Source organism: Entelurus aequoreus, linkage group LG04, assembly GCF_033978785.1.
Source record: "Entelurus aequoreus isolate RoL-2023_Sb linkage group LG04, RoL_Eaeq_v1.1, whole genome shotgun sequence".
Classification (NCBI taxonomy): Eukaryota; Metazoa; Chordata; class Actinopteri; order Syngnathiformes; family Syngnathidae; genus Entelurus; species Entelurus aequoreus.
The window spans coordinates 77,601,635-77,664,265 of NC_084734.1; the positions used below are offsets into that span (position 1 = coordinate 77,601,635).

Below are 62,631 nucleotides of genomic sequence, written 5' to 3' on the forward strand. Positions count from 1 at the left end.
CCTGCTTAAATTCTAGAGAAAACATAAATTAGAACAGTGTGGCTCCATCTCGTGGTATGTCAAATAATTAAAGAGATTTGTGTTTTATTTTGCTAAATTTAACAGTGTTACTGTGAATTAACAGCCCGATATGCTGTGACTAAATATTAAACTAAAAAACAAAGTTGTTTTTTGACTGAGGCAAAACAAAATGGGACTCCTCCAACTGTTTCCGAAGCCTGCTTAAATTCTAGAGAAAACATAAATTAGAACAGTGTGGCTCCATCTCGAGGTATGCCAAATAATTAAAGAGATTTGTGTTTTATTTGGCTATATTTAACCGTGTTACTGTTCAAACTGTGTGTAATGTTAGAGTAAATATACTTGTTAAATAAAACCTCTGCCTTGTTTTTAATTAATACTTAGGCGTACTACGCTACTGTATTTTAGTCACTATCGTGGCACTTAAAGAGAGCCAAGTTTCTTCTGAGGTGGAACTTGGTGAACAAAGTTTAAGTCGTGGTTGTCTCCTGCAATGAGTTGTGTTCGTCACAAGAGGGCAGCAAACACATTTCCCACCATCCAAACGCAGTATAAAAACCAGGATTGTCACACAATTATGAACATTTTCTGCTTCACAAACTTTGCATCTTGGCTGATTCTGTGCATCAGTTTGTGTTGTTTCTTGGAAGTGACGTGTCGGTGCTGAGGCAATCAGGCCTCTCCTTTTTTCTTTTGTTGGCATATTTTTTTTAAAAAGTGTAACCGAGGGTTTACAAAATAACAAACACGGAGGCTCCAGTTTTACATGAGGACCACTTTATGTAGTTTGCCTCCAAAACTCCGCTCCACCACACGTTTTCCGCCCTTAGCGTCTTCAAAATAAGAGCTCAAGGCATATACTGTATGACAGCCTATGGGTGAGGGCGGACCTACGTCACTTCCGCCTACCAATCCCCTAGCAACCGGGAATTCGTTGAAAACAAACCAGCTCACAGCGAACACAGCATTGACAGAAAAAGCATTTAACGAGCGTTGTGGCTTGGAAGTCGGCGTTAAATCCTTCATTTACGCATTTTTACTTATTCGCATATCGTGTGAAAAAACGAAAATGTATTATTTGCGTCAGACTCGTCTCAGTGAACTTTAAAGCTTCTCATGCTTAGCTTAGCTTGCTAGTTAGCTTAGCCTGCGCGCTACTAAGAAAGAGACGCGGAAGTTATCAACAACTTTGTGTGAACACGCCGTACTTGTTGGAGCACACGTCGAAGAAGAAGCGCTTGTTGTCCACAGTCATGGACGAGCCCTCCGGCCGCTCCGCGGGCTCCTCGTCCACGCCGTAATCGTCAATAAGTTTGGCCAAAGCGTCGCGGAACTCGATAAGTCCCTGCGCCGGGAGCGCCAGTCTGGTTGCTATGGCTCGAAGAACCCGTATGTAGCTCAGTTGCCCGGATGTCGGCCCTCACCCATAACAGGAACTTAACATCACAATTGGCGAGTCCATAAAAAAATTGGTTGTAAAAGCAATAGTGAGCTTTGCTTCTGGCTGTTTATCATTAATTACACATTAGCAGGTTGGACGCGTATTGTTTGTTTAATGAGACGCAGGCCTGAGATCCTCCCAACACTGTAAGCCAAAGGAGTTAAATAAACACTTCAGTGGTGCTTGATGATTTTATTCCAGCGTGTTATATTTATATGCAAGTGTCGTGGACGAACAGATGAGGGAGACACATTGGAATTCATCAACAACGTACTCTTAGTAGGTTGTAGTTATTTTACTGTCCAGCAGGGGGCAGAGCAGCCATTTCTCTGAGCTTTTGGAGGCCTTACCTGCAGCTGCTTAACACTCTCATAAAGCATCAAACCACACCAAAGTGACACAATAACTCATCCGGATACCTGATTTTATGTGCTCAATTAGTAATAAACAATAGGATGTTATTTCCCATGAAATTCTTCCCAGGTGTTTATTTAGAACAGAACCAATGGGTGTCTCCTCCGGGACACATTGTTGTTTTTTCACGGTTAGGAGTAACAATACAGTGGAAAAGGTACAACGCATGAAAGGAATATTTTAATTGTTTTTTTAGTTGACAAAAGTCAATACTTATTTATTGCATGTGTCATACCTTAAACATTTTAGTTTTTTAATAGTCATAAATAAGGTAACACATATACAGAGAAGAATTTTTTTTTTTTATGCTACTCAAATATTCTCTTTAAGAAAGGCGCTGTCAAAGAATGTTTAATAAGACTGCTTTGTTGTTTTTTTAAGGACCTTCTGAAAAAAATTGCAGGTCAAAGATCTTAAATATGACTGGAGGCTTTACTGTTTTAAAGAATGTACTGCTAAAATGTTGGAGATTTTTAGTATGACAACACACAGAGTTGTTTTTAATAATTCAAATATTCTTTGTCATTTAAGGAACTATTTTGCAAAATTGCTGGGCAAAGATCCTAAATATGACAGGAGGCTTTGCTGTTTTTAAGGATGTACTCCTAAAAGTGATTGTCAAAGATCATCATATGACAAGATAGCACTGTTGTTTTAAAAGATCCATCCATCCATTTTATTCCGCTTATCCGAGGTCCGGTCGCGGGGGCAGCAGCCTAAGCAGGGTAGCCCAGACTTCCCTCTCCCCAGCCACTTTGTCCAGCTCCTCCCGGGGGATCCCGAGGAGTTCCCAGGCCAGCCGGGAGACATAGTCTCCCCAACGTGTCCTGGGTCTTCCCCGTGGCCTCCTGCCGGTCGGACTTACCCTAAACACCTCCCTAGGGAGGCATTTGGGTGGCACCCTGACCAGATGCCCGAACCACCTCATCTGGCTTCTCTCGATGTGGAGGAGCAGCGGCTTTACTTTGAGCTCCTCCCGGATGGCAGAGCTTCTCACCCTATCTCTAAGGGAGAGCCCCGCCACCCGGCGGAGGAAACTCATTTCGGCCGCTTGTACCCGTGATCTTGTCCTTTCGGTTATAACCCAAAGCTCATGACCATAGGTGAGGATGGGAACGTAGATCGACCGGTAAATTGAGAGCTTAGCCTTCCGGCTCAGCTCCTTCTTCACCACAACGGATCGATACAGCGTCCGCATTACTGAAGACGCCGCACCGATCCGCCTGTCGATCTCACGATCCACTCTTCCCTCACTCGTGAACAAGACTCCGAGGTACTTGAACTCCTCCACTTGGGGCAAGATGGGCAAGATGTTTTAAAAGATGTACTGCAAAAATGCATGTTCAAAGACCAACATATGACGAGCGCATTGATTATTAAGGGCGTACTGTAAAAATTACAGCTGAAACGATTCCTCGAGTAATTCGATTACAAAATACATTCGAGGAATTTTCGCTGCCTTGAGGAATCGTTAAGTATTTTTGTTGTATTTTTTTTTTTTTATAGCATTTTGCCTTGTTTAGTAGTCAAAGCTCACGTTTCGCACGGACTGTTTAGGTATTGCACAGCGTGTTTACGTCACAGATCATACTGCTTTGCACACTCTTGGCATTCTCTCGATGAGCTTCAAGCACACCTGTGAAGTGAAAACCATTTTAGGTGACTACCTCTTGAAGCTCATCTAGAGAATGCCAAGAGTGGGCGAAAAAGTAATCAGAGCAAGGGGTGGCTATTTTGAAGAAACTAGAATATAAAACATGTTTTCAGTTATTTCACCAATTTTTTTGTTAAGTACATAACTCCACATGTGTTCATTCGTAGTTGTGATGCCTTCAGTGACAATGTAAATAGTCATGAAAATAAAGAAAACACATTGAATGAGAAGGTGTGTCCAAACTTTTGGCCTGTACTGTACTTCTAAAGATTATTGACAAATATCTTCATATGACATCATCGCATTGTTGTTTTAAGACTTCAAAGATTATTTATTGTCAATTAAGGACCCACTGTTTAAAGTTAAAGGCCTACTGAAATGAAATTGTTTTATTTAAACGGGGATAGCAGGTCCATTCTATGTGTCATACTTGATCATTTCGCGATATTGCCATATTTTTGCTGAAAGGATTTAGTAGAGAACATCGACGATAAAGTTCGCAACTTTTGGTTGCTGATAAAAAAAGCCTTGCCCCTACCGGAAGTAGCGTGACGTCACAAGCTAGAGTGCTGCTCACATTTCCCTATTGTTTACACCAGCAGCGAGAGAGATTCGGACCGAGAAAGCGACGATTACCCCATTAATTTGAGCGAGGATGAAAGATTTGTGGATGAGGAAAGTGAGAGTGAAGGACTAGAGTGCAGTGCAGGACGTATCTTTTTTCGCTCTGACCGTAACTTAGGTACAAGGGTTCATTGGATTCCACACTTTCTCCTTTTTCTATTGTGGATCACAGATTTGTATTTTAAACCACCTCGGATACTATATCCTCTTGAAAATGAGAGTCGAGAACGCGAAATGGACATTCACAGTGACTTTTATCTCCAAGACAATACATTGGCGAAACACTTTAGCTACGGAGCTAGCGTGATAGCATCGGGCTCAAATGCAGATATAAGCAAAATAAATAAACCCCTGACTGGAAATATAGACAAAAAATCAACAATACTATTAAACCCTGGACATGTAAATACACGGTTAATGCTTTCCAGCTTGGCGAAGATTAACAATGCTGTTGCTAACGACGCCATTGAAGCTAACTTAGCAACCGGACCTCACAGAGCTATGATAAAAACATTAACTATCCACCTACGCCAGCCAGCCCTCATCTGCTCATCAACACCCGTGCTCACCTGCGTTCCAGCGATCGACGGAAGGACGAAGTACTTCACCCGATCATCCGTGCGGTCGGCGGCTAGCGTCGGCTAACGCGTCTGCTATCCAAGTCAAAGTCCTCCTGCTTGTGTTGCTGTAGTCCGCCGCTAATACACCGATCCCACCTACAACTTTCTTCTTTGCAGTCTCCATTGTTCGTTAAACAAATTGGAAAAGATTCACCAACACAGATGTCCAGAATACTGTGGAATTTTGAGATGAAAACAGAGCTTTTTTGTATTGGATTCAAAGGTGTACCAATACTTCCGTTTAACTAGTGACGTCACGCGCATACGTCATCATACATAGACGTTTTCAACCGGAATTTTAGCGGGAAATTTAAAATTGCACTTTATAAGTTAACCCGGCCGTATCGGCATGTGTTGCAATGTTAAGATTTCATCATTGATATATAAACTATCAGACTGCGTGGTCGGTAGTAGTGGCTTTCAGTAGGCCTTTAAGGTCAAAGATCCAAAATGTGACAGGAGGCTTGGCTGTTTTTAAGGATATTCTGCTAAAAATGTTTGTCAAACAACATCATATGACAAGAGCTCATTGTTGCTTTTTAAAGATGTACTTCAAAACTGTAGGTCAACGATCCTAAATATGATAGGAGGCTCCAATGTTTTGAAGCATGTACGTGTCAGAGATTTTAACATGACAGGACACCTATGCTGTTTTAGTGATCCACTGCAAAAACGCTAGACTCAGATCTTCTATGTCACAGACGTGCTTTGCAGTTATAAAAAATGCTTGGGATGTTTTATTTGTATTTGGACAAATGTGAGGCTTAATGATCTGGATTTGTTTTCAGATCTTTTTATATCGGACCAAACATGCATTTCCTCTTAGGTGGACGTGAAGTCTTGACTAGGAAAAAAGATCATCCCAGCAGGCGGCAACACATCGCGTGAAAGCTTCGACGTCATCAACATGCTATGCTCTTTACAAGCGTTCTTACTTTTATGCTCCACAAGTGATTTCCTGGACAAGCTCGATGGGTGAGTGTGCGCACACACGTGTTGTTTGCCACACTGTGGGATGAATCACTCACATTCAATTGCGTCCTTTAACAAAGGTCTTAACTCATTCTCCTTCTATGCCACATCAATGTGGAATGCACTCCCAACAGGTGTAAAAGAAAGGGCATCTCTATCCTCCTTCAAAACCGCACTAAAAGAACACCTCCAGGCAACTTCAACCCTAAACTAACACCCTTCCACATCCCACCTCCCCGGATTGTAAATAATCAAATGTAAATAATCAAATGTAGATACTTGTTATTATGCTTTCTGATCTCTCTCTCTCTCTATGTCCACTACTTGCTGTACATATCCTACCAAGTCAGTCCTACACTGTTCCAATTGTCCATTTCTCTGATGATGCAATTGTTGATGACTGAAGTGTTGATATCAACCAAACCTTATTTCTTCCCCTTCGATTGTGGCAGTTGACAATGGCACACGTCGTCGGCATTATTATTGGATACATTATCGGAGACAATTAGCGTTTCACTAACTTCCGCCCTTCAATATGGCGGTGTCACGCCAAATTTCTTCCCCCTACAAACCCCCCCCCCCCCCCCCCCCCATTTACTTCCGAGTTCATTTCCTCTTACGTCATTTCCTTCTTCCCCTACAAAAACCTTCCCCCCCATTTACTTCCGAGTTCATTTCCTCTTACGTCATTTCCTCTTACTTACGTCATTTCCTCTTACGTCATTGACAGCGATCGATAGCACTTCGGCTTTGACTGCCCGTCGCTGGAAGGATACTTTTTTTTTTTTTTTATTAGTTTTTTTTATATTAGCGTTAACAAAACGTCTGTATTAATCGGACAAGTATTAATCGGATAAATTAAATTGAGGATATTTCTGACTGCGCATTTGACTCGTGGACATATGCGGAAATGAATAACAGTGTACAATAAGTTAATTCATTATCAATCAACGTTATCAAACTTTATTAAAACTCAATGTATTCGTTAAATTCAGTTTTTTTTAGTTCTCTGTGTAAGTGAACTAAATTAAAATGACATTTATGTGAACTTAATTTTTTTTAGTTTCATTCGTTGTTTTTACGTCAGCGCTCAAGTAAGAGGAAATGACGTAAAAAAAAATGACCCCGGAAGTAAATGGGGGGGGGGGGGGGGGGGGGTTTGTAGGGGGAAGAAATTTGGCGCGACAGCGGCAATGCACAAGTAAAGGGAAGGAAACGTATATCACAACTGAGTACTCCTGCAACCCTTACAGGGAAACAAATCATTTTGGCGGCCCTATGGTTAACAAACACTGCTTCAAGTTATTTTTCTTTTACATAAGCCCGGTTTGTTTGTTACAAGTCTCCTTCAATTTATATTGCCTGCATAATTTTGACTTTTATTTTCTTAAACAAGTTTTATTTTGTATATAGATTGTATATTTGTTTCCATATCGACATGAAAATTGCTCAACCTGTTGTCAATTATTGAATTGTATAGGAAGTGCCTTATTTAAATGTTTAATATTCATTGTTGTTTGTTCAATCAAAAAAATAAAATAAAATAAAATAAATGGCGGCAATGCATCGTGGGAAATGTAAAAAAAATGGAACCCCCTCTATAGTATGACATCAAATACTAAATATCAAATTTAACCTCTTAAGGCCCAAGCTGTTTGTTTACATGCTTTTATTTATTTCTCTTTGCTATTTGGGCTTATTGGACCCTAATTAGAATAAAAACTAAAAATCATCTTTTGATATGATGTACTTAGTCCATAAGTACACAAACGTGTACTTCATGTTTAGTGACATGCTAATTTAAATTTTTTACACTTTTTTTTTCCAAATTCCATTGTATGTAGAGATGTCCGATAATGGCTTTTTTACCGATATCCGATATTCCGATATTGTCCAACTCTTAATTACCGATATCAACCGATACCGATATATACAGTCGTGGAATTAACACATTACTGTGCCTAATTTTATTTTGATGCCCCGTTGGATGCATTAAACAATGTACCAAGGTTTTCCAAAATAAATAAACTCAAGTTATGGAAAAAAAAATGCCAACATGGTACTGCCAAAATTTATTATTGAAGTCACAAAGTGCATTATTTTTTTTTAACATGCCTCTAAACAGCAGCTTGGAATTTGGGACATGCTCTCCCTGAGAGAGCATGAGGAGGTTGAGGTGTGTGTGTGTGTGGGGGGGGGGGGGGGAGTGTATATTGTAGCATCCCGGAAGAGTTAGTGCTGCAAGGGGTTCTGGGTATTTGTTCTGTTGTGTTTATGTTGTGTTACTGTGCGGATGTTCTCCCGAAATGTGTTTGTCATTCTTGTTTGGTGTGGGTTCACATTGTGGCGCATATTTGTAACAGTGTTAAAGTTGTTTACACGGTCACCCTCAGTGTGACCTGTATGGCTGTTGGGCAAGTATGCGTTTGCATTCACTTGTGTGTGTGTCTCCCTACGTCCGTGTACCACTCCGTACAGCGGCGTTTTAGTCATAAATTTTACTTTTTGAAACCGATAATTTCCGATATTACATTTTAAAGCATTTATCGGTGGATAATATCGGCAGTCCGATACTATCGGACATCTCTAGCTGCAACCCTTACAGGGAAACAAATCATTTTGGCGGCCCTATGGTTAATAAACACTGCTTCAAGTTATTTTTCTTTTACATAAGCCCGGTTTGTTTGTTATTTCTCTCCTTCAATTTATTATTGCCTGTATTATTTTGACTTTTATTTTCTTAAACAAGTTTTATTTTGTATATAGATTGTATATTTGTTTCCATATCGACATGAAAATTGCTCAACCTGTTGTCAATTATTGAATTGTATAGGAAGTGCCATATTTAATTTTTTAATATTCATTGTTGTTTGTTCAATTGTAGAATAAAAAAAAAACTTAAAAAAAAAAAATGGCGGCAATGCATCATGGGAAATATAAAAAAAATGGAACCCCCTCTAGAGCATGAGGAGGTTGAGGTGTGTGTGCGGGGGGGTATATTGTAGCGTCCCGGAAGAGTTAGTGCTGCAAGGGATTCTGGGTATTTGTTCTGTTGTGTTTATGTTGTGTTACGGTGCGGATGTTCTCCCGAAATGTGTTTGTCATTCTTGTTTGGTGTGGGTTCACATTGTGGCGCATATTTGTAACAGTGTTAAAGTTGTTTACACGGTCACCCTCAGTGTGACGGCCACCCTCAGTGTGACCTGTATGGCTGTTGACCAAGTATGCGTTTGCATTCACTTGTGTGTGTTTCTCCCTACGTCCGTGTACCAGCGGCGTTTTAGTCATAAATTTTACTCTTAGAAACCGATCATTTCCGATATTACATTTTAAAGCATTTATCGGTGGATAATATCGGCAGTCCGATACTATCGGACATCTCTAGCTGCAACCCTTACAGGGAAACAAATCATTTTGGCGGCCCTATGGTTAATAAACACTGCTTCAAGTTATTTTTCTTTTACATAAGCCCGGTTTGTTTGTTATTTCTCTCCTTCAATTTATTATTGCCTGTATTATTTTGACTTTTATTTTCTTAAACACGTTTTATTTTGTATACAGATTGTATTTTTGTTTCTATATCGACATGAAAATTGCTCAACCTGTTGTCAATTATTGAATTGTATAGGAATTGCCATATTTAATTTTTTAATATTCATTGTTGTTTGTTCAATTGTAGAATAAAAAAAAACTTTTAAAAAAAAATGGTGGCAATGCATCGTGGGAAATATAAAAAAAATGGAACCCCCTCTATAGTATGACATCAAATACTAAATATGAAATTTAAGGCCCAAGCTGTTTGTTAACATGCTTTTTTTTATTTCTCTGTGCTATTTGGGCTTATTGGACCCTAATTAAAATAAAAGCTAAAAATCATCTTTTGACATGATGTACTTAGTCCATAAGTACACAAACGTGTACCTCATGTGTAGTGACATGCTAATTTTTATTTTTACACTTTTTTTTTCTAAATTCCTTTGTATGTTATACTCTTCTGACACCACCAGATGGCAGTATAAGTGTCCATATGTCGGCATAAGACCTCAATTCAGTAGTGTACACAATTTTGGAAATAAGAGATAAAAGTTGCTGTCCAGGCATGTGGCCACTAAGGCCTTTATTAAGACAAGTTTATTTTAGGATTTAGTTTCCTTCCAAAGAACATTGTCAAGTACTTTAAAGCAATCACATGACCAAATCAGCTGTTGGTAGAATGTTACAGAAAGTCCTGAGACAAACACGTTCTGGAATATTACACAGCAGTTTGATGACTTATTGCACAACATTTCACAAAGCTCATAATGTTACTAAATGACGACCAAGTACACAATCAACTTTATATTATTTCATCAAAATTGTTCCGGTCCAAACTGAACTTGTGGTATTTGGTTTGTTTAACGTGTAGACAACTTATCTCACGGAGTAAAACATTTGGCCATAAAATAAGTTTCATTTCAAAACCTGAGCGGATTTCATTGTTCAGTCACAAATTTTATCGTGCGTTTATTCATTTCATTTCCAGGGTACACGAAGGGCATCGAATCGGTGGATGCCTCAGTGCTAATCACCACCTCTTAATAGGTTACAGGTAGGGTTGTACCGTATACCGGTATTAGTATGGTACCGCGATACTAATGAATCATATTCGGTACTATACCGCCTCTAAAAAGTACCGGTCCTCCACCTGCCCGCCCCCCCGTCGCCGTCTCGTAGTATCATTGCTGGTTTACGAGCAGACAAGCATGTTCGGCAGCACACAATCACGGAGTACTTACAAACAGACACAGTGTGTAGACAGAAAGGGAGAGTGGACGCATTTTGGCATAAAAACTAACGATAAAGGTGAAGTTATAACACTGAAACGCCCTCAGGAAGAGGTGCTTTAAGACATGGCTAGCTAGCTAGCGGCTAACGTCCAGCCGCTGTCTGCAGTGTTTCAGCTACTTCTAAATCACTAATCCTCGCCTCCATGGCGACAAATAAAGTAAGTTTCTTACAAGTATCATCCCTGCATGACGAGGAATAGCTAAACATGCTTCACTACACACCGTAGCTCACCGGCATCACAATGTAAACAAACGCTATTCGTGGATCTACACCTAACATCCACTGTCATGATACCAAGTACAGGAGCGTATTTATTCGATACTACTATGATTACATTGATATTTTTTAGCATCACAAAATCTTCTTTCGTTTTTTTTAACATTTGTATTATGTTTATAAACTCGGGAAATATGTCCCTGGACACATGAGGACTTTGAATATGACCAATGTATGATCCTGTAACGACTTGGTATCGGATTGATACCCAAATTTGTGATATCATCCAAAACCAAGGTAAAGCATTCAAGCCACAGAAGAATAATTGATGATTACATTTTAACAGAAGTGTAGATAGAACATGTTAAAAGAGAAAATAAGCAGTTATTAACAGTAAATGAACAAGTAGATTAATAATTAATTTTCTACCACTTATTTTTAATAATTTTGACAAAATAATCAGATGGAAAATGACACAATATGTTACTGCATATGTCAGCAGACTAATTAGGAGCCTTTGTTTGTTTACTTACTACTAAAAGTCAAGTTGTCTAGTATGTTCACTATTTTATTTAAGGACTAACTTGCAATAAGAAACATGATTAATGTACCCTAAGATTTTTTGTTAAAATAAAGCCAACAATGCAATTTTTTTGTGGTCCCCTTTATTTAGAAAAGTATCGAAATACATTTTGGTACCGGAACCTGTACCAGCACTATTTACAGGGTAGAAAAGCTACTTCTGACTGCATGGATAAAGCCTAAAATTGACTTTTTAAAATAGATTCTTATGCAAAAAAAAAAAGTGTTTTTACTGTTATTATTTTTTAATCGATTTCAAATCGGAATGAATAAGAATCGCGATTTGGATGTGACTCGATTTTTTTGTGCACCCCTAATTATTACATTACTCCATAAAAGTAGTGACTAGATCCGACCAATGTAAGTATATAGCATGAACTGATGAAGCCTACTTGACTAAAATGGCTTTTAAGACAAACTTAACTGTCGAGATGCGATCGATTGAATGCCCTGAGAAAGCAACTGTAGTTGTTAGTCGTACTCGTACATTCTACTGTATTGCTTGTATACAATATTTCTTATACAAAACTTTGTTTTTATTTTTAAAAAGCATGTTACATGTTAAATTTGTGTGGTTTTAGGGGACCAAGCACCAATTATATTGATTTGAATTGGGCTCGGAAGGCCATGTGATTTTGCAATGCATTGTGGGGTTGGGTAGCTATACTTGTTGGACAAAGGCTTTGTTTACAATGTGAAAGAAAGCGAGCAACAAACTGGATTAAAATGGATCGTACAAAATAAAAAAAACAAGGAATTGTATCGAGACAAACTGTACCCTATTCCAAAGACTCGCTACCTGAAAAATTTTGATTTGAATCAAGTAAAAGTGCTGCCAATCTTGTCTATATTTCGTCAACAGAGTCAGTTTTAATACCTGTGAAGAATTTCAAAATAAAAGTCTGTTAAAGCACATAGTTTTTTGTTCAAATTGCTCGTAATCTACGACTTTCATTTCTTTGTTGTTACTTTTAAATACCTTGATCATTGCGCTACCTCTCCGAAAATAATACTCATTCATTTTTGTGCTTGCCCAAGACTAAAACTAAACGGCCAAGCTTTTTTTCCAAAACACAGTACATTGTTTGTAAACTCGCTCGCAGCTAGCTGCTTGGCTAACGCTAACATCTCACTCAATGCTACATGTTCAACTGAATAAAACGGGCCTCGGTTCAAACTTACTAGTCTGAAAATGCTGTGAACATACCAACATGTGCCCGGGGATGGTGTTAAAAGTGATGTTGTTTTGTCTCACGGACGTTATCCAGGCTATTGGCCTATCTTTATTAGCTTCATAACTCAACTTCTTTCGGCTTAGCTTTTACGCCAGACTTGGGCAATTATTTTGACTCGGGGGGCTAAATTTAGAGAAAAAAATGTGTCTTTGGCCGGTATATCTTAATTTTAGGAAACTCTCAATAATGTCTGATTGAATGTTAAAATCTTTATGACAGACCGCCTTAAAAAACAGAATGCTGCTGTGACTTAGATTACCATAGTAACTACCGTATTTTTCGGACTTTAAGTCGCAGTTTTTTCATAGTTCGGCCAGGGGTGCGACTTATTCTCAGGAGCGACTTATGTGTGAAATTATTAACACATTACCGTAAAATATCAAATAATATTATTTTGTTCATTCACGTAAGAGACTAGACGTATAAGATTTCATGGGATTTAGCGATTATGAGTGACAGATTGTTTGGTAAACGTATAGCATGTTCTACATGTTATAGTTATTTGAATGACTCTTACCATAATATGTTACGTTAACATACCAGGCACGTTCTCAGTTGGTTATTTATGCCTCATATAACGTACACTTATTCAGTCTGTTGTTCACTATTCTTTATTTATTTTAAATTGCCTTTCAAATGTCTATTCTTGGTGTTGGGTTTTATCAAATAAATTTCCCCCAAAAATGCGACTTATATATGTTGTTTTCCTTCTTTATTATGCATTTTCGGCCCGTGCGACTTATACTCCGGAGCGACTTATACTCCGAAAAATACGGTAGTAAATAATGCAAAAGCGCAGATTCCAACCATTGAAATATTTTGTATAGTTCAAGACTTACGGTAATTTGAAACCATCACTGCACATCATAATGGCAGCTACAGTTTCCATTTTAAAGATCTAAAAAAATTATTTGGGAATGTCCGGCGGGCCAGATTGAAAAGCTTAACGGCATGCGGTCCCCGTGTCGTAATTTGCCCAGGTCTGTTTTACTCTGTAAATGAGAAATATTTCACCAAATCCTTTTTTTTCCTACAGTAATAATGACCACGATTGGGGCAGTTAATAATGTCGCACGTTCGCGCCACGTTTTAAACTTGTTCAGTGGCCTTGTGGTTAGAGTGTTCGCCCTGAGATCGGTAGGTCGTGAGTTCAATCCCCGGCCGAGTCATACCAAAGACTATAAAAATGGGACCCATTACCTCCCTGCTTGGCTCTCAGCATCCAGGGTTGGAATTGGGGGTTACATCACCAACAATGATTCCTGGGCGTGGTGCTGCTCACTGCTCCCCTCACCTCCCAGGGGGTGAACAATGGGATGGGTCAAATGCAGAGGACAAATTTCACCACACCTAGTGTGTGTGTGACAATCATTGGTACTTTAACTTTAACTTGTAAAAGAAAAACAAACTTAAGCAGTTTTCTATTCGGCCAGCAAGACCCACAATGCAATGCGTTTCTACGTCACACTTTCAAGCCCTATTCATTTTATTGAGAGACATTGACAATTGTTTTGAGTTAAGAGAACCAGTCAGGCGGGAAAGTGGAGGTACGACTGTATTCTTATTTTAATGCATTGGACGTACTACAAATTATTTGTACACGTCAAAACAAATCAGCTGTACTTCAAGAATTTCAGCCCCCCGAAAAAGGACCTCGTGACGTCCGTGAGTCACACTGCAACAAAGTGTTCCAAAGTTCCATCTTGGACTTTGCATGGAAAAAAATATTTCCCGAGCACTTAGTCAAATGTGGAATGAGTCACACCTGCGCTACGAACGAATGACCGAGTTCCTTCACAGCCGTGTAAGACCCCCCACAGGCCGAGAAACCTCATATCTTAAGATCGTCTATTCTAGTCTTGTTGTTGCCGTGTTTGACGCCGCTGCCCGGCTTGCCCTGAGTGGGCGTCCCAGGAGTCGAGCCCGCTCGCTTCTTCCCTTTCAGGTCACATTCCTCCAGCTTGCTGCTGCTCCTTTCCACCGCCAAGTTGTCCTTGTTTTGTTTGTAGGCCGCCTTGCTGTGGCACGGGTGGAAGGACGGGTCGGCGCTCGGGGACAGAGACGCCAGGTTGTAGCTGGGCGGGCAATGGAAGTAGTCGTCATAAGTTGGCCCGAACTGCACCCCCGCCTCGCTGGGCTCCTTGGAGACGCTCGTCGGCGTTCGGTTGCGCCTCTTGAAGGTGATGCCCTGGCGGCACTTGGTGTAGCCCAGGTGATAGATCTCAATGATGTTGAGGAGGAGCGACACGCTGGCCACGCCCAGCATGAAGATGATGAAGATGGTTTTCTCAGTGGGTCGGGAGATGTAGCAGTTCACTGCGTTGGGACATGGCGGCCTGTCACACGTGTACATGGGCTTCAGCTCGAAGCCGTACAAAAGGTACTGGGCCACGATGAAGCCCACCTCAAAGAGCGTCTTAAAAATGACATTGAAGACGTACGTGCGCAGGAGCTCGCCATGCATGCGCACCCGGCCTTGATCGTCTCTCATCAGAGGCTTTTTGTGATTGTGCGCGTCCACGACGAGGGCCGGCTTGTCCGAGTGCTGCGCTTTGTCTCTGTGCTTGTCCTCCATGCGCACCAGATGCAGGATGTGGCCCAGGTAGATCAGCGTCGGCGTGGACACGAAGATGATCTGCAGCACCCAGAAGCGGACGTGAGAGATGGGGAACGTGAGGTCGTAGCATACGTTCTCGCACCCGGGCTGCTTGGTGTCGCAGGTGAAGCCCGACTGCTCGTCGCCCCACACTTTCTCCGTGGCCGCGCTCAGGATCAGGATGCGGAAGATGAAGAGGACCGTGAGCCAGACTTTGCCCACCACCGTGGAGTGTTCCTGCGCCTTTTCTAGGAGCTTCCCCAGCAGGTTCCAGTCCCCCATGGTCTATGTCGGCTCACGGACGGAACTGGAGGGATTAAAAGGCTGTTTAGTCCAAAACCTTGAAGGAGAAAGAAACATTCCTAGGAACCAATGTACAAACCCCGTTTCCATATAAGTTGGGAAATTGTGTTAGATGTAAATATAAACGGAATACAATGATTTGCAAATCATTTTCAACCCATATTCAGTTGAATATGCTACAAAGACAACATATTTGATGTTCAAACTGATAAAACATTTTTTTTTTTTGCAAATAATCATTAACTTTAGAATTTGATGCCAGCAACACGTGACAAAGAAGTTGGGAAAGGTGGCAATAAATACTGATAAAGTTGAGGAATGCTCATCAAACACTTATTTGGAACATCCCACAGGTGAGCAGGCAAATTGGGAACAGGTGGGTGCCATGATTGGGTATAAAAGCAGCTTCCATGAAATGCTCAGTCATTCACAAACAAGGATGGGGCGAGAGTCACCACTTTGTCAACAAATGCGTGAGCAAATTGTTGAACAGTTTAAGAAAAGCCTTTCTCAACCAGCTATTGCAAGGAATTTAGGGATTTCACCATCTACGCTCCGTAATATCATCAAAGGGTTCAGAGAATCTGGAGAAATCACTGCACGTAAGCAGCTAAGCCCGTGACCTTGGATCCCTCAGGCTGTACTGCATCAACAAGCGACATCAGTGTGTAAAGGATATCACCACATGGGCTCAGGAACACTTCAGAAACCCACTGTCAGTAACTACAGTTGGTCGCTACATCTGTAAGTGCAAGTTAAAACTCTCCTATGCAAGGCGAAAACCGTTTATCAACAACACCCAGAAACGCCGTCGGCTTTGCTGGGCCTGAGCTCATCTAAGATGGACTGATACAAAGTGGAAAAGTGTTCTGTGGTCTGACGAGTCCACATTTTCCAATTGTTTTTGGAAACTGTGGACGTCATGTCCTCCGGACCAAAGAGGAAAAGAACCGTCCGGATTGTTATAGGCGCAAAGTTGAAAAGCCAGCATCTGTGATGGTATGGGGGTGTATTAGTGCCCAAGACATGGGTAACTTACACATCTGTAAAGGCGCCATTAATGCTGAAAGGTACATACAGGTTTTGGGGCAACATATGTTGCCATCCAAGCAACGTTACCATGGACGCCCCTGCTTATTTCAGCAAGACAATGCCAAGCCACGTGTTACATCAACGTGGCTTCATAGTAAAAGAGTGCGGGTACTAGACTGGCCTGCCTGTAGTCCAGACCTGTCTCCCATTGAAAATGTGTGGCACATTATGAAGCCTAAAATTCCACAACGGAGACCCCCGGACTGTTGAACAACTTAAGCTGTACATCAAGCAAGAATGGGAAATAATTCCACCCGAGAAGCTTAAAAAATGTGTCTCCTCAGTTCCCAAACGTTTACTGAGTGTTGTTAAAAGGAAAGGCCATGTAACACAGTGGTGAACATGCCCTTTCCCAACTACTTTGGCAAGTGTTACAGCCATGAAATTCTAAGTTAATTATTATTTGCAAAAAATAAATAAAGTTTATGAGTTTGAACATCAAATATCTTGTCTTTGTAGTGCATTCAATTGAATATGGGTTGAAAAGGATTTGCAAATCATTGTATTCCGTTTATATTTACATCTAACACAATTTCCCAACTCATATGGAAACGGGGTTTGTAGTTCTTAGCGCATTCAATCGATCATAACTGGATGTTTCAGTTTGTTTTAGAAGACGTTTCCTTTCTCATCTGAGCAGACTTCATTAGTTCATGCTCTTACACTCAGATTGGTCAGATCAAGTCTGAAAAAACTACTTTTTAGTCTTCTAAGTATTTTTTCCTAATCAGAGCAAGTTTTGAAAAGGCAATTTTTACTGACTTAGATTTGTCAGATCTAGCCGGAAAAAATAAATAAATACAGACTGATCAAGTCTAAAAAAATAATTTTTTCTAAGATAATAAAATGTAAAATATATACCGTATTTTTCGGAGTATAAGTCGCTCCGGAGTATAGTCGCACCAGCCGAAAATGCGTAATAAAGACGGAAAAAAACATATATAAGTCGCATTTTTGGGGGAAATTTATTTGATAAAATCCAACATCAAGAATAGACATTTGAAAGGCAATTTAAAATAAATAAAGAATAGTGAACAACAGGCTGAATAAGTGTACGTTATATGACGCATAAATAACCAACTGAGAACGTGCCTGGTATGTTAACGTAACATATTATGGTAAGAGTCATTCAAATAACTATAACATATAGAACATGCTATACGTTTACCAAACAATCTGTCACTCCTAATCGCTAAATCCCATGAAATCTTATACGTCTAGTCTCTTACGTGAATGAGCTAAATAATATTATTTGATATTTTACGGTAATGTGTTAATAATTTCACACATAAGTCGCTCCTGAGTATAAGTCGCACCCCCCGGCCAAACTATGAAAAAAACTGCGACTTATAGTCCAAAAAATACGGTATATATATTTTTTAAATATTTCTTTTAACTCTTCTTTGTCAGATCTAAAAAAAAGTCAGTTTTACATAAGATTGGTTGGATCTAGTCTAAAAGAGTATTTTACTGAGTGTGGTCAGATATAATCTTAAGTATTTTCTTAATCTTCTTGTTCAGATCCAGTCTAAAAAAGAAATGTTTTACTGGCTTAGATTTGTTGGATCTTGTCTGCTAAAAGTGGTCAGATCAATTCTAAAAAAAATAATTTGTTTATTAGTCTTCTTGGTCAGAATCACATCTATTTTAAAAAGAAGCCACAACGACATCCTCGGCTCAGATCCCATTCTCCCTTTTTATGGAATTTCTGTGTGAAACTGGCTTAAAAAGGATTAAAATCATGTTAAAAAAAATTAAAAATCCAAATAATTATCAAAATATTGGACAAAAATAAAATAAGTAAAAAATATAAAATTACAGAAATAATTTTTTTAAATAAATACGTGGTTGTAAATATGCTAATTCAGAGATTAAACATAATTTCTCCCCAATCCATCAAACAGTTACAGCAGGGGTTTGATATTTCCGGCCCACGGCCAAATTGCAGCCTGTAGGCCTATTTTTTGTGGCCGTCTCGCTAACTTCATGGCTTAGTGTAAACAATAATTACAACTAGAAAAACACTCTGAGTGTGCCGAACTCCAACTGTGACAACCTTCTAATATTAAAAATGTCCTGAATCCGGACAGTGATCCGAATCCGCCTGAAAATGTAATCACTTGTTCCTTATCCCATTTCTGACATTTCCTGAAAGTTTAATCATAATGTGTCCATAACTTTCCAGCTAAGTACAGCGGAATTAAAGAAACTGAGTGAACCCTCTTGTCAGTCATCCACTGTCTTTCTCTGTGTGGGTGGAGGCTGGGCCGCTAGTATTCACACACACACACACACACACACACACACACACACACACACACACACACACACACACACACACACACACACACACACACACACACACACACACACACACACACACACACACACACACACACACACACAGAAGTGTAAACATAAAGTAAAGTTGTAGAAGGGACCTGGATCAAAATGTAATGACATTTCCTGAATTTTTTATCAAAATGTGTCCATTACTTTTTCCGTTATCTACAGCGGAATGAAATAAACCGAGTGAACCCTCTTGTCTGTCCCCACTATCTTTGTGTGAGTGGAGGCTGGGCTGCTAGCATACACACATACAGAAGCGTAAACATAAGGTAACATAATAAAAAGGATCTGGTCATATATATATATGACTATGTAAGTATATACATTTATTATTATTTTCTAATTATTTATTTTATTTTTTAAAAACCTGAAAGTTACATGAAAATCTACCCTTGACCTTTTGAACTATCCATAGCGAAATGGAAGAAACTGAGTGAACCCCATTGTCAGTACTGAGTGGCAGCTAAGACGCTGGCATACATGCATATTAGGGTTGTACGGTATACCGGTATTAGTATAGTACCATTGATACTAATGAATCATATTCGGTACTATACCGCCTCTAAAAAGTACCGGTCCACCAGTCGGCAGTGTTTTAGCTACTTCTAAATCACTAATCCTCGCCTCGACAAATAAATAAAGTTTCTTACAAGTATCATCCCTGCAGGACGAGGAATAGCTAAACATGCTTCACTACACACCGTAAACAAACTCCATTGGTGGATCTACAATTAACATCCACTGTAATGATACCAAGTACAGGAGCGTATCTAGTAGATACTAGTATGATTACATCAATATTTTTTAGCATCAAACACACTTTTAGTTTTTTAAAAATGTATATTATGTTTATAAACTCAGGAAATATGTCCCTGGACACATGAAAACTTTGAATATGACCAATGTATGATCCTTGGTATCGGATTGATACCTACATTTGTGGTATCATCCAAAACTAATGTAAAGCATCCAAACAACAGAAGAATAAGTGATTATTACATTTTAACAGAAGTGTACATAGAACATATTAAAAGAGAAAGTAAGCAGATATTAACAGTAAATGAACAAGTAGATTAATAATTCATTTTCTACCGCTTGTCCTTAATAATTTTGGTAATAGAGTGGAAAATTACACTTGTAACTACTTGGTATCGGATTGATACCCAAATTTGTGGGATCATCCATCCATCCATCCATTTCCTACCACTTGTCCCTTTTTGGGGTCAAGTGGCTCAGCTGCATTCGGGCGGGTCCAAAACTAATGTAAAGTATCAAACAACAGAAGGTTATTACAATTTAACAGAAGTGTAGACAGAACATGTTAAAAGAGAAAATAAGCAGATATTAACAGTAAATGAACAAGTAGATTAATAATTCATTTTCTACCGCTTGTCCTTAATAATTTTGATAATAGAATGGATACTGACACAATCTGTTACTGCATACATCAGCAGACAAATTAGGATCCTTTGTTTGCTTACTTACCACTAAAATACAAGTTGTCTAGTATGTTCACTATTTTATTTAAGAACAAACTTGCAATAAGAAACATATGTTTAATCCACTGTAAGATTTTTTTGGTTAAAATAAAGCCAATAATAAATTTTTTTGTGGTCCCCTTTATTTAGAAAAGTATCAAAGTATGGAAATACATTTTGGTACCGGGACAACCATTGGCGTTGTTAGACCTATTTTAGGGGGGCTCAAGCCCCCCTAAAATGTTCTTAAGCCCCCCTAAATAATTTGGTGTTAAAAAAAAAATAATAATATTTTTATTTTATTTTTTTTTTAGAAATACATGCCGACATATTCATTGTAAAGTGGCCCGAATATGAGTTTAAATAAATAATCATATAACCTGTCATTATTCACTCAATTTCCCCTCACTTCATAGTGTAAGGTAGAGAGCCCCTTTAGTGTGTCGGTGTCCAATCCATTCCACTTGTTCATATAGAAAATGCCCACATCACCCAAAATCCAGTCCGCATTTTCTATGCGACCTTGCTTGCGGTCCTGCAGGTGTACGAAGCACATCAGCACACAGCACTGCAGAACAAGAACCATGTGTCTGCAATTTTAAATAATTTAGTTTTTAAGTTTTGTGTTTCTTGTAGAATCTATATAAAGTAATATACATTAGCCAATTGTTAAAATAATGAAAAAAAACATCATTAAATATATTTGTTTTATTGTATTGTTGCATTAATAGCTCTTGTATTATTATAGGATGGCTTGTCAAACATTTCATAGGATTTTCGGAGGGTGGAAAAACCAAGACATTTAATATAAAATGTAAAATGAATAAAAACATAAAATGAAAAATAAAAAAAAATGGTTATAAGCCATCGTCCCGGGGAGCATTTAATTTCGTCCCGTGCATTTTTTTTACCATCCCCGGGACGACAGGACTACGTTAATCTCAAGCCCTGGAAGTTAGATTTTATTGTTTGCATTATTTGTTTCAGCATTGCACTTTGAAGATGGTCCCTCAGCTCTTTGACAGCTTTGGCTCTTTTTCAGATCAGCAGACGGACTCTAAGTCTTTCTTATTTACAGTATATATAAAAGTTTCTCATTTCTATTCAGACTTCCATATATATTTAATTTCCTTAACAGCTTGCCATAATATATATATTAATATATTATATACAAGCCAAATGATCCCAATCCAGATATTACTTTAATTCAAGTAATTAAGTAATATTTCCAGGGCTTGAATTTACAACCATTTTGGTCACATATGTGCCCAAAATGTAATCTGTGCAACTTCAAAATATTTGGGAACAAACAATTATTGTATTGTGAGCGAAAGTGGTGGCATTAGCCTCTATGTTGTGAATGAATAACATAGAGGCTAATGCCATGACTTTCATTGTGTTTCAGTGCATCTTGAAGGATCATGCAAGTAATTGTTTCTTGTTGATGCTGTAAACAAAATGTCACTGTGCAAACCCATGTTTGTTGTTGTACTGAACACAGATTGAAAATAAACCGACTGAAATAATAATAATAACAATGATTAATTTCTAAGTCTTTGTTAGCCATTTGTGAAGTTTTGTGCTTGTGCGCTACGTTCGCTTGCATCCTGTGCATCTCCTGGGGGCTCAGCCCCCCCTGTCCTTAAAAGCTAGTGACGCCCCTGGGGACAACACTAATGCGTACACAAGTGAAAACATAAGGCAACGTAAAAAAGCCCAATAATATTTATTAATTTTTTTTAAAAAATCCCATTTCTGACATTTCCTACAACTTTCATGAACATTTTAAAACTTTTTTTTTTTTAATTAAATAAGAGACAAGCTAATGACAGTGCGAACATAAACACGACAACACAACAGACACACACTAGAGCAACTTGCTGTAAGCAAGCGAAAGTGTCTCCTAGGAAACACAACAGTGGTGAGATATAAACATTTTGCATTGTATGTTACATTGAAGGCTTACAACAGGTTAGCTCGAGGTCACTGTAGCATCCGGTAGAGGTAGTTAATAAATTCATGCCGTGGTTAAAACATCATTCTGAAGTGATCTTTAGCGGCCCCCAGTCAAATTGAGTTTGAGACCCCCGAGTTACAGTCTTTGAGAATGCCTTACCAAGTTCAGCGGAGATTACAGCAACGAGTCTCAAGAGGAAGGCCGCTCAACGAGCGTACAACTTGGCGACGGCCGGTCTATTCCACGTGGACGGGATCATATTTACTGTAAGAGGTTATATATTTTTGGCATGTGTGGACAAGGAAAGGCAGGTTCCAGTCATGAGCGTGCAAGACGTGGCGGCCTCGACTTGGGCAACACGATCTGTACACTGAGTGAAAGGAAACACCAGCCAGACGCTGTCGAAGTTCATAGTTAAAATGTTAGTAATGTCAGCACCTGGACTGCTCAGAGTTGTCCTCTTTAACCGTAGAATACAAATTGACTTTCATGTCTAGACCTAAGACTCACCTTATCAGCTGATGCATCCCTGGTATTCAAATCCTTGGCGTCTTCCAGGGTCCATTGGGCCGACTTAGTAGTGCAAGCGTGATCTTCAGAGGCCTTCAGTAATGCCCTTGAATGGACAGGAAAAGTGGATTCCTGCGTCAGTTCCACGCCGACGACCCCACTGGTTCCTGGTCCATGAGCTCAGGAAGGATCCAGGACCTTCCTTCAGAGGTTCACGTTGCTGGACACTCTCTCAACCAAGTCTGCCCTGCCCCCGTGGTTAAATTTGGCCCAGGGTACACTCCAATGTAAACTATTAAAGCATGTCTGCTAGGTTGGTGGTTCGTGATTGACAAGTCAGCTGGCCAATCAGGTTCCAGCCACAAGTGGTCTCTAAATATAGCAGGGTTGGGGGGGGGGGGGGGGGGGGCTTTCCTATCAAGGAAGACATGGCTTGGAGATGAGTAGCCATTTGCATGCTGGCGGCGCAATGAAAAGAACGGAGCAGCGATCAGGAATAAAATGAACCTGATTGTTAATTTATTCATTGAGTCATTCAGAATAAAACAACTTTGTGACAGTTATGATCATTTTATTAAACCTGTCTCTGCATGCAGACAATGAAGAAAAGTCAGCATTTGAGTTTAAAGAAATATAGCACCATATTGTACAGAGGGCAGATGCAGAATCAAATTACCATGTTTTCCAGGCTATAAAGCGCACCCACCAAATTTTAGAGGAAAAAAATATTTTTACATTAGCCACTTCGGACTATGAACCGTAGATACATACAGTGCGAAATATTTTGTTAATGTTTCTTTACATACAGTACAGGCCAAAAGTTTGGACACACCTAATCATTTCAATGCGTTTTCTTTATCTTCATGACTATTTACATTGTAGATTGTCACTGAAGGCATCAAAACTATGACACCTGTGAAGTGAAAACCATTTCAGGTGACTACCTCTTGAAGCTCTGAAGCCTTTCTTATTGCCGAGAGCTCAAACCACTCGTAAATGTTTTTGTGTGTCTGTATGCGGAGTAAAACTATGGAACAAACTGGACTTACAACACAAGCAATGCCAAACTATTAATCGATTTAAACTATTATACAAACATGGGGTCTGGTTCAAATATAGAGATGAGGGTCTTTAAATTGACCTGCTGTTGTACTCTGTCTCAAAGTGTTAACATGTGCTCAATGTTTCCTTACCATTATTGCTACGTTGTCTATTACCATTGTTGGTATATTCATTATTCCTAAATTGTTGATACAAATTATTGTTACAGTGTAATAATTATTGTTACCTGTGGTAATGCCACTATGATACAACATCTGTATTATAATCCTTGAACAAAGTAAGAGTGAAACTCATGTGAATAATCACTGAATGGAGAACTGGGGGTGGGATTAAATAAATTATCTTCTTCCCACTCCCTTTCAGACAAAACTGGACAATCATGCATTACATACTATACATTACCTTTTGCACTATATTAATTTATATTATTATGTGTCGTTAACTTTGTACTTTTTTATGTCATTGCCTGAAATGAATAAATAAATGAAAATAAATAAATAATGAAGCTCATCGAGAGAATGCCAAGAGTGTGCGAAAAGGTAATCCAAGCAAAGGGTGGCTATTTTGAAGAAACTAGTTATTTCACCATTTTTTGTTAAGTACATAACTCTACATCCATGTTCATTCATAGTTTTGATGCCTTCAGTGACAATCTACTACGTAAATAGTCATGAAAATAACGAAAACGCATTAAATGAGAAGGTATGTCCAAACTTTTGGCCTGTACTGTACCTTAATTGTTTCCAAACAGTGCCTGTCACACGGTAGTAAAACAGCTGATCAAACAAAAAAAAAGTCATCGTCATGGACCCACTAGCTGCGGAAGCCAGCTCTCCCATCAACTAAACAGACTCAATAACTTCCAGGTGACATTTTGGTGAATTTACGAAACTGAAAAAAATACAAAAAGAATGCCTTTGTAAATTAATAATACCAACACAGACACTTGTAAACGTGTTAGCATATTTGCTAACGACGCTAGCTTGATGACATTACCATAGCACGTACAAATATGCATGAAAACACTCCTACATACATCACAAATGGAACGGTTTAGTAAGTATTAATTGTTTTAGTTATATTGTAAAACTAACAAACGTTGCTTAAAGACGAAAACGGGATGTACTTCGGGTTCAAGGCACGAAACGGGAGGTACATTTTCAACCCGCGGCACCTGCAGTGAGCAAACTCGTTCAAAAGGTGGCGCCAAAGCATAAACAATAACACACCTTTTCAGTGTGTCTGTCAACTATTGGGTAAATACAAAACATCATAGCCGTTAGCGAAGAAAAATCCTTAAATTATCCACACGGTTTCATAAGGGTTCAAAGCTTAGGAAAAAAGGAGTGGCTTATAGTCCGGGAAATATGGTAAAACAAATTATTTTTACTCACATGAAGTAGCACACTACTGAAATATTATGCGTAGTTAAAATAGTTTTATCATACGCAAACTTTAAAAACAGCATTTTGATGTTTCCAAGTCAACAATAAAATTAAAACATTACAGGAGGAAGAAAGGGCTCTTTTTTAATTACGTATGAATGGAGCAACAGTAATCTACGGCAGATCTTATCCACATATGACATGCTCAAAAGTCACCACACACTTTATTAGAAGTCAAACCAAGCACATATTTCTTTGCAGAAACAACCACAAAACCACACATTTTTCTGTCTTTTAAAAAAAAAAGAAAACCGTACATGTTTACCTCTGCAAAGTTCCTATTAGGGCACATTACAGAAAGGGAGAGCATGATAAGTACATGTGTAACAACTACAGTATGCATCCATCCAATCATTTTCTATATACGGGTTGTTCTCTTTAGCGGCATTGGTGAGCTGGAGCCTATCCCAGCTGCTTTTTGGCACCCTGGACTGGTCATATAATAAACAAGCAACCATTCACTCACATTTACACCTATAGACAATGTAGAGCAGGGGTCACCAACGCGGTGCCCACGGGCACCAGGTAGCCCGTAAGGACCAGATGAGTAGCCCACTGGCCTGTTCTAAAAATAGCTCAAATAGTAGCACTTACCAGTGAGCTGCCTCTATTTTTTAAATTGTATTTATTTACTAGCAAGCTGGTCTCGCTTTGCTTGACATTTTTTAATTCTAAGAGAGACAAAACTCAAATAGAATTTAGAAAATCCAAGAAAATATTTTAAAGACTTGGTCTTCACTAACTGACAAAGAAACAGATATCAGATTTGGTGTCCAGTTCAAAGTGTGACATGATTTATTTAAACATTTGAGAGTTGACTTTTGTATTTTACATGAGTTATTATTTGTACAAACATGGTGCAAAGTAATTCATGATTTGTTAAAAAATTTTAGTGGCTAGCTAGTTAAAATTGGATATTGTGATTTCACAAGACTGTCTTAGAAGTGATCATTTGAAAATGTTCAATTTGAAAAATGTGCACTTAGAGAAAATATAAAAATAAAGTGTTGCATATTGATATTTATCTGTTTCTATATATATTTATTGTGAGAAATCATTAAGATGATCAGTGTTTCCACAAAGATAAATATAATTAATTATTGGCTATTTCTGGCAATTTATTTAAGTGTGTATCAAACTGGTAGCCCTTCGCATTAATCAGTACCCAAGAAGTAGCTCTTGGTTTCAAAAAGGTTGGTGACCCCTGATGTAGAGTTTCCACTTAACCTAACGTGTTTTCGGAAACATGCCAACAGATGGCTAGCTCGGGCTGTAAGACCAAACATGTTAACCATTAGGCCCTAAATACATTTTATAGGTTTGCTACTATAGCAGGATTTGACCCTGTAACACACACAGAACAGAACTCTATGCTACAAACACAGTAACACAGAAACAGTGGTACCTCGGTTTCCGAAAACTGAAGCAATTTACCCCATAATAAATAAATACTCCACTTAGATACCCAAACGTATTAACAGAAAACACATTTTATAGATGAGTATAGTTTTACATATAAAAATAAAGTAAAATACATATAATAAATGGAATGGATACATTTTTTTGCTTACAGACTGCATTGTATTTTGAATTCAATAGTTCAATATTTCACCTTTTTTAAATTCCTCGCATTCAACTTTTTATGGTCCCAATGTGGCTTATTAAAAAAAAAAAAATCTAAAGCACAGAGACGAAGTGACCAACATGTCGGATGCTTTGTTTGAGCATCGATTCTGCAGAAGGATACGCATTCAAATTGACTAGTTTGTTATGCGCAACGTTATATGAAAACAATGTTCATGAAAATTTGGGTCGAACAAAAGAATCCTACAAAAAGTGGGGCGGACAAAGACCTAGGTGCCATTTTATTGTTCAATGAATGATATTAGCAGTCAATGAAAAATGAAGGCCATTCCAGACACATAAGCTCATTAAAATGTGCCAAACTCAGTCTTCAAGAAATATATTTGGGAGGCATTTAAAGGACAACTGCACTTATTTTGGAATGTTGCCTATCGTTCACAATCATTATGAGAGACAAGAAGACAAATGTATCCTGTTTTTTAGTGCATTCTAACTCATAAATAAATGTCTGCTTACCATGGAGTCAGTGGGAGGTCATCTCATTTTGTGATCTGAATATTAACCAGGTTTTAGTGATAATGTTATTACAAGCGCTAACGCAGACAAACTATTTATAGCCGCGACGTGATCTCATAGTGCTAAATAGCTTATGCTGCCATATTGAAACCATCGGCTGGTGAGCTGCTTTCTTGCCTCGGAGCTCATGAAAGTTTATTCTCTATCATAATTAATGCCTCTTACCTTAAAACTAGAAGGATGAGGACAAGTTGGTCAACTCTGAAATCCAATTTAGGTTTCCAGGTGAGAGGCATGATTTATGATCTGCAATAAACAATAAATCGACCATAAACTCCCACGGAGCAAGGAAGCAAGGAAACAGCAGACCACTCGGTGATGTAAACACAGGGACACACAGTATTGATCACGGCGCCGCTATAAATAGTCTGTCTGCGTTAGCGCTTATAATAACAAAATCACTAATACTTGCTTAATATTCAAGTCCCGAAATGTAAATGTGGTACCGTATTTTCGGAGTATAAGTCGCTCTGGAGTATAAGTCGCACCGGCTGAAAATGCATAATAAAGAAGGAAAAAAACATATATAAGTCACACTGTATAAGTCACATAAGTCGCATTTTTTGGGGAAATTTATTTGATAAAACCCAACACCAAGAATAGACATTTGAAAGGCAATTTAAAATAAATAAAGAATAGTGAACAACAGGCTGAATAAGTGTACGTTATATGACGCATAAATAACCAACTGAGAACGTGCCTGGTATGTTAACGTAACATATTATGGTAAGAGTCATTCAAATAACTATAACATATAAAACATGCTATACGTTTACCAAACAATCTGTCACTCCTAATCGCTAAATCCCATGAAATCTTATACGTCTAGTCTCTTACGTGAATGAGCTAAATAATATTATTTGATATTTTACGGTAATATGTTAATAATTTCACACATAAGTCGCTCCTGAGTATAAGTCGCAAAGTATGAAAAAAACTGCGATTTATAGTCCGAAAAATACGGTATTGTTGGCGCTTTTTGGATGGTTATTTATCAGATTTTATGGCGGAATAGAGGACCTCCCATTGGCTCCTCTGTGAGTAGACTTTTATTTACGTTTAATATTTACAATGCATTAAAAAAATCCATCCGTCGTCATGTCTTTCATCATGATTGTGAACGATAGGCAAAATTCCCCAATAGTGTTTGAGTCTCTGTATTTTCATTGTAACCAAATGTAGCAGAACTGGTAAGTTACATGAACTTTTCATTAATGGCCCGCAGCTTGAGTTTTGTTGGACTGCAGCGTAGTATTGTCAAAATAAAATTCAACCAAAAAAGGTATGAAAAAAGACATATTGTAATTACTTTGTAACCTTCACCACAAACCTGACCTAACGTTTGTTTTCAGTATTTCTTCAGGCAAAATAAAGATTGAATGGCTCACGCATGTTTTGACTTTCCAGTATGTGACCCTTGTAGAACAAGTTTGGACACCCCTGTTCTAAGATGACTCCAAGATCTAATGGCAAGTACAGCTAGTGTCAGTAATAACTAAGAAGAAAAACAATAAATTACACTTTATAGCATAAATATCATACACTACAATCCACTATATATAAATCATAATGTTTAGTATTTGGAAGAGGACATACTAAGGTATGTCACAGTTCGTCAGGGTCTGCTATCAGCTGATTGACCTCACTTTGTAGGAAGACAATTTTTGACTCATCCAGTCAACTTTGGACTCTTCCTCAGTGCGGCGAAGGCAGCGTTTGCAGGCCCTGCCCATGAGGTACGCAATCTCGGCCAAGTTGAGCAGCACGCACACTCCGGAGACTGCCAGCATGAAGACAGTGAAGATGGTCTTCTCGGTGGGCCTGGACACAAAGCAGTCCACGGTGTTGGGGCACGGGTACGAGTCACACTTCACCAAGCGCACCATCCTAAAGCCCGGGTAGATCATGTAGAAAATGTAGAGAAAAGCAACCTCAAAGATGATTCGAAAGACTATGCTGATCATGTAGGTCCACCACAGTGCTCCGGTGATCCGAAACTTCTGGTTCTTGATATGTTCCAGCTCTTTCGGGCTGTTTCGCCCGGCCCGCTTTAGGATCTTCTTGTCAATGTGGCGCCGATGGGCCACATGCATGCCCACCAGGAGAGCAGGCGTGGAGACCAGGATGAGCTGCAGAGCCCACAGGCGGATGTGCGAAATGGGGAAGAACTGGTCGTAGCAGACGCTGTTGCAGCCGGGCTGCTGGGTGTTGCAGGTGAAGCCGGATTTCTCGTCTCCCCAAACGCTCTCCGCCGCGACCACCAGGACAAAGATACGGAAAATGAAGATGACTGAGAGCCAAATACGTCCGATGCCTGTCGAATGCCTGTTTATGCCGCTGATCACGGCATAAAAGGACCCCCAGTTCATTTTCGACTCCAGGTCTGAAAGACAACAACATCGTCAATTTTCTCCATCCGAGAAACCTCTAGATCGAGGTCAACTAACATAAACATCACGTTCGATCCAGAAACGATTAGATATAAACAGTAGTTTGAGATCTTTACCAGGTTCAGCCGGCGGTGCAAGCGGCATAAGCAGCGCCGTGTCCGAAGGTACCCATCCTGACCAAGGACTTGAAAATATGGCAAGAGACAGGAAATGGCGAGTGGTGCATTGCTCTATAAAAGGGGCGATGGCCCAACATCATGCACCGTCACAAGACGCAACAGGTTGAAGCCAATTGAGAAACATTCGCTCGACCACGTGATCTGCTCGCTCTGTATTAATACTGAACTCCTAAGCGCACCGACAGCCTGACAACAAATTCCTCCAAGAAAGCAGCCACACATTTGAAAGACCTCTGTTGTTTTTTTGCGGGGGAAATACTTCAAACCACCATTTTCATAAGTGAAATGAGTGACCTTCATTCAAATATAGTTGATGATGGTCCTCTGGACCTTGTTAGCTATCACTGACATTCCTTCAGACTTCTTTAAGAGTTAGTGTAACACACAAGGGAACAATCCATTTTACCTGCAGCTGTGGTGGTACACACAAAGTGTACAAAAATAAGAAGAGATGGATAAAACTATGTTTTTATAGGCAACCTAAAGGCTGTGTGGAGAACCTCATGCGTTGGGAAAATGCTAATCCTTCCTCCGCCACAAACCAGTGCCCTGCACCGTGGCGGTCATATGGTCTTGGACAAACAATTTACATACAATGGCTGCCTTCATTGGGCTGCAACAAGACTCTTTCAGATCAAACGCCTCGATTTCCGCCTACCCCCAGGCTTAAGAAGGAATCTGTGTGGACACAAAGCGGCAGGACCATGCCTCATTATTTATTGTGCTTCGAGGGCAGAGGGAGGCCTTTGACCTGAGTCGCTGTCCCTGACAGGATGCAGGACTCACGAAGATGCATGAACTCCACGCTTCATGCAACAAGCCATGTTTCAACTGTTAGCAAATGTGAGCCCTGCATGGACTTCATGGCCAAAACGGAAAATGTTTGCACCATTGGTTTATTGTAATTCTAAAGTTTTTAATAGTAATTAATGATTTGTAATTGCCTGTATTAATGCTAATGTTCCCCATTTTCAGCCATTCAAAACACCAGTTTTGGATATGCTGTAATTTGGCAATCACACAAGTGGATACCTGAGGCTACATGATAATCTTAACTTCATGTTGAAATGTACAAACTCTATAAACATACATATACACTTAATGTACCGTATTTTTCGGAGTATAAGTCGCTCCGGAGTATAAGTCGCACCGGCCGAAAATGCATAATAAAGAAGGACAAAAAACATACTTATAGTCCGAAAAATACGGTATATGAATAGTGGTATTAAAAGAGCGAAGGGAGTGCTATTTTGTCTGGAACTAAACTAAACAATAATTTTCCTTGTAAATGTTGATTCAAAATATCTAAGATATCTACTGTATTTTTCGGAGTATAAGTCGCTCCGGAGTATAAGTCGCACCGGCCGAAAATGCATAATAAAGAAGGAAAACAACATATATAAGTCGCACTGGAGTATAAGTCGCATTTTTTGGGGAAATGTATTTGATAAAACCCAACACCAAGAATAGACATTTGAAAGGCAATTTAAAATAAATAAAGAATAGTGAACAACAGGCTGAATAAGTGTACGTTATATGACGCATAAATAACCAACTGAGAAGGTGCATGGTATGTTAACGTAACATATTATGGTAAGAGTCATTCAAATAACTATAACATATAGAACATGCTATACGTTTACCAAACAATCTGTCACTCCTAATCGCTAAATCCCATGAAATCTTATACGTCTAGTCTCTTACGCGAATAAGCTAAATAATATTATTTGATATTTTACGGTAATGTGCTAATAATTTCACACATAAGTCGCTCCTAAGTATAAGTCGCACCCCCGGCCAAACTATGAAAAAAACTGCGATTTATAGTCTGAAAAATACGGTACATATACAAGTACATATACATACATACACTCATGCACATAATCACGTTTAATCAAACATAATTTAACGTTGTTACTTTAGGGTAAACTGGATAACACATGGCACACTGACAAAGCTTAACCTATTGTTACTATAACAATCTACAAGGTTAATATAGGTTGCTTCTCTTTCTTCCCCTCCATTTTTCTGCATTCTTTTGTATCTGTAGTTATCATTACGTATATGTATTGTTGCATTTGAACAACTGTATTGTTGATAATAGAGGTCAATTATTGGTATTGTTCATTATCAATAGCACTATTTCTATTGGTATTTGTATTTCTGTAGTGTAATAATGCTCATTGTCATTTCTGTATTATTATTTATCTCGCTAACTGCTTCTTTGCTATCACTTTTACCATCATATTTGTACTTATCATATTTGCTGATGTTGCCCTATTGTTGTGTTTGCTGTTGTTGTTTTTATCTCTCTGTCTTATCCCCCTCTTGTCCCCACAATTTCCCCCTCTGTCTTCCTTTTTTTCTCTTTCTATCCCCTCCTGCTCCGGCCCGGCTGCACCAAATGATAATATAAATACATTTAATAAAGTCAAATACAAATAAGGCAACAAGAGAAGTATCCTACACTTCTCTTTTGTAAAGTAAATCTGAACAGCCGATATGGGCATCTACATCTACTATATGATTTGCCTGAGAAGCTGGACAGGACAAAAAAATAAATACAATTACTTCATGTTGAAATGTTTTTTTTAATAAAAATTTTCATGAAATTACCTATTCAAGCATTGAATGATGGGGTCTCAGCTCTCTGTGAAGCTATGGAGATCAATTTGTGTCTATTACAAAAACACTGAATTTATGTATCCAAATTTTGGGCATTTGAATTTTGTGAACTGATTATTTTTTTTTACATTAAATTATGCTGACAACTTTAAAACATTGGTATACAAATGCGTGTTCCAAAAAAAATGCGGCTTCAAAACACAAGACTCATTTTCGGTAAATTAAAACCAAAGCAATCGATCCTGTCTCAGAACCGGCCAATGAGGTGTCCAGTTTGAGGTCAGGTCACACGGGTCTTGCAAAACAGCATAAAAAAGGCAGTTACCTGGGCTACCCAGGCATAATACAACATAATAAACACTTTGTTTATTATGCAGCCCGCTGGATGTTTCAAAACTACAGAAATGATGACAATTATTAAAATCTTCACTTTTGAGTGACATACGGGTTACTACGGTAACCATGGAAACTACATCAGAGCAGCTCCATGCAGATCATGCATGAAGGAGAGGCAGGACTTGTTCACACAGCCGCAAACTTGAGACGCGAGTGTCAGACAACGGCAGATTTCAACAACAAAGTTCTGCAGAAAAGGGATGTCATATAGAATTTGTGGATTTTTTGTTACCCTTTGTGTTTGTTTCGCCGTGTTTAGTGCATATTTGTTGTTCTCGCTCGATTATAGAGGATGTCGTTTAAGGATGTGGTCTGGGGAGTAGCAACGTTCATGTATTTTCAATATTCAGTGTTTTATTGGTCATAGTTAATATTGTAAATCCCCCATTCTGTATTTTCATGTAGCTTCTGAGTGTGTTATTCAGTAACAAACTAACATTGTATTCTGTTTTTTAGATGATTTGCAATGTTTTTAGTATCAGTCATTATTGTGTGATCAGCTTTTATTCTTTTTTTTGCAGAACCATGGGATTTTTTTCTCAAGTGCACAGCAACCTCCACTATTTAACACGCGAAGTCCCAGAGAAGGGTCAATTGACATTTTTACCTAGAAAACACACAAGAGGGTCATTTGACCCCTAGTCCCCCCTGTGGACACTCCTTTTGTTATGAAAATGTGGCTGTTAGTGGCACACGGCAGGGGGCCACTTGAGCCTGTGTGGGGGAGGGGACCTTACAGCTCAAGCTTTAGTTCTGAGGTAGGTTGTGTGTGTTTTTGCAAGGATCAACAGAATGAAGGGATCAACACTCTGACATTTATTGTTAAAAAAAATACAAAACAAAACATATTTACAAAGAATGAAAAAGCAACTGTTTTCCCAGTTTTGGTGTGGAGGGTTGTTGCAGAAGCAATTGTTATTTTTGTGTGCCAAAAATAGTTTAAAAAAAAAATTTACAAAGAAAAAAGCATATTTACAAAGAATGAAAAACCATGTCCATGTAAACGTGACTGACATACATTTGAGCAGTCACTCACAATCCTGGCACTGCCATTGCTCCTTTCGGCATTTCCCACATGTATAATTTTTCTGTCTACCTAGACAAACTGCCCCTAACAGCCTCATTACCATAACAAAATGAGTGATTAGTGTATTCGGGAAAAGCGTCGGGCCAAATGACCCCTCTCTGGGTCTTCTAGGTAGACAGAAAAATGCTGGGACTTCTAGTGTTAAAGTTTTCATAAAAAGGATCCTGTACTTGGGGCAGCACGGTGGAGCAGGGGTTAGTGCATGTGCCTCACAATACGAAGGTCCTGAATAGTCCTGGGTTTGATCCTGCGCTCGGGATCTTTCTGTGTGGAGTTTGCATGTTCTCCCCGTGACTGCGTGGGTTCCCTCCGGGTACTCCGGCTTCCTCCCACCTCCAAAGACATGCACCTGGGGATAAGTTGATTGGCAACACTAAATTGGCCCTAGTGTGTGAATGTGAGTGTGAATGTTGTCTGTCTATCTGTGTTGGCCCTGTGATGAGGTGGCGACTTGTCCGGGGTGTACCCCGCCTTCCGCCCGAATGCAGCTGAGATAGGCTCCAGCACCCCCCGCGACCCCAAAAGGGACACGCGGTAGAAAATGTGCATGTGGTGCTGCATTTACATGCTTCTTTGTAAGACCCGTGTCACGTGACTGCAAACTTGACACCTCACTGGCTGCTTCGGAGATAAGATTGATTGGTTCACTCTTAATTTACCGGAAGTGGACATTTTCCTGCACTGAACTTTTTTTTTTTTTTTTTTACACTGAATTTTACATTACATTTTTAATTTTAAAACACACATTTTGCTACTAATATTTTTTCACTGAAATTGTCAGCATAATTTTATGTAAAAAACGGTATATGAATAGTGGTATTAAAAGAGCGAAGGGAGTGGTATTTTGTCTGGAACTAAACTAAACAATAATTTTCCTTGTAAATGTTGATTCAAAATATCTAAGATATGTACTGTATTTTTCGGAGTATAAGTCGCTCCGGAGTATAAGTCGCACCGGCCGAAAATGCATAATAAAGAAGGAAAAAAACATATATAAGTCGCACTGGAGTATAAGTCGCATTTTTTGGGGAAATGTATTTGATAAAACCCAACACCAAGAATAGACATTTGAAAGGCAATTTAAAATAAATAAAGAATAGTGAACAACAGGCTGAATAAGTGTACGTTATATGACGCATAAATAACCAACTGAGAACGTGCCTGGTATGTTAACGTAACATATTATGGTAAGAGTCATTCAAATAACTATAACATATAGAACATGCTATACGTTTACCAAACAATCTGTCACTCCTAATCACTAAATCCCATGAAATCGTATACGTCTAGTCTCTTACGTGAATGAGCTAAATAATATTATTTGATATTTTACGGTAATGTGTTAATAATTTCACACATAAGTCGCTCCTGAGTATAAGTCGCACCCCCGGCCAAACAATGAAAAAAACTGCGACTTATAGTCCGAAAAATACGGTACTTATACAAGTACATATACATACATACACTCATGCACCTAATCACGTTTAATCAAACATAATTTAACGTTGTTACTTTAGGGTAAACATGGCACACTGACAAAGCTTAACCTATTGTTACTATAACAATCTACAAGGTTAATATAGGTTGCTTCTCTTTCTTCCCCTCCATTTTCTGCATTCTTTTGTATCTGTAGTTATCACTACGTATATGTATTGTTGCATTTGAACAACTGTATTGTTGATAATAGAGGTCAATTATTGGTATTGTTCATTATCAATAGCGCTAAAAATTCAGTGTGGTCCCCCAGACCACACTGAATTTTACAACATTACATTTTTAATTTTAAAACACACATTTTGCCACTAATATTTTTTCTCTGAAATTGTCAGCATAATTTTATGTAAAAAAATTCAGTTCACAAAATTCAAATGCAAAAAAATCAGTTGTATAAATTCAGTGTCAAAAAATAGCTTTTGTAATAAAGACACAAATCAACCTACGTAGAAGCGCTATGAAGAAAAGCTCTATATACATCTAATCCATCATTATTGGTAGTTGCGGTACGCAGCAGGGATAGTTTAATCGAGACAGTTTTCGGACGTATACAGTTTATTTTCGTGTTTCGTCCTGCCCAACGTTTTAATTTTGCTTCACTTCCTGTTTTGGCTTGTCTTGCAGTGACGTGACCTATCCTTCTCAGCGCTGTTCTCACCTCTTCTTGGATGGTGATTAAGCTCACTTGTCCCTGGAAGCCAATCAGGAGGTTTCTCGGGCCAGCATCACCATGCTAACACTGGTTTGTTGCATATAAAGTGTGTAGATAAGACCGTTTTTTTGCCCTTGCAATTTTTTGATGACTTCTGTGTTGATCCTTTGATGAGGTGGTGACTTGTCCAGGTTGTACCCCGCCTTCCGCCCGAAAGCAGCTGGGATAGGCTCCAGCCACCCCGCCCCCCGAGAGGGACAAGCAGTAGAAAATGGATGGATGGTCCACTGCTGCTGCCACGCAAGTGCTATCTGAGTTGTTTTTTTTTCATTTAGCAAGCCGCACTGTCCGTATCACTCTTGATTGTTGTGTTCTTGCATTGAAATCTAACGTATAAACAAAACGTCCAGAGTCGTCAGTTGGGCTGAAATGTAATCTTTGTAGTCAGGGGATGTCGTGAGTTTGTGAAGAGATATATAAATACAATTTAATTGCTTTTATTGGGTTTGTCAATCGTTAAATAATTTCATTTATTCAAATTCTGACTTTATTCTTCTAAAACAGTGGTTCTTAACCTTGTTGGAGGTACAGAACCCAACCAGTTTCATATGCGCATTCACCGAACCCTTCTTTAGTGAAAAAAAAATATATATATTTTTTCAAATTCAAGAAAGTCATGTTTTTTTACTGGTGCACAAAATTAACCGTGCATGAACATCACCTTGTTCAAAGAACAAAACCAACACAGTTCGTGAACTCACAACAAATTACACACCTTACACACATTATTACCATGAAATAATTGACTTGGACCCCGACTTAAAGGCCTACTGAAAGCCACTACTACCGACCACACAGTCTGATAGTTTATATATCAATGATGAAATCTTAACATTGAAACGCATGCCAATACGGCCGGGTTAACTTATAAAGTGCAATTTTAAAATTCCTGCCACACTTCCGGTTGAAAAACTCCTTTGGATATGATTTATGCGCGTGACGTCACAAAATCCCCATCTGACCCGATATAAAAACCTCTTGTTTTCTTCGACAAAATTCCACAGTATTCTGGACATCTGTGTTGGTGAATCTTTTGCAATTTGTTTAATGAACAATGGAGGCTGCAAAGAAGAACGTTGTAGGTGGGATCGATCGGTGTATTAGCGGCTAAGTACAATACTTACAGCAACACAACAAGGACTACTTACTACGCCTAGCCGATGCTTGCCGCCAAACCCACGGATGAAGTCCTTCGTCGCGCCGTCGATTGCTGGAACGCAGGTGAGCACGGCTGTTGTTGGGAAGATGATGGCTGGCTGGCGTAGGTGGAGCGCTAATGTTTTTATCATAGTTCTGTGAGGTCCGGTTGCTAAGTTGCTAAATTAGCCTTAGCGTCGTTAGCAACAGCATTGTTAAGCCTTACCAGGCTGAGAATTTTTAACCGTGTAGTTACATGTACATGGTTTAATAGTAGTATTGATCTTCTGTCTATCCTTCCAGTCAGGGGTTTATTTTTTTGGTTTTTATCTTCATTTGAGAACAATGCTATCACGTTAGCTCAGTAGCTAAGTGTGTCACCGATGTATTGTCGTGGAGATAAAAGTCACTTTAAATGTCCATTTCGCGTGCTCGACTCTCATTTTCAAGAGGATATAGTATCCGAGGTGGTTTAAAATACAAATCCGTGATCCACAATAGAAAAAGGAGAGAGTGTGGAATCCAATGAGCCAGCTTGTACCTAAGTTACGGTCAGAGCGAAAAAAGATACGTCCATCACTGCCTCTCCAGTCATTCACTGTAACGTTCCTCATCTACGAATCTTTCATCCTCGCTCAAATTAATGGGGTGATCGTCACTTTGTCGCTCCGAATCTCTCGCTCCATTGTAAACAACGTGGAATTGTGAGGAATACTAGCTCCTGTGACGTCACGCTAGTTCCGGTACAGGCAAGGCTTTTTTTATCAGCGAGCAAAAGTTGCAAACTTTATCGTCGATTTTCTCTACTAAATCCTTTCAGCAAAAATATGGCAATATCGCGAAATGATCAAGTATGACACATAGAATGGATCTGCTATTCCCGTTTAAATAAAAACAATTAATTTCAGTAGGCCTTTAAACTAGTTGGAAAACTTATTGGGGTGTTACCATTTAGTGGTCAATTGTACGGAGTATGTACTGTACTGTGTAAACTGTACCGTTTCATATAATGTATTCTCTTCCTTTGCAATCTGCTAGTAAAAGTTTCAATCGATCAATCAAACAACCTGCAAATCAGATGGAAAATTAGAGGGAACATTGTTTGGGGGTCATCCATAATACGCCGATAGGGAGAAGTTTTTATTTACACGATAAGTCGGATGTGTCTTTACCTCCGCCGAACCCCTGAGGCCGACTCACCGAACCACTAGGGTTCGATCGAACCCAGGTTAAGAACCACTGTTCTTAAATGTCTACCTATTTCTCCCCCTCATATTTAGCAATACTTTAGTATTTAATATTACTAAAATGTTAAACCAGAATTCTAAAAATGGTTGCACATAAACCCATGACCCTTCTCAACTATCATTTGATACTGTATGAAATTTCCACTGACAAAAAAGTGGGATTGTTCTCTGTGCTGTGAGTGCGTCACTCAGGACAATGTTGTGGGAGGGTTGTGGTTCCCTGCTGATGCTTTGAATAAACTCAACTTCTCATTTGTATTCTCCCATGCACTGCGACACAACGTATACAGTGACATGGTCGTACAACTTACACGGATGGTTTATTATACAAGCAAATGGTACAGGCTGCTTCTAGACTGGTAATATATTACATTCTAGCTGGCAGACAGAAAGTTAATCTGATGAAACAACCTTGCAAATTATGTCTAGTCATCATGCTTTCCCCATCCGATGCCTTCTTCTTATACAGTGCATCTGGGAAGTGTTCGTAGCGCTTCACATTTTATGTTGCAGCCTTATTCCAAAATGGAAAAAAATCACTTTTGTCCTCAATTCTGCAGACAATACCCCATATTGTTATTTTTTTTTTCTTAATTTTGCAAATTTATTGAAAATAAAAAAATCACATGTACATAAGTATTCACAGCCTTTGCTCAATAGTTTGTTGATGCACCTTTGGCAGCAATCATAGCCTCAAGTCTTTGAATACGAAGCCACAAGCATGGCACACCTATCTTAGGACACTTTCGCCTATTCCTGTTTGCCGCACCTCACAAAATCCCTCAGATTGGATGAGAAGCGTTGGTTTTCATCCAAAATGTCTCTGTACTTTGCTGCATTCATCTTAGTCTAGTCAGGGAGGTGACCAAGAACCTGATGGTCACTCTGTCAGAGCTACAACCTTCCTCTGTGGAGAGAGGAGAGCCTTCCAGAAGGACAACCATCTCTGCAGCAAACCACCAATCAGGCCTGGGTAAAGAGGAAAGGGTGAAAATGCCCAAAGATAGGTGTGCCAAGCCTGTGGACCGTATTAAAAAAGACTTGAGGCTGTAATTGCTGCCAAAGGTGCATCAACAAAGTATTGAGTAAAGGCTGCGAATACTTATAAGTGTTTTTTTTAATTTTTATACATTTGCAAATGTTTTATTTTATTTTTTAACAAACCTCACATCGTCATAATGGGGTATTGTCAGTAGAATTTTAAAGTTAAAGTACCACTGATAGTCACACACACACTAGGTGTGGTGAAATTACTCTCTGCATTTGACCAATCCCCTTGCTCCACCCCCTGGGAGGTGAGGGGAGCAGTGAGCAGCAGCGGTGGCCGCGCTCGGGAATCATATTTTGAGGACAAAAATGAATTTAGACTATTTTGGACTAAGGCTGTGACATAAATAAATGTGGAAAAAGTAAAGCGCAGTGAATACTTTGCATTGTACCGTATTTTTCGGACTATAAGTCGAAGTTTTTTTCATAGTTTGGCCGGGGGTGCGACTTATACTCAGGAGCGAATTATGTGTGAAATTAACACATTACCATAAAATATCAAATAATATTATTTATCTCATTCGCGTAAGCGACGAAGAAAATGTCCGCAATCGTCACACACACGTCAGCAATCGTCACTCACACGCCAACCAATAGGAATTCAGCGGGGGCGGGTCATGGCAGAAGTGCATTGTGGGTCATGGAATGCTAACTGCTATATGCTATACGCCAGTGGTCCCCAACCTTTTTGTACTTGCGGACCGGTCAATGCTTGAAAATTGGATGGGGGGATGGGGGGGGGGGGGGGGTAAAAAAATAAATAAATATTTGTCATAAATAAATACAATCATGTGTGCTTTTATTTATATATTACGTATAATATGTTGTAATACAAGAAAATACAGGCCCTCATACATTAATGGTTAACATTTTTCACTATTTTAGAACATCACACTTAGTATGAGATACCAGACAAAACTTGACACTTTCCTCTCCTCTTGACCTAGGTTATCCTCCGGGCGTAGCACGAGATGAGGTACTTCTCCCATTCTGCGTCTTGTTTGTGTTTCAGCTTGACCTTAGCACTGACTGAAAAGAAAATGACACCCTTTAGAGTAGTGAACAGAGATTTCACATGACACTGGGAGAAGATGGGAAATGAACAGCTACAATGACAGTCACATGAGCGCCTTACTTTTTCTGGCTGTACCGCTGTTTTTCAGTTTGCTGTGTTTGGCATGTCCATTCTGGGCCAGTCGCAAAGACACCGGGGGACCTCTCCTGCAATGCATTGTTAATTACACAACATAGTCAACAAAATATCACTAGCACAATATTAAATACAGTCCTGTGCAAACGTATTTGACCACCATTAGTTTTAATTGTTTTAGCAATACAGACCTTGGCTGCATAACTTTGCAGTAGCATAGAAGGCTTTAGTATTAATTCAAAAGAAGGCAGATGTTTTATTTAACAAGTATATTTAATATTTTTGGCTACTGTAACATAATACATAGTTTGAACAGTAACATTGTGTTTAAAAATTGGAAAATACCACTAAATGAAGCCCGCGTACCACTATTGGTACCCGTACCACAGTTTGAGAATCCCTGATTTACTTTATCCAGGTCCTTATCCTAACATTTAATATTTTTTTCTTTGGTACATATGTCACTTCTCTAGAGTTTGTGTACTTTTTGTGTCTAGATCCTATCATTAAGTCTGTCCTCCTATTTACTGTGTTAAAGGGGAACTGCACTCTTTTGGAATTTTGCTTATCATTTACCATTTTTATGCAAGACAAAAAACACAAACATTTTTTTTTTGCATTCTAACTAGTAAATAATTGCAATCAAACGTCTGCTTACAATGGAGCCTATGAGAGTCGCTGTATTCTGCCTATAAAGCGCTCTAAAAAACATCCAAACACTTTCATCAAGGTTTTATATACACACTGTAATTATATATTTAATGTAGTAACCGGCACATTCATAATAACATTTAATATTTACGTATTTTGATCATTTTAAGCATACGGCAACACAATATTTCAAAAACGCATCACGACGTTCGCTTTTTTCTTCGACAACATCACTGATTACTACTCACTGCAGACTTCATGGCAGACAGCAAACATAATAAAACATCACTTACTGTGCAAAGTCTGCTGTCATTAGGAGGCTGACTAAAAATATGTTTTTATATTCCTGTTTAGATGAAGAATGTCTATAGTCCTTGCAAAGGGTAAAAACCTGGGTGCAAACCAGCTTCATTTGCGTGTCTTTCTCGCCATCTCCGGGTCTAAATTGGCTGTAAAAGTTTACCAACCTTTTAGTTTATGTCCACATCATTTTACTATCAAAGTGAGAAACTTTATTTATGATCTAGAATTAACTTTCACAAGCTCCGAGGCTTGAAAGCTGCTCACAAGCTGAGGATGTCAACATAGCAGCAATATGCTTGTTAGCTCTCTGTGACTATGCGCCACTAAAAATAGTTAGTCTGTGTTAGCGCTTATAATAACAATATTACTAATACTTGGTTAATATTCAATTCACGATACGTAAGTTGAGTATTGTTGCCGCTTTTTGGATCTTTTTTCGAGGGCTTTATCGGCGGAGAACAGGACCTCCCATTGGCTCTATTTTAAGCATACTTTTATTTACAAGTTAAAATGCATTACAAAAAAAATACATCCGTCTTCATGTCTTTAATTATTGTGAACAGTAGGCAAAATTCCCCCCAAAAAGTGCAGTTCTCCATTGATGTGCCAAACTAATCTCTGTGAAAAAGTTCATAGCAACAATAAAATTATACTTTGCCAACATAATGAATTTATACTGGTGACATGCAAACTCGAGTACCTCATAGCTCCAAGCTTCCCTTTTTCCAAGAAGAGCTCAACTGTCACGCCTGGCCCTTGTGTGAAAAGTCTGGCGTAGAAGGTCCGATTGTGCACCATGTCTTTGAACCAGTACACTGCTTCGTTAGACCAGTCCGTCTCATTTATAGGACTCACCTCAGGTGTGGAAACAGACATAATAACATTAAAAAATATATATTTGTTGACAGCATTGGAGAAATTAGGTGTGCAACACATCAGTATTTTCTATCACTAAGCATTATATTTTGAGGACATGAATCAAATGTAAATTAATATCACATGCATGATTTTATTTGCCAAAATCATTAAGTGCATGCTGCCACCTGGATGAGGCAGTGGAACCCGGTTTTCATTTTATTTTATTTGCTTAGCCTTGTAAAAAAAAAAGAAAAAGCACAGACCCAAAGATCTAGTGCGTGAAGAGGGCTGGATCATAATCACTAAATGATGTCGAATGTGTCATTTTGTGAGCAGTTCTGGCTGCCGAGCCTCCGCCTCCAACATGTGGACAGAAAGCAGACCAGATTGAGGATCATTGAATTTTCTTTCATCTGAGACGCCGTGGGTCGCAAAAAGTGATTGCAGACCGCTTTTTACGTCTCTGCACCGTTGACAGAACTGCTCGGAGAATTAACAACATTCGGAGCAGTTTACACATGTGGTCTCGGAACAGTCTTGACGCTTTAGATGACCTTTCATGCATGTGGAACATTAAGAAGGCAAAATTGTAGTAAAAATCATTAAGAGGGAGCTAAAACTCACATTTGCCAGTGAAACTTGCATCGACTGCAGTGGTAAGCGAGCCATTTCTGGACTCATCTCCTTGATGTTACACAGTGACACACAGGCAGTGTCGCCGTGATCCAACCTCTTCACCTCCACTTTGATAGAGGTCCAACTCTTGGCTCCATCAGTGACCTCATCTTGGGGCAGGAGAAAAAGGAGGCATGAATGAGTCTCCACCAAAAGGGCAGAGACAAGTTAGGTGCTGCCACCACCTAGAGGTCACAAAAGTAAATACATGGACCCACCTTCACTAATTCCACATATCTTTGTCACCTGAGCCCGGCACCATTGTTCTTGCTTAGGCAACCAGGCTATTACATGGGCTCTGATGTCTGGAATGCAGTTTTGCTCACCAAATGAACTACTGGCTTCACAGCTGCTTTAACAGGAGGAATAAAAAATATAATAGCAACCAGAAACATGTAAAAATAAAAAGGGAAGAAACCTCTACAAAGAACAGTAATGAAGAATAAGGATAAATGCCTCTTTAGGTTCTGTAAATGTGATCGGGGAATCAGTAAGGGCTGTGAAGAGCAGATGGGTGATTAGATTTGAATGAAAAAGCGCTGAACAACTTACTTAGGAACAAGAGCCTGCAATTTGGTGATGGAGTCGGCATGCTGAATATAGAAGTTGCTTGGACTCACAATATGGGACACGACAACCTCAGGTTCCTCAAACCTTCGCACTTGGAACTCTGGGATGGTTAAAGCGTTGCTTTGGGGCCCTCTTGAGGAACCATTGTCATTATCAAAATTTGCATATGGGGTTGTCTGGGTTTTCATATTGCCGGCCTTATCTTCCTCACACTTTGTTCTTTGGCAGTCTTTGTTGTCAGAGGAGCTGTTATTGGCTTTCCCATGTGCCTTCTCTGTGGTGATGTCTCCAAAATCCCACAATTCAGTCTCCGTTGCAATCATACAAGCATATGTGAGCGAGCCGTCCGACTCCACCCGCTTGACCCTGAAAACTGGAGCTTGGTCAACTGAATCGGCATGCAATGTTTTTGGAGTGGTGGTGATGATTTGATCATGCAACATCTGCCTGATAGGAGAACATTGTGTTTCGATTGTGGGCAGTGCAAGCTGTGAAGAGACCTGTTCCATGACAGAGACCTCCAGCATCCCTACAGTTTTAGAGTATGCTCTGAGGAAGTGCAGCAGCTGGCCGAATGTTTGTTTTTTGTGTTGCACATGCACAAAAGCCTCCTGCCCCCAATTGAATGACGGCACCGTCTCTGTGATTACCTCAGAGCTCTCACATAAGGCAGGAGGATCAAACTCAGCTGGTGGTTGGCATTTATCCTCTAAATTAACTTCTGCCTGTTGTTCCGCATCCTTACAGACAAATGACACGTTTATAGTCTTAACCGAGCTGTTTTGTTCTGAGATTTTCTCCACCTGGGCTGGGGGCTGGGCGACACGTGACTCTGTCAACTCTTGAAGGGTTTGTGTGGCTCTCAGTGCCTGTACTGCTTTGGATATGGATGTGGCCCTAATTGAGTTCTGCATTAGCGGTCCAAACCTGCGCACAGTCGTGTACAGGATCCCTTCTAAGCCCAGTGGTAGACCATGGTTTGTCCGCACTCCATTTTTTTGAAAAGGCAGCAGGCAAACGCGTGGCTCTATAAATAAAAGGCAACAGAAAGATAAGTGTCCAGATACAAGTTGAATGTGAATTAGTGTCAAGACGTTCCCTTTTTAACTTACCCTGCGTTGGGTCCTTAAAAAAAGCTGAGAGCTTGTCTATCGCTTGACATCTTTCATCCAATGTCTTTGAAAGATCATTGAAGACACTTGTTGAAAAAGATGACATGAACAAATCCCCAACATCTTCATATGCCTTTAGGAAAGAGAAGTTAAATAAAATGTACAAATGTAAGTTTAGACAATGTCACCTAAAACTTTAGGTATAGTAATAAATACAATGTAAATCAACAAAAAATGGCAAGAAATACATCAAATAATGAATAAAGCAAAATATGTTTTGGACGAAAAATCACTCCATACTACAGGGGAATCCGACTGTAAGAATCTTATATGTGAAAATGCAAATGCTGTTCACGCAATTAAAACAAAGCATCGCGAAGGCCTGTGGCGGTTGTTGACGCTATGGGATTTCTGCCCAGTGCTCTGTATGTCATGGTGAAAAAATTCAGTGAAGTGCAGGTAAACGACTTGAGTATCAAAAGATGGCGGTACTGTCTCAAAAATAATTATCTTTCTATACCAGTATAGTATACCAGTAATAACTCGTATTACTGGTATACCGCCATGCCCTAATTCTAACCCTTTATTTATTGAATAATTAAAATATTTAAATTCACTGATTTGGTGCAATTGTAAACAGCTAAAATTATGCACAAAGCAAACTACAACCTGCAACACAAGAAACAACACATTTTCTCAAAAAAGAGGAGAAATATAAACTTATGGAAAATATGTATATTAAACGGTTGTATACACGTAGAACACTAAAGACAGTTAGTATATCAGTATGTGGAATTAAATTATGGGATGAATTAGGCAAATAAGTCAAACAACGTACTAATATAATCCAATTGAAGTGTTTACAAAGTACAAAGAAAAAACATCCTGATAAATATCTTGAACCTTATTGAAAAATTAGACAATAATATTCATCCAATTATTTGAATCACAACTTAAACAACTATTTACTCATGAGATCTAAATTGATTATTTAATTTGTTTGTGTAACACGTTGAGTACAATAAGTGAACAAACAAATGTGTAAGAATATAGTATGAAACAGAAAAGGTGTAGAATCAACTCTGCTCTTTTTCAGACACGTAACGAGAAACTGGAAACAAGTTTTGCAACTGCACTGTATTTTTTAAAATAAATTTAAATCATAACCATAACTAAAAGGGTTTAAATTGCTTTTGGAACATCTGTGTGGAGTTGGAATGTTCTCCATGGCTTATGTGGGTTTAGTTTTTTTGCCGATACTCCAGCTTCCTACAACATATCCAAAAAACAGCTGTTACCTTACATCGAAACTTTTGTTCTTAAACGTTAATGTGAGTGTGAATGATTGTTTGTTAATATACACCCTGTGATAGATTGTTGACCAATCCAGGGTGTATGCAGTCTCTCTTCGAAATCCACTGGGATATAGGCTCTAGCTCGCTGTGACACTAATGTGGCCAAGCGGCATAGAGATTGTTAAACAATTTGAATTATTCTATCCTAACTCACCGGGCACACAAATTGTTGCAAAATCTTTTGCACAGCATTCGACATTTATAAATATAGTAATGTTTAGTTTTACCATGACTGTTCATAGGTAATCATTCAAAAACGTATTGAATAATCCAGGGGTCCCCAAACTTTTTGACTCAGGGGCCGCATTGGGTTAAAATAAATTTGGCCGGGCTGTGTGTGTATATATATATATATATATATATATATATATATATATATATATATATATACACATATACATATACATACATACACATATACATATATATATATATACACATATACATATACATACATACATACATACATACATACATACATATATATATATATACATACATATACATATATATATACATATATATATATATTCCTCGAGCACTAATTGACTGAAAGAGCTCGTACTTGCCGATGTTACGTTATCGATGGGAAAATGCATTTTTAGACAATATGATTTGCCTGAGTAGCTAGGACAGATTTAATAAGATAATTTAAAAAAATAAAACAAAAAAATAATAATTAACCAGGGACTTCCCGCGGACCGGATTTTGGATGCTGGTGGGCCGTGCCTGGCCCGCGGCCCGTAGTTTGGGGACCCCTGGAATAATCAATGCATCGAACACAGCGGTTTCTGATATTGTAGTGACTTCAAAAGTACAGTAGTACAAAATAACGTACACACATTTCAGTGTGAGGCACTGCTGGTCTTTACCACAAATAACTTAAAAACATTTATATAATTTGGGGTATTTAGTTGGGTGATCTTGTATTTATTTTATTCAATAGTTTTTTTCTGTTCTTGATCGTCGTTTGTGTGTTTTACAGTACTTTGTCAAATGTGCAGCGGAAATAAAGTGGATTGGATTGAAACAGATAACGTATTGAACTGATTCAGCGTTTGTCTTTTATGCAATATTATTGTGCAGGTGACGGTAATATGTATATTTGTTGTAACCCCTGAGTGTAAAGCCTGATGAAAATGACAATCACACTAATCATATACAATATCCAATCCACTTTATTTATATAGCACATTTAAACAACAAAAATGTTTCTGAAGTGCTGCACAAAAATATTAAAAACAAGAGTCAAATACTATCTTTAGCTCCACCAATGACTGAATAAAAACAAAATAAATAAATATAAAACCAATAAGAAAACAATATAAAAATAAATATGATTAAAACAATAAATTGAAATAAAAATTTAAAAACACAGAGGATATATGTGATTTGCCTGAGTATCTAGGAGACCCCGAGAGTAACAAGCGGTAGATATATGGATTACAAAGGACAGATTTAATAAAAAATTATTAATTAATTAAAAAAAAAAACATGTTTAACTTGGAACTTTTTTTTAGTTGGAACAGTACTTTGTAAAATGTGCTGTAGAAATAAAGTGGATTGGATTGAAACATATTGTATTGAACCCAGGTGACGGTAATATATATATTTGTTGTAACCAATGAGTACTTCCTGATGAAAATGACAATCACACTAATCATATACAATATCAAATCCAATCCACTTTATTTATATAGCACATTTAAACAACAATAATGTTTCTAAAGTGATGCACAAAAATATTAAAAACAAGCGCCAAATACTATCATTAGCTCCACCAATGACTGAATAAAAACAAAATACATAAATATAAAACCAATATAAAAATAAATATGATTAAAAACGATTTTAAAGGGTAAAACCAATTAAAACAATATATATAAATAAAAAAAAGAAAACACAGAGGATATATATGATTTGCCTGAGTATCTAGGAGCCCCTGAGAGTAACAAGCGGTAGATATATGGATTAGAAAGGACATATTTAATAAAAAATAATTAATTACAAATAAAAAAATAAATTTAACTTGGAACTTTTTTTACTTGGAACAGTACTTTGTAAAATGTGTTGTAGAAATAATATTGATTGGATTGAAACAGATAACGTATTGAACTCAGGTGACGGTAATATATATATTTGTTGTAACCAATGAGTGTACTTCCTGATGAAAATGACAATCACACGAATCATAATGGCGCCCTGTTCAGAACTACATGAACGTTTCTCCAATAATTGAGAGTCGCCAGTAAGAATGAACAACATAGCATGGATAAAAGACTCATGACGTGACGGTTTTAACAGCCATATTATGTCGGCGGGACCAGCTGTTGAGTGCTGGCTACATACGCCGTGCTTATTATTACCTTCTTGGTCACAATTCGAAGCTCGTTTTCCAGATTGTTCCGAGCAGCTTCCAAACGCCAAACTTTTAAAAGTAACTGTAATTTGTGGACACCTGGTGAAGGATACGCGTGTTCGTGGACGGGGAGCTGCGCGGCCATTGTTGTGGAGTTTCCCCGGTGGGACTCTTTGTTGTTGCCCAGTGCCCACGGTGACAATCTTGCTTCCTTCCAGGTGAGGTGCGGAGATAAGTCAGGTAAGATGTCACCGGATTTGACCAAACCCTTGTTATATGTGTAATTCTGTTGAAAATGATCAATATCGGGGAACATTATTTTCCTCACTCAAGTTAAATTGCGTAACGCCACCTGTACTTAATCAAGGGCACTTACAGAAGGGTGGTCTGTGTTCCTTTTTTTTTTTTTTTTACCACTGTCACACCAGAAGGGAGAAAACAAGAAATTAATTAATAATTAATAAAAACAAATGACGGACACATTTGCCGCAGTAAAAAACAAATACATGTTTGACCATCCCCAATGGCATACTTGCCAACCCTCCCGAATTATCCGGGAGACTCCCGAATTTCAGTGCCTCTCCCGATTTCCAGCCGGACTTAAAGGCCTACTGAAACCATACTTGCCAACCTTGAGACCTCCAATATCGGGAGGTGGGGGGTGTGGTTAGAGGCGTGGTTATTTACCGCTAGAATTCACCAACTCGAGTATTTAATATATATATATATATATATATATATATATATATATATATATATATATATATATATATATATATATATATATATATATATATATATATATATATATGTATGTATGTATGTATGTATGTATGTATGTATATATGTATGTATGTATGTATGAAATACTTGACTTTCAGTGAATTCTAGCTATATATATATATATTTATTTTATTTACATAAAAGAAATACTTGAATTATCTATCCATTAGATGGCAGTATTGTCCTGTTTAACTTCTCTGTTCATGACTGAGAAATCATTTCGGCCACCGTGTTCAATGGAGAAGTCTGTTCTACATATTTACAGGCAACATACACCTTCCCCTTCGAACTGTCCTGGATGAACTGAAATTCTTGTTTCCATTCGTTTTGGTACTTGCAAGCGTATTTATATTGTGGGAAAGCGGACGTGAGAATAGGCTGTCCCCACTCAGTCTCAGGTCCGCATTGAGCTGGAGGGGGCGTGGCCTCCAGCTCCGGCTGAATACCGGGAGTTTGTCGAGAGAAAATCTCTGCCGGGAGGTTGTCGGGAGAGGCGCTGAATAACGGGATTCTCCCGCTAAAAACGGGAGGGTTGGCAAGTATGACTGAAACCCACTACTACCGACCACGCAGTCTGATAGTTTATACATCAATGATGAAATCTTAACATTGCAACACATGCCAATACGGCCGGGTTAGATTAGTAAAGTGCAATTTTAAATTTCCCGCAAAATATTCTGCTGGAAACGTCTCGGTATGATGACGTTTGCGCGTGACATCACGGATTGTAGCGGACATTTTGGGACAGCATTGTGGCCAGCTATTAAGTCGTCTGTTTTCATCGCAAAATTCCACAATATTCTGGACATCTGTGTTGGTGAATCTTTTGCAATTTGTTTAATGAACAATGAAGACATCAAAGAAGAAAGCTGTAGGTGGGATCGGTGTATTAGCGGCTGGCTGCAGCAACACAACCAGGAGGACTTTGAGTTGGATAGCAGACGCGCTACCGTGAGTACAGCTTTGGCTTCCAAACATTTGATCGCTTGCCCGTACGTGCGTGCCGCTGTGTGCATGTCACGTACGTAACTTTGGGGAAATATATGTGCTGTATGAACTTTACGGAGGTGAACGGTACTTTGGGCTGTGGGATTGAGTGTGTTGTGCGGGTGTTTGATTTGTATTGGTGGGTTATATGGACGGGAGGGGGGAGGTGTTTGTTATGCGGATTAATTTGTGGCATATTAAATATAAGCCTGGTTGTGTTGTGGCTAATATATATGTCTTGTGTTTATTTACTGTTTTAGTCATTCCCAGCTGAATATCAGGTCCCACCCGCCTCTCACAGCATCTTCCCTATCTGAATCGCTTCCACTGCCCTTTAGTCCTTCACTCTCACTTTCCTCATCCACAAATCTTTCATCCTCGCTTAAATTAATGGGGTAATCGTCGCTTTCTCGGTCCGAATCGCTCACGCTGCTGGCATCCATGATTGAAAACAATGTGCAGATGTGAGGAGCTCTACAACCTGCGACGTCACGCTACTTCCGGTACAGGCAAGGCTTTTTTTTATCAGCGACCAAAAGTTGCGAACTTTATCGTCAATGTACTCTACTAAATCCTTTCAGCAAAAATATGGCAATATCGCGAAATGATCAAGTATGACACATAAAATGGATCTGCTATCCCCGTTTAAATAAGAACATTTCATTTCAGTAGGCCTTTAATGTGCTTATGTTTTACTGTAAATTCATGTGACGAATATCACTAAACCACTTCAAGATTTCTTTTAAATCTCTAATTTAAAAGACTGTTTACATATTTGGCAATCTAAAATCCAACATTCCTGGAGGGCAGAAAATAGTGTAGCCTTTGTTACCTTTTACAATAAGCAGCAACAATTAAAAATTAGAGCAAAAACAATACAATAACTATGTTTTTTCTAATAAATAATAACACAGATTTGTTTTTAAATACTGTATATATATATGTATATTGCACCGCGCCCCCAATGGGGTCCACCCCATTATTTGAGAAGGACTTGGTTAATTGGAGACTGTAAATTGTCTATAGGTATAAATGTGAGTGTGAATAATTGTCTATGTGCCCTGTGATTGGTCCTGCCAATTCTCGTTAGCATGTCAATGAGCTGGTCTATTATAGAGTATGTTAGCAATAAGTTAGCAGCATGAGAGCCAACCTTCATCCTGAATAACGGTATTGCTTTTTTTCCCAGTTTATTCCAAACTGTATCATTAATTTAATGTGATTCTTACATGTATGTGCACATCATGTGTATATATAATGTACTTTCCTTAATGTGCTTTGGTTTTACTGTAAATTCTTGTGAAGAATATCACTAAACCACCTCAAGATTTCTTTTAAATCTGTAATTTAAAAGACTGTTTACATATTTGGCAATCTAAAATCCAACATTCCTGGAGGGCAGAAAATAGTGTAGCCTTTGTTACCTTTTACAATAGCAGCAACAATTAAAAATGAGAGCAAAAACAATACAATAACTATGTTTTTACTAATAAATAATAACACAGATTTGTTTTTAAATATATGTAAAACATTGTTTAGCCTTTTTAAATAAAATATATGCATCACTGCCAATCAAATTAATCATGACGTAATAAATATGATTATGTCATATTGACCACGCCCCTTCCAGGCTCCTAGCCACGCCCCAAAAACCCAGATATACTGTATATAGTGGCAATTTGGGAGAAACCCTGAATCCTACCTTAATTACAGACTGGGTTATTAAAAAATAGTGAGTTGAGAGAATTCTCTTATCGTACTGATGTTGCCCGTGCTGCATGTGTTGGCCATCATTAAACACTTGTAAGACAGAAAATAAAAGTTGATTGTAAGTAGAATACTTGTGACTTGGCTGGATTGTTGAAATATTGTGAAATATTGTACAATGAAATCGGTTCATTCTTTTTGGAAAAACCCTGTATTCTGAAACATTTGTATCTCTGCGAACTTGCAAATTCAACAGGAGAGATACCATAGATATCCATCCTTATTTCCCCCACCGTATCTTCAAGCCAAAAACTATTTATATTAATACATCTTTCTTGTTAGTATATTCTTCAGTGACCTCACTAAACTTGTAAAACAATAAGTGACCTTAATAAATGAAAGAAAGCGCTAAAGTAAGATGATCCACCCTTAAAACAATTGGGTCGTTTTATACGTATGTCTAGCGACAGGCTGTTGCTGCCCCTTAATCCTCATCTGCCAAGCATTAATTTTGTTTTAAAAATGTTTTTCCAAAAAGATGATTCTTGTGAAAGGGCGTATCTTTAATCTACAGTACCTGTAGTTATTGTCAACTCAGCGTGGTTGAGCAGCCGCAAAATACACCCTTACTTTATCTCCAAAAAACAGTACCTTAGAGACGAAATAAACCCTAAATGCAGGACCGTTTAGCTATGTCTTTTTAGACATGGATGACAAGTCCTCACTGGTTTATCAGTACTAGTAAACGGGCTAAAATATCTTCAAATGCCAGCCACCATTAATCAACACCACAGAAGAAGCAATACAATTTGATCCTTATCTGCTCATTATTTTACGCCAACATATCACCCTTTCCTGTTCTCTTTGCACAGACTTGTCAAGCACCAAGACATTGGGTGGGACAGTTTCTCAAGCGCATACTGGCATTTTCCGGTCATTAATACGGGAATTAACACAACAGATTGAATATCACTTTTTAAATGAAAAGCATGTGTCTGCAAGCTCAAGAGCACGGTTGCTTACCACAATTGTATCATTTGTGCTCTGACAATGTTGATAAGGAAATATGGAGAAACAGCTTTAATTTATTTTACTTCAACCCATCTCTCACCAAATACAAAAAGTGGATTGTAATATTGGTTGTTGGTTTATTTAGTTCATTGTCTGGACTTGTTTAGGAGCACCGTTGCTATTATTTCCATTTATTTACAATTAGTCACAGATAATATTAATTTACTGGCTTATTTTTTTGTCTTTGTTACATATTGGACATAATCTACATTTAAGTGCCTAAGTGTCATTCTATATAATGGCCAGAAGGGGGAAACTTGTGTAGTTGCAGTGAGAAGAAGTAACATTTCAAACATAATGTCTGTATCGTTGACACAATAAAGCATTCTCCAATACCTTTAAATGTTTTAAAAATTTCCCCCAAAAATGGTTAAAATCATTATAAATGCATTCCATTATGTCTTAGTATAAGAAGGCAATGTTTATTTAAGACTGAGCATTTTTAGGTGGCATACATTAACATGGTGTAATCAGGTATTATTCTTTTTTTACAGGCCTACAGTAATCTTGTATATGCTGAGGAAAGATCCCCAAATCGCTGCAAATGATTCTGGATTATGATGAACCCATACTATACCAGGTCCAGCAGACACAGTAGTATGTACAGTAAGTACTATTCTGTGCATTAAACTGCAACTGTTAATATATTTTGAGTGTGAATGAGAAATGGAGATACTCAGTTCCAGAGTCAAACTATCATAGATTATACTATCATAAACTCTTAACAATACAAATATTTTTTTGAAAATAAAATTTCATATTAAGCGTTAACGACGCCTCATATTCAAATGTTGTTTAGTAACACTCTTCAAACACTTTAAAATCGTCAGTCTACTCCAGGGCAGGTGTGGCCACAAATGTAGCGTACCACCATCAATGTGTGAATGTGGAGTGAATGAATAATGGGTTCTCACTTTCCTGTGAAGCGCTTTCAGTGTCTACAAAAGTGCTATATAAATCTAATCCATAAATATTATTATTAAAAGACAATTTATTGAGATATCACATATATTTATCATATAAATGCATGTATGTTTATATGTATATATGTGTGTACACGTATATATACACGTATATGTAAGTATATATATATATGCATTTATATGTATATATGTATGTGTGTGTATATATATATATATATATATATATATACATTTATATATATATATATACATTTATATATATATGTATACAAATATGCATTTATATATGTACGTATATATACATATGTATGTATATAAAGATATACGTCTGTATATTTGTATGAAGATATTTGTATGTGTATATATATATATCGATAAATAGATACATCTATATATTTATATATATATATATTTATATATATATATATATATATATATATATATATGTATATGTATATATATGTATATGTATATATATATATATATATATATATATATATATATATATATATATATATATATATATATATATATATATATATATATATATATATATATATATATATATATATACATATACATATATATACATATACATATATATATATATATATATATATATATATATATATGTGTATATATGTATAGATATATATATATATATGTATATGTGTGTGTGTGTATATATGTATATATATGTATATGTGTCGCCACCTCATCGCAGGGCCAACACAGATAGACAGACAACATTCACACAGTCGTGGTCAAAAGTTTACATACACTTGTAAAGAAGCTTCTGCTTGGATTTTTGACCACTCCTCTTGACAAAATTGGTGCAGTGTATATTTATCATTATCATCTATAACTTAATGTCATGGCTGTCTTGAGTTTCCAATACTTCTTACAACTCTTATTTTTTTGTGATAGAGTGATTGGAGCACACACTTGTTGGTCACAAAAAACATTCATGAAGTTTGTTTTTTTTATGAATTTATTATGAGTCTACTGAAAATGTGACCAAATGCTGAGTCAAAAGTATACATACAGCAATGTTAATATTTGGTTACATGTCCCTGGGCAAGTTTCACTGCAATAAGGCGCTTTTGGTAGCCATCCACAAGCTTCTGGCAAGCTTCTGGTTGGATTTTTGACCACTCCTCTTGACAAAATTGGTGCAGTTCAGCTAAATTTGTTGTTTTTTTGACATGGACTTGTTTCTTCGGCATAGTCTACATGTTCTCAATGGGGTTTAAGTCAGGACTTTGGGAAGGCCATTCTTAAACCTTAATTCTAGCCTGATTTAGCCATTCCTTTACCACTTTTGACATGTGTTTGGGGTCATTGTCCTGTTGGAACACCCAACTGCACCCAAAACCCAACCTCTGGGCTTATTTTAGGTTGTCCTGAAGAATTTGGAGGTAATCCTCCTTTTTCATTGTCCCATTTATTCTCTGTAAAGCACCAGTTCCATTGGCAGAAAAACAGGCCTAGAGCATAATACTACCCCAACCATGCTTGACGGTAGGAGTTGGTGTTCCTCGCCTTTTCTCCTCCAAACATATTGCTGGGTATTGTGGCCAAACAGCTCAATTTTTGTTTCATCTGACATCACATGGACAAAGATAAGACCTTCTGGAGGAAAATTCTGTGGTTAGATGAAACAAACATTTAGCTGTTTGGCCACAATACCCAGCAGTATGTTTGGAGGAGAAAATGTGAGGCCTTTAATCCCAGGAACACCAAGCCTACCGTCACTCATGGTGGTAGTATAGTCTGTACATTACATGTTGTACAAGTTAATGGTCTTCATATTGCTGCATGGCAATGTTTTAACCTTCTCTATAATTAATACATTTTTTAATATTCAGGCTGCTAATAATTTTGTAATTGAGGACTCAACCAGAACATGTTATAAAATAATTTACACAATATTTCAGCCAGCCAGAATTTTTTTTTTTTTTCAAAAGTATTAAACTACAAATGAAAGTGATGCAAAAACTTTACATTAACATTACATAGTACAGTACGAGGAACCAAGATGATTATCATAAATATCGATAGACAAAACTAACGTATTATACAGTAGTCTTTTTACCTGGAGCAGACGTTGAGGATGATGAGGCCGCTGTTATCGCCAACAAATGTTAACACCATTTCGTACCGGTGCCCACCCCAGGTGACAAAGCATGATTGTAATGTAAGAAATTTTCATTTTTTTAATTCAGTTTAATCGGATGTATAGCATAGCACTTTTATTTTGAAGCCGGAAAAGTGTGTGATTGGTTTGAGAAAGTGTCTTGACATGTTTTGATGTTGGACCGACTGTTTGCAATACAACATTTTCCTTTCGACTTCCTGCCGACCGTCTTTCATTTCTGTTGAACATTTATGTCATCTTACTTACTAAATCAGTCACAGTAACAATCTAAATGTTATGTTATGCACCTTAACCGTAATCTGAACACAGAAGTGAAGCACCACCCACCTGAAAAAGGCGCGCAGCAGGCGGTTGCTGCAGGGATGTCGCCTCTTTCTTGTCAGGAGAACAACTAGCCATGGTTTTAAACCTGATATTTCCATAAGGTAGATGACTTTCTTTTTTAAATTTCTGCTCGCTTGTGGCTCATTAATAACAATTGAACTACAGCCAAGTTCCCCCAGCTACGGCACTCCCTGAGGGTCAAAATGGACATGTGTGCGTTAATCGCACCACAGTTTTCATCTGAACGGAACCGTTCGAGTACGTTCGGCTCGACCGGGAATCGTGAGCTCCCCCAACTCCAAAAAAATAACCTAGATTACTCAGAAATTTCGGTTTTCCGGGTCATTTTTCGAACTTACACAATTTCCACATATCTCAACCGATTTGAAATGTTCCGCTGTCCACACACTCCACTCACCGCGGACAATCAAACTACCTTTACCCAAGTTAAAATAAATCCCAGTAATTTTTAGAATTCCCGTTTTTCCAAAGCCCTATTTTCACCTCTTCTTGGAAAATTTCACAGTGCATATTTTCAAACCGTTTTCGACCATTCCACCTTTAAAACATTCTTCTTAATTGGGACAACAGAACTACCATTTTTCTTTTCGTACAAATTACAGTTTTTTCCGAAATACCCATTTATATTATGGTACTACGTCAACATTTTTCAACTGTTTTGAACAATTCAAAGACCAATTCATTCATATCATCAAGGACAAGGACACCTACTTTTTCGAAAATTCCCCATTTCCCAAATTCTTAGGAAATTCCAGTTGAAACGAATGGATGTATTCATAGTTACACAATGCCCAAAATGCTCTAAATTTTGTGCCATTTTTTACCTGATTCTGACCTTCCAATCATCAACCCACACTGTTCTTCACTTATGTCGACCGCAAAACATGTTGTCCCTTTCCCAAAATTCCCGGTTTTCCCTAAATTTCAGGTAATTTTCTGCCATTGACAATTCATGGGAAATACACAATTGACTGCATATCCCACATTTGTGATCCAATTTGAACCGTTCAAACATCCACACACTCCGCTCACCCTGGACATTCAAGCCAGCATGTTTCCTGGTTCCCAAAATTCTCAGATTACTTGGAATTACCAGGAATTTCCTTCAAATGAAAATGATAGGCAATATACAAACCTCTCCATATCCCACATTTCTCAACTGATTCAAACTATTCCAACATCCACACACTCCACTCACCCTGGACATTTAAGTATTTCAGTTCCACTCATGCGTATCCTCATTCCTACTGGAATTGCAAATTCTTGTTTAAGTCTTTTTGTCATTTCTGTCTTTGACGTGTCAGCATTTTGTGTAAAAAAGGGGTCCTCTTATAATCAGTCGGCTCGTGTTTAGATAAGCTGGTATTTTTTCATTTATATTTCTGTGACAGTGTTTTGTACAGGGTGTACCCTGCCTTCTGCCCGACTGCAGCTAGGATAGGCTCCAGCCCCCCTGCGACCTCAATAGGGACAAGTGGTTGAAAATGAATGGATGGGTGTCAATCAAAACAGAGCATACTTTTTGATGCATCTTTTTTTATTGGCTCTCAGACTGTACAGTGTTGTTACACGACGAGTGATTTATTTGTGCAACACAATTTTCTGGCAAACATAATTAAGACAGTTATTAGTATAATGACAAACAAAACAACTATAATAATTTGTCCCGAGTGAATCCCTTTTTTGTGCGGGGAACAATAAAGCGAAGAACTTGTCAAAAACTCATCAATCTGAATTCTTGTGTTACCTGTAAAGCATGTGCTTTGACTGATGTCAGGCAACTTAATCCTGGACTCATTAAGGATTTTCAACCATTGGGCGTCACAACAGTTAAAGTCGTTCCCGCTAATATACATAGCTTGAAGATGTGTTGACAATGCTTTAATCAATGATTGGTTTAAAGACAAAAAACTATTATTCTGTATGCTGAGTTCTCTCAGAGGAGAGCAAGTTAAATTGCTCGGTAAGACAGTTAGATAGTTGTTGGATATATTCAGATGTGTTAGTGCTGGTAGGCAGGGTAGCAACATGTCAGATCTGTTCATGTTTACTTCACCCATCATCAACGACTGCAGCGTTTCCTGCACGCCCTCCAGTGCACCAACCTGCATGACCATATGGACATTTCTAGCTAAGTTGAGGGATATCAGAGAGGTTTTCTGGAAAGTGTTTGCATGAAGAATCTTTATGCCATTGTCTACAAGGTTGAGATATTTGAGGGTTCTCAATTTTCCAAAGGAAACACATGATGAGTTTAAGTTAAGTTGCGGTGATATAGAGCTCTGCATTTGGCTCACGGGAGCACAAGGCTTTACTGAGTTATCTTGAAGATTTATTGTCTCAACCTGTGTGAGCGCCTGTAGAAAGAGCGGCGATACCGATTCGAGTCCATTACTTTGCATGTTCAGGTACTTTAAGGAAGGGAAATAAAGTTGCCTATAGTGTCCAGATTCACTGTCATGCCGAACATTCCATGTGAGATTTTGCACGCAGTTAAAACTGAAATTTAGCTCTTCCAAATTCAAGAGAAGGCTCAAAGTCTCCAAAGGGAAAGATGTAAAGTGGTTATAGCTAAGGTCAATGTAGATCAATGGCATTAGTCTCCAGTTGGAATGAAGATAGTTTTTTGTAATTCTGACATTACCTTTTCTTACGATGTCATTGTAAAGAGAATTAACCTCTGATACCATTGATGCCTCTGAAGTTAGGGTGCCCACCATGTTATGATGTAAATAGAGATACTTTAGTTGGTTAAATTTGGGGAGAATTGGGAAATAAAGTAGTTTGTTTTGACTAAGATCAAGAACTTCAAGATTGTACACTTGGTTACCCGCCGCAGAAACAAAGAACTGTATAGAATTTCTACTTAGATTCAAACACTTAACTTGTGGCAATTTAAAATCACAGATATGGCAAAGGTTATTCTTGGCCAGGCTTAAGATCTCTAGTTTTCGAAGCGGTTCAAACGTTCCCCCATCAATTGTTGATATCAGATTGTCATCAATAGTAATGCTCCTCAGATCTTGACTCTCTTTGAACAATTTGTGTGTGAGTGTTGTTAAATAATTCCCAGTCATCTTAAGTTTCTCGAGAGAAGATTTGTTTAGTAGGTACAGTTTTACCGCTTCTTCTCCCAAACTGTTCATTGATATGTCCAAACTCTTAAGTCTACCAAGAGATTGGAGACTTTTGCTGTTTCTCTCGAGGTTGTTGTTCAGCGCATTCACAGACAAATTCAGCTCCTCAAGCAAAGCCAGGTTTTCAAATGCCCCTTTAGAGATGAGTTCCAGCTGGTTGCTGCTTAAGTCCAGCTGCTCCAAGTACAGCAAATCAATTGTGTGCAACTGTCTGATGAAATTATTGGACAGATCAAGTTTTTGCAGCCTTACATCCAAATCCAGGGGGATGGAATATAAATTCTGGTTACTCCAGGATTGGCCCTTGAAATGAAACATTAATCATCATCAGTGCATACTTTTAAGATCACAGAGCAAATGTTTGATCTAAAACATAAATAGATTAAGAAAGACTTTTTACAAATTGCATTTCCTTGAGCTTACCTTCAGACCATCATCCTTAAATCCAGTTGTGTAAAGGTCATGGCCGAGTGACCAGAGTAGCAGGAGATTAACAAGCATGTGTCTGACCATGTTCCCTCTGCTGTTTCAGTGCTTTTGTCACCCACTTACACACCCTTTTTACAGCCCAGCCTCATAAAAAAAGAGGACGAAAGCAGCTGTGAACACCAGATAGGCTTTGGGATACTATTTTTAAACAATGACTTCATGAAGAGAGTACAATTTAGCTTTTAGATATAGAAGATATTTTAAAAACTAATGAACCTATGTACAAAAATGTTTTTCTTTACTGAAGCATACGTACATATCTCAGTATACATACATCAGACCGCTTCTTTTCTTAGTTGGGGAATCTGGAATACGTCTATAAACATTATCATTATAGTATTTGTTTTTATTTGACACCGGCAAAATGGAAATCATTTTAAATTAGGCTTAAGAGGAACAAAGAAACTGATGGTGTGGCGGTGGAGCAGGACGGAAGCTGCTGGCAAGGTATAAAGAGGCCTGCTAAAATAGGCAGAGGTGTTAGCAGATGTAAACAAAGATGTAGGACACATGCACTGAGAGAGGGAAATGTCTCACAACGCTTTGAAGCTTAAAGGAGAACTGCTATCTTTTGGAATTTTGCCCAACATTTACAATCCTTATGTAAGGTTAGAACACACTTTCTTTTTTTCGTGCATTCTAAATATTACATAAATGCGATCGAAAGTCTGCTTACAATGGAGCCTTTGGGGGCCGCTCTATTCTGCCTATAAAGCCTTTAAAACACATCCAAACACTTCCATTATGGTTTTATATACACAGTGTAAGTACTGTACATACACTACCGTTCAAAAGTTTGGGGTCACATTGAAATGTCCTTATTTTTGAAGGAAAAGCACTGTACTTTTCAATGAAGATAACTTTAAACTAGTTTTAACTTTAAAGAAATGCACTCTATACATTGCTAATGTGGTAAATGACTATTCTAGCTGCAAATGTCTGGTTTTTGGTGCAATATCTACATAGGTGTATAGAGGCCCATTTCCAGCAACTATCACTCCAGTGTTCTAATGGTACAATGTGTTTGCTCATTGGCTCAGAAGGCTAATTGATGATTAGAAAACCCTTGTGCAATCATGTTCACACATTTGAAAACAGTTTAGCTCGTTACAGAAGCTACAAAACTGACCTTCCTTTGAGAAGATTGAGTTTCTGGAGCATCACATTTGTGGGGTCAATTAAACGCTGAAAATGGCCAGAAAAAGAGAACTTTCATCTGAAACTCGACAGTCTATTCTTGTTCTTAGAAATGAAGGCTATTCCACAAAATTGTTTGGGTGACCCCAAACTTTTGAACGGTAATGTATGTAACGTAGTAATGGGCACATTACTTTAACATATTTTGATCATTTCAAGCATACACATTAATTTAAAAAACGCATCACAACGTCCGCCCCCCCCCCCCACTACATTTCAGAATTGTACTCACTGTTTGTTAGAGCTAACAAACATAATAAAACATCACTTATTGTGCAATGTCTGCTGTCATCAGGATGCCGACTGATATAATCTTGTTATATTCCCGTTTTAGATTAAAAATGACTCATAATCCTCGCAAAGAAAAGAGGGGTGTAACCAAGCGTCTTTTTGTGTTGTTCTCGCCATTTCCGGATCTAAATTGGCTGTCAAAGTGTACCAACATCTCGGATTACATCCTCATCCTTCTTTTATCCAGGTGAGAAACATGATTTATGATCTACAATAAACGTCCACGAGCAGGGGCGCGAGGAAGCAGCTGACGATTCAATGATGTAAACACAAGCACACACGCTAGTGATCACGGCGCCGCTATAAATAGTCTGCGTTAGCGCTTATAATAATATCACTAATACTTGGTTAATATCCAAGTCACAAAATGTAAATGGAATATTGTTGGTGCTTTTTGGGTGTTTTTTTATTGTTTTTTTTGGGCAGAATAGAGGACTTCCCATTGGCTCCACTGTAAGTAGACTTTTATTTACGAGTTAGAATGCATTAAAATATATATATATATATATATATATATATATATATATATATATATATATATATATATATATATATATATATATACACAGTATATCCGTCGTCATGTCTTTCATAATGATTTTGAACAATAGGCAACATTCCTAAAAAAATGCATTTCC

At 38.2% G+C, this 62,631-nt stretch overlaps 4 protein-coding genes across 8 annotated transcripts; all 4 read right to left on the bottom strand.

Moving 5' to 3' along the window:
- Positions 1–14,250: 14,250 nt before the first annotated feature.
- On the bottom strand, positions 14,251–15,484 carry LOC133648009 (gap junction alpha-3 protein-like). The gene has a single exon (XM_062043777.1). It carries the CDS (start codon positions 15,482–15,484, stop codon positions 14,438–14,440), a length of 1,047 nt encoding a protein of 348 aa, XP_061899761.1. The 3' UTR covers positions 14,251–14,437.
- A 13,606-nt stretch (positions 15,485–29,090) lies between these two features.
- LOC133649039 (gap junction beta-1 protein-like) lies at positions 29,091–30,092 on the bottom strand. Its single transcript, XM_062045732.1, has 2 exons — positions 30,065–30,092; positions 29,091–29,941 (listed from the first exon to the last, which is right to left on the bottom strand). The coding sequence occupies exons 1-2, from the start codon at positions 30,090–30,092 to the stop codon at positions 29,187–29,189; spliced, it is 783 nt and encodes a 260-aa protein (XP_061901716.1). The 3' UTR covers positions 29,091–29,186.
- A 10,577-nt stretch (positions 30,093–40,669) lies between these two features.
- Positions 40,670–49,489, bottom strand: LOC133649038 (uncharacterized). Of its 5 annotated transcripts, XM_062045729.1 has the most exons (9): positions 49,282–49,489; positions 48,913–49,191; positions 45,192–45,324; positions 44,062–45,106; positions 43,728–43,861; positions 43,459–43,619; positions 42,677–42,831; positions 41,008–41,093; positions 40,670–40,901 (listed from the first exon to the last, which is right to left on the bottom strand). In XM_062045729.1, the coding sequence occupies exons 2-9, from the start codon at positions 49,048–49,050 to the stop codon at positions 40,816–40,818; spliced, it is 1,938 nt and encodes a 645-aa protein (XP_061901713.1). In that variant the 5' UTR covers positions 49,051–49,191; positions 49,282–49,489; the 3' UTR covers positions 40,670–40,815. The 5 variants fall into 5 exon arrangements, with proteins under 5 accessions (XP_061901713.1, XP_061901715.1, XP_061901714.1 ...); XM_062045731.1 differs by lacking the exon at positions 49,282–49,489 and having other exon boundaries at positions 49,019–49,271; XM_062045730.1 differs by lacking the exon at positions 49,282–49,489 and having other exon boundaries at positions 49,005–49,271.
- An 8,950-nt stretch (positions 49,490–58,439) lies between these two features.
- LOC133648010 (transforming growth factor beta activator LRRC32-like) lies at positions 58,440–60,534 on the bottom strand. The gene is made up of 2 exons (XM_062043778.1): positions 60,440–60,534; positions 58,440–60,319 (listed from the first exon to the last, which is right to left on the bottom strand). Exons 1-2 carry the CDS (start codon positions 60,527–60,529, stop codon positions 58,445–58,447), a joined length of 1,965 nt encoding a protein of 654 aa, XP_061899762.1. The 5' UTR covers positions 60,530–60,534; the 3' UTR covers positions 58,440–58,444.
- Positions 60,535–62,631: the final 2,097 nt, after the last annotated feature.

What these genes read in the sequence shown, in the direction of transcription:
- LOC133649038 (XM_062045727.1), bottom strand. Translation starts at nt 49,221, where the DNA reads ATGTTCCCCGATATTGATCATTTTCAACAGAATTACACATATAACAAG. An exon ending in TTCGAATTGTGACCAAGAAG is followed by an intron (nt 45,325 to 48,912) that starts GTAATAATAAGC and finishes TCTTTCCTAAAG; the next exon opens with GCATATGAAGATGTTGGGGA. An exon ending in TGCAAGTTTCACTGGCAAAT is followed by an intron (nt 42,832 to 43,458) that starts GTGAGTTTTAGC and finishes TCCACACCTGAG; the next exon opens with GTGAGTCCTATAAATGAGAC.
- LOC133648010 (XM_062043778.1), bottom strand. Translation starts at nt 60,529, where the DNA reads ATGGTCAGACACATGCTTGTTAATCTCCTGCTACTCTGGTCACTCGGC. An exon ending in TTAAGGATGATGGTCTGAAG is followed by an intron (nt 60,320 to 60,439) that starts GTAAGCTCAAGG and finishes TTTCATTTCAAG; the next exon opens with GGCCAATCCTGGAGTAACCA.
- LOC133649039 (XM_062045732.1), bottom strand. Translation starts at nt 30,092, where the DNA reads ATGCCGCTTGCACCGCCGGCTGAACCTG. An exon ending in TGCACCGCCGGCTGAACCTG is followed by an intron (nt 29,942 to 30,064) that starts GTAAAGATCTCA and finishes GTTGTCTTTCAG; the next exon opens with ACCTGGAGTCGAAAATGAAC.
- LOC133648009 (XM_062043777.1), bottom strand. Translation starts at nt 15,484, where the DNA reads ATGGGGGACTGGAACCTGCTGGGGAAGCTCCTAGAAAAGGCGCAGGAA.